This window comes from Capsicum annuum, chromosome 9 (assembly GCF_002878395.1).
Source record: "Capsicum annuum cultivar UCD-10X-F1 chromosome 9, UCD10Xv1.1, whole genome shotgun sequence".
In the NCBI taxonomy this organism is placed as follows: Eukaryota; Viridiplantae; Streptophyta; class Magnoliopsida; order Solanales; family Solanaceae; genus Capsicum; species Capsicum annuum.
The window spans coordinates 93,298,296-93,363,214 of NC_061119.1; the positions used below are offsets into that span (position 1 = coordinate 93,298,296).

At 34.3% G+C, this 64,919-nt stretch overlaps 1 protein-coding gene and 1 long non-coding RNA gene across 5 annotated transcripts; one reads left to right on the forward strand and one right to left on the reverse strand.

The window, feature by feature from the left end:
* Positions 1-22,511: 22,511 nt before the first annotated feature.
* On the reverse strand, positions 22,512-41,023 carry LOC107842736 (probable transmembrane GTPase FZO-like, chloroplastic). Of its 4 annotated transcripts, none has more exons than XM_016686702.2 (11): positions 40,321-41,023; positions 38,554-39,113; positions 38,380-38,448; positions 37,821-38,012; positions 36,870-37,001; positions 30,735-30,821; positions 30,173-30,613; positions 29,899-30,066; positions 26,098-26,328; positions 24,932-25,047; positions 22,512-22,965 (listed from the first exon to the last, which is right to left on the reverse strand). In XM_016686702.2, the coding sequence occupies exons 1-11, from the start codon at positions 40,811-40,813 to the stop codon at positions 22,623-22,625; spliced, it is 2,832 nt and encodes a 943-aa protein (XP_016542188.2). In that variant the 5' UTR covers positions 40,814-41,023; the 3' UTR covers positions 22,512-22,622. The 4 variants fall into 4 exon arrangements, with proteins under 4 accessions (XP_016542188.2, XP_047252861.1, XP_047252863.1 ...); XM_047396905.1 differs by having other exon boundaries at positions 26,098-26,364; positions 40,321-41,016; XM_047396907.1 differs by having other exon boundaries at positions 26,098-26,364; positions 38,554-39,091; positions 40,321-40,548.
* Positions 41,024-44,177: 3,154 nt separating this feature from the next.
* LOC124887355 lies at positions 44,178-49,085 on the forward strand. Its single transcript, XR_007044928.1, has 3 exons — positions 44,178-44,212; positions 44,341-44,401; positions 49,045-49,085. It is a non-coding gene; the product is annotated as an uncharacterized LOC124887355 (long non-coding RNA).
* Positions 49,086-64,919: the final 15,834 nt, after the last annotated feature.

Here is a 64,919-nt window from a genome sequence, read left to right on the forward strand (position 1 = left end):
TCTCTTCCTAACTCATCCATCATTCCATGTACAGAAAATGCCTCCCAGAAAGAACAATGAAAGAAGAAATAGGAATCAGCCAATACCTCCGCCTATTCACGAAGATCCCTTGAATGAGCCTGTCTCTCACTCTGAATTTAGAGTTTCTTTTACTGCCTTAGCTTATTCAGTAGTTACTCAGAACAATCTATAGGTCATTGTCCTATCTAGGCTTTTGATTCATACTCGATTGAGTGAGAGAAGAGAGCGTAGGAAGAAAGAAAGAAAGAATAAGAGGGTCAGAACAAGTAGTTTTAAGCCAAGGTCAAGGGGTAGTAACCGCTCCTAATTCTGTGAGAAATTCTCAGCCCCAGCTACACCTTCAGCCAGTGCATCAGTGCCTAAGTTTAAGAATGATAGTCAAGATAGAGCACCAGGATTTAATTCACAAGGTAGTGGGAAGGGTATTCGTACTAATTCACTTTGCGGAGAATGTGGTAAGAATCACAAGGGTGTGTGTAGGGCCGGTAGTGATATGTGTTTTGGGTGTGGCAAGCCAGGCCACGGATTTAGAGATTGTCCAAAGAGTGGTCTGCAGGGTCGGTCCAACCGTCCTTCAGTTTCATTCGGTCACCCGACTTAGTAGGGTGCCATTTCCAGCGCAACCAGTGGCCAGCGTCAGGACAGGCTATATGCACTTCAGTCCTGACAGGATCAATAAAGTTCTCCTGATGTGTTTATAGGTATGTTACAGTCCTTTCATTTATATATTTATGCTTTGTTAAACTCTGGAGCTTCTCTTTGTTTTGTAACCCCTATATAGTTGTTGAGTTCAGTATCAGTCCCGAAACCTTAGCAGAGCCCTTCTCAGTGCCTACTCTAGTGGGTAAATCTATCCTAGACAGATGGGTATACAAAAATTGCCCAGTTACAGTGTCCCAGTAAATCACTTCAATTGATTTAAAAAATAGAGTAGTTTAGTTTTAGTTTTTCGATGAAACAACCAGTGAATGAAATGGTAGTACCTCAGTGCTTAGGATTCAAACGTATTTTTAGATTCCTTCCCATAATTCTATGATAGCATATGATCTAGAATTAAAAGCATGAAACTAGGAGCTTAGCAACAGTAGTAGAATTGAGATAGTGTTATCTGATTTGAGCTGATTATGTATCTATAGGGCTAGTTGTATGAAAGGTGAATCAGTAGGCTTGAAATAGTGTATGCAAGGATTTAAGCTAAGTATGACAGCATGGTTATGCTTAAGTAGCATCCTCGAGTTTTAAGTTTGAAGGGGGCTAGTAATAAAGTAATTGATGTTCTTACCAGCTAAGTTATGGGCTATAGCATATTGACGTCAGGTATTCATGTGTAATAGTAGTTTTTATGGTTTAGGGAGAGATATAAGTTTAGAGATGTGATATTGTAGGCTATGCTGAAAGTAGCATGGTTACTAAAGATTTGGGGATATCCATGTTATGTGTTAGAATCTAAGTTTGAATCTTTGAAGGTTGAGCTAATAGAAAAAGGATTTGAAAAATTCCAAGTTAGTCAATTTTAAGTAGTTACATCATTATTGTTAGGGCTATAGAGGGCTAAGAGTTGTATCTCAAAAGAAAGTACAAGCAATAAGTTTTATATTATCGGGCATAGTCATTCAAGGTGAGTTTACCAATTATGCATATTATTATAACCCAGATTCTAGAGTAAAGTGGTGGCAATTCAGTTTAGAGATATTGATTAAGTGGTTCCCAGACTTAGAATGATGGCTTTAAGCTAAGGAGGAGATGATAGAACAAGTAACCAAGTCAGGCTTTCAGATTCTAGTATTAGTGCCAGTGTATTGTAGAATATCAATAGGGGAGAAAGATGCCTAATCCATTCTTATCCCAGTGCAAAGTTGTCAGCCATCACGATATCTACTCATGCCTTATATGTCATCTCTATGATCATAGTTCATGATCATACACATAACTGAGAATCATGTAACCTCTCAGTTCCTGGTATAAGAAGTTCCAGTTCACTCAGCATATGAATCATGTTCTATGAATTCAGAAACTCCAAACTCAGGTCATACAACACATGACTCATGTGGCTATGATTTACAGTATGCTCAGTTCCTATGACTCATGTTATACTCTTAACTATCACCAAAAAAATTATATTTATGTCATGTATATCCTCAATTCAGATCTCTTGATGAATCCAAGATAGTGATATTCTATTCCTCAGTCCTCAGTTAAGTGTCAAGTTATGTATAGAGGTCATTCATGCTTCAGGTCCTCATGTGTTAACCTTTTAGCGACCTCTCTTTATGAAAATGATAGTAGTGATGAAGAATTGGTTATATTGGAGAGAGTAAATATTTCTTGTTGATGAAAGATTGTTTTATGCTTGTTTTAGCTAAGGTTGTAAGTATGAAGTGAGATTGAGGCTAAGTTTTAATATATGTGTTGGTTAGTTGAAATTTTATGTGTGCTTTCTTGGGGTGGTGCATGGAAGTTGTTAATGATGGAGGTTTGGAAGATTTTTTTATGGGTGTTTATTTAGAAGTTCATATGTAGTTATGATGATAGGCTTGAATGTCAAGTTGGTATAAGTGGATGGCTGTATTGCGCGTAAGTGAACAGCTAGTAAGAGGTTGAATGTAGTTGTTGAAGTGGTAATAAGAATTATTCAGGAGATGGGAAGTTATGAAAATACAGAGTGTATTGAATTCATGACTCAGACAAGTATTACAGTGTTATGTGTGCATTTTGTAGATTCGAGTAGGCTTAAATATAGTGGGGGAATTTAGTCCAGGTCAGACTTCAGTAGGTAGAGTTATTAGTGCCCATGTGGATATTTTCAGTAGCCTCAAGTGAAGCGCGGTGTTAAAGTAGAAAGTATAGTTGAGGGAGTATTTGAGAAGTGTGGTTAAGCTTGAAAGTTAGTAGTTGCGGTGCATAAGGCTTAGTAACTCTATATAGCTGATGTTTCGCAGGCCAATGTTCCATTTTACATAATTTTATCCATGTTGTGATTTCTTATTCAAATGTTTTATTCAGACCATTCCTAAGAATCTTTTCTCCCTAAATCCATTAGAACTTCATAGAAAGTGTCGAAGAAATACTCTAGTTAAGTATAAGCTTTCAGTATGAGCTAGTTTGTATAGCCAACAATTTAGTATAGCAGTCAAGCAGACAAGTTCCTATGGCTTTCATCTCTCTTATTAATGAGGAAATTCCTTCACGACCATGCAAGTCATAAATTCAGTTCAGATCATGCATCAGTTTCAGATTCCAGATATTCAGTCATGATTCAGTTCGTAAGTGCCCCGTGCATCATCTCAGTTTTTCCTCAGTATTTTAGCCAAGTCAGTATCTTTCGAGGGACATAACATCCTAAGGTGGAGATGTACTATTGTCTCCCGAGATTTCATGCCCTAAAACTTTCATCTTCTCTTCACGTAATAAGATCCAGCTTGAAGTAATGGGTACTCATAAGTTGAATCTCTCGTTCAAATCTCAGCCTTATAACCATTCTCCTGTATACAAGAAAATCAGTTTAGTTCATGATATTCATTTCATGTATCATGTTTCAGACTCAGTTAGGTTCACATGTTCCTATTCATGCATGTTCTGATCTCAGATTCTTCAGTACTCTCAGCTTAATAAGCCTCCAAACCAGTATTAGAACCATACTTCAAGTTTATGAGTGAGTTTGATGTATATTAAGTTGTAACACCTCTCGTTTTCGTGCTAGGATTCAAACCTTTGTTCCTAATTATACAAACCTGAACCCAATGATTCTATGTCTATTTATGTGTGATGATCAATTATATAGTGTGAAAAATTCCTTTTATATCAGTCGGGGTCATAAAAATCTCCTAACTCAAAGACGAGTTAAGAATGCTTCTATTGGTTAAGTTTTAGTAGATATTTCAGCTTAGGTCAACTTTCAACGACCAATACTCTTTTTACATAATGAGTTACATGGCCTACTATATACAAAAAGAAGTATTTAAAAGTGGATTTACAACAGAATGAGCTTAGCAAATAAAAGGGAGTAGTATTTAGCACCGAGCGAGAAGTGTGGGTTTAGCGTATCCTACTTTCACAGAACAACGTAGCCAACGTAGGTACAGATTATTAGATGATTTCCATTTCTATATGGATGACAGACTTAGCTTGTGATCGATCACATGCGTAGGTTATACTCCCTGGTAAGAGTATGACGATCTCCCCAACATAAGGTTTCTTTCTTAGGAGGATGAGATGTATGACTCCACGTTGATCGCATGGTTTATATCAGTTAAGAGAACCTCTCTTGCAGGACAGTTTTTCCATATAATAAGCTTTTCAGAATAGTTTTAAAGTATCTCCCTTCAAATAAAGTATTTTCCCTAAATTTTTAAAGTTTTCAGACTACAGATTCTAGAATAGAAAGGGTAACAGAAAAGCTTTCAAAAAAACTAAGTGTTAAGGCTCACAATTTTTACTCGAATTATGCTTTACAGAAAGATATTAACTACAGTTTTCAGCTTTCATATTTCAAATTTTAGATTTAGAGAGTCCTTTCTACACTTAGACAGTATGATTTAAAGGGAGAATACAAGGGCAACTTTTAGAACTAAATGTTATGACTCACTAGATTTATAAAGCATGATTTGCTTTTCATGATTATTATTTTCAGCATTTCAGATATTCCAGCTTATGTGAGTCATTTACATGTAGCATGCATTGTTTTTCAAATTATGATGATGAGATGATGTTTTTACTTATGCATTCACCCCCATATACTCAGTACATCCTCAAAGTACTGATCCACATATATGTTTATGTACTATATTAACTCATAATGTAGGTATCAACTCAGTTGTAGCACGTATACTATATTCAGACAGTTTGCTGATTCCAGCTAGTAGATGACGAGTCCTCCTATTTTGGGGACTTTATTTAGATGTTTTTTATGTACTTTATTTTCTTATTCATATGTATTGATTATTGATAGTTGGAGTCGCATCCCAGTTATCTATAGTCAGTATAGTAGAGGTTTCACATATGTCAGTTAGAGTCAGTTATGTAATTTTAGTCCCTCTTTCAGACTTTATCAGAATGTAAAAGTTGCATTGATATTTTATTTTTCCCAGATTTCATCATTATTATGTTTCCACACAGTAAAATCAGTCATTTTATGCATATCATTCAGTTGCTTATGAGTTATGCTAGTAGAAGGGTTAGCATGGGATCACTTATGGTCCTAAGCACTGTGTGACATCTCGAGATAGATTTTTGAGGCGTTACAATAAGCTGTCATCTAAGTGACGACTTAACAACTCAAGTCGTCATCCATGACCAGCAAGGGCCCAAATCCAACAATGAGTTGATGACTTAAGTTGATAAGTTATCAACTAGTTGATAAGTTATCAACGCAAGTCATCAACTAAAAATTTCAGAAATTCTAATTTAACTTTGGAGGGGTATTTTGATATTTTCCTCACCTCAAACCCTATCCCTCCCACGACTTAAAGCATCATTATGCGTTATTAGCCATCACTTATCAATTTTAGATGCCAAAAAATCCTTATTTATTTTCAATATCAAGATTAGGGTTTTCTTTCAAGATCATTCCCCAAGAAAAAGATTCAAGCCTCTTTAAAGAAAATTAAGAATTTAAGATTCTCAATCCAAGAACGTTCAAGAAAAGTCAATTCACTTTTAAGATTTAAAGCTCTAAGGTATGTTAGATGTTCATCCATGGACCCTTTTCACCCATGGAGTCCAAGAAACCAATTTCAAGTTTAAAAGTATGATCCTTTACATATTTTTATGAATTATGTCCATGAACTTTCATGAATTTTGAATTTTATATCATGTTTACAAGAAATTATTGTTGTTATTAAACCCTACACGTTTGAATGATTTTGTTCGCTGATTTAAGCCATAATTGGTGATTTAGTATCAAAATCATGCTACTACCACATGTTTAAAAGTATTCTCATGCTTAAGCCATGCATTGCAAGTGTTTTGATGAAATGCCTCAAAGAATGAGTTTTCAATATTGACTACATGTCATGTCTTCAAAGTTTTGGTATGATCTTGTTGTTATTGCTATCGAGTCCTGGCGGTTTGAATAACCAAAATTTAGTTGTTTACATACTTTCAGTATCCTCAGAATGACTTCAGTTAAACTAAAAGTATAGTTGATTTCTCAGTTATTATTATCATAATGAGCACTATCGAAATTCATAATCAGTTAAACTTAGTTCAGTCTAGTAATCAGTGTCATTCAGTTGGGATTAACACTTAGCACCAAGTGAGCATTAGGATGGTGTCTCCTCTGTCAGTTAGGCATGAGGCACTAGTATCAGTACCTAGGTTCCAGACCTACGGCACCACCGTAGGTTTTGAAGGGTCCCCCGTCAGTTAGGCATGACACCCTCATCTTTCAAAACTTCAGATTAGTAGATCCATATAGCCATTATTAGTACCTGTGGCACAGTACTGACACCCTTCTAACTGGGGTTATAGGTTGTACTCTGATAGTATATTAGGACATGTCGGTTATAGCTAGCTCCCACAGTTTCAGTCTAGTATTCAACTTACTCATTCACTTTTAGTTTTCTTGACCATAGCATACAGATATCAGTTATTCATTTATCAGTATTCAGTATTTTAGTTTATAGACTATATTCAGAACATATTTTATATTTGGTCATTCATTCTCAAACTTTACAAATTTTATGCATTTTACTCAGTACTTCATGCTATTCATTTAGTCAGTTACTACTCATGCACATGAAATCGTGCATATTAGCCTAACCTCATTTAGCATACTAGTACATTCAAAGTATAGATTGCATACTCGTTTCTTACGCTATAATATTTAATATCATAGGTTCGGACGCTCAGTTCCCTGATCGTGCATAGACATACCAGATTATCAGCTGCTGCAGTGGTGAGTCCTCATACTTCGAGGACATAGTTTATTTATCTCAGTTTACCTTATTAGTTCAATATTTTCTATTCAGTCGGAGTTAGTTGGGGGTGTGTCCCATCAACTCCACAGTTAGTCAATCGAGGATTTTCTGACTAGTACACACAGTTAGTCAGTTTTTAGTTATTTTATTATTATTGTCAGTAATGTTTTTCCGACATTATCAGAATTATGTTTTAAAACCTTATGGCATTTTTTAGTTAAATTCCGCATATGATCTTTTGATATCAGTTATACTCAGTACTCATAGCAGGTACCAATCATGGGTTGGCTTGTGGTCTTTTGGGACTGTAAGCATCGTATGGCGCCTAGGGTGTACTCTCAGGACGTTACATTTAGCTTCAGTTGTTATTTCAATAATGATTAAATATGGAGGTGTATGAATGTGCTATATGTACACAAAAACATGCACAGATTTCTATCCATCCATTTGAGAAGGTGTATGAATATGTTATATGTACTATATCAATTTGGTATAGCTACTGTATATGCTTGCACAGATTTCCTCTGTAAAAGGTGTATTTATGTAGTTTATATACTGTATCAATGTGGTATAAAAGTGTATCAATTTAGTATAAAAGAGTATCAATGGCATATGAACACTGCATGTCCATGTATAAGTTCCCCTTCTCTTTTGTTATAAAAGTGTATCAATGTGGTATAAAAGAGTATCTATTGGGTATAACGATCCCCCCTCTCTTTTTTAGAAAGTGTATCAATGTAGTATAAAAGTTTCAACATGGTATAAAAGTGTATCAATTGGGTATAGAGACTCCATTCGACTGACTGACTCCAATTGTTATAAATTGGGCCAAATTGCTAAAAAAAGGAAAATAAATTGGGCTGACTAGCTCCAATTGCCCATATTTTCAAATTTTGGGTCATTTCTTTTCAAAATGATCAACTCATGTCCTTGGATAAAATCTCAGGAATAGACCCAAATTCGGGTGACTTTCAAATTTTTGCCCCAAATAAAAAAGTTTTCTTAAAATAGTCTTTACCTATTAACTAATATTTTTTGGACGAAATTGTCTCTGGCCAATGGAGTAAATTAAATAAATGATCCTCATAATGGATAACAACTCCATATTTATATCTTTCAACTTTTATTTTTTCTTTTTAATTTTACTTTGATTTTTATTTTTTATTTTCTCTTTTTTTTTTTATTTTTCTCAACCCTTACTTTTTTTCTTTTTTCCTCTCAAATTTTTATTTCTTTTAATTTTACTTTGATTTTATATTTTTTCTTTCATCTTTTTTTTTTCTTTTTAGTTTTTCTCAACCCTTACTATTGTTTTTACACCTCTCAACGTCTACTTTTATACAAAAAAACTTTTTTATTTTTCTTTGATTTTCATTTTTTTCTTTTGTTTTTTTTTTTTTCACCTTTTTTTTTTTTTTATTTTTTTTTAATTTTATCAAACTTTATTTTTTTTCCCATTCTCTCTCAACTTCTATAGTTTCTTTGATTTTTACTTTTTTAATATTTTACTTTATTTTCTTCTTTTTCCTCAATTTTTATTATTTATTTTCTTTTCTTTGATTTCTTCTATTCAAGTTACATCTCATGAGCAAGAGTTAACACTATCACATTATAAAGGCAAAACTTATGATTTTTAAACAACAAGCTACGTTTCATGGGCAAGAGTTGACACTACTACATCATAGAGGCAAGACTTATAACTTTCAAACAAGAAGTTATGTTTTATGGGCAAGAGTTGACACTACCATATTGTATTTTTATTTATGAGATGTTTTATAACTTTTACCTTAGAGGCAAGACTTAGTTCAGAGACTTTCAAACAACAAATTATGCCCCATGAGAAAGAGTTAACTCTACCTCATTATGTTTTCATTTATAAGATGTTCTACAACTATTGCCTTAGAGGCAAGACTTAGCTCAAAGACTTTTAAACTAAAAATTATGCCCCACGGAAAAGAGTTGACTGTACCATGTTATGTTTTCATTTATAAGATGTTCAATATTGCTTTAGAGGTAAGACTTAGCTCAAGGATTTTCGAACAATAAATTATGTCCCACGGGTAAGAGTTGACTCTACCGCGTTATGTTTTTATTTATGACATGTTCTACAACTATTGTCTTAGAGACAAGACTTAGCTCAAGGAATTTCAAACTACAAATTATACCGCTCAGGCAAGAGTTGACTCTACAACATTATGTTTTCATTTATGAGATGTTCTACAGCTATTGTCTTAGAGGCAAGACATAGCTCAAGGACTTTCAAACTACAAATTATGCCCCACAGACAAGAGTTGACTCCACCACGTTATGTTTTTATTTATGAGATGTTCTAAAACTATTTTCTTAGAGGCAAGACTTAGCTCAAGAACTTTCAAACTACAAATTATGCTCCACGGGTAAGAGTTGACTCTACTACGTTATGTTTTCATTTATGAGATGTTATACAACTATTGGCTTAGAGTCAAGACTTAGCTCAAGGACTTTCAATTAATAAATTAAGCCCCATGGGCAAGAGTTGACACTACCATGTTATGTCTTTATTTATAAGTTGTTGTACAACTCTTTCCTTAGAGGCACGACTTATTATAAGAATTTTTAAACAAGTTGCGTATATTGTGTAAGAGTCAACACTACCACATTATGTTATTTACTTATGAAATGCTCTATTACTTTTGTCTTAGAGTTAAGACTCGGCCTAAGGACCATCAAACAATAAGTTATGCCCCACGGGCAAGAATTGACACCACTACATTGTGTATTAATTTATGAGATATTTTATAACTCTTCCCTTAGAGGCAAGACTTAGAACACAGGTTTTCAAGTAACAAGTATGCCCCATGGGCAAGAGTTGACATTACCACATTGTGTTTTTATTTATGAGATATTCTATAACTCTTGCTTTAGAGGCAAGACTTAACCCAAGGACTTCAAATAACAAGTTATGTCCCATAGGTAAGAGTTGACACTATCACATTATGTTTTGATTTATGAGATGTTCTATAACTCTTGTTTTAGAGACAAGACTTAGCTCAAGAACTTTTAAACAACAAGTTACGCTCCACGGATAAGATTTGATACTACTACATTGTGTCTTGATTTATGAGATATTTTATAAATCAAGGACTTTTAAACAAGTTGTGCCGCATGATTAAGAGTTGACACTATCACATTATGCCTTCATTTGTGAAATGTTCTATAACTCTTGCATTAGAGGCTCGAATTAGTCCAAGGACTTTCAAACAACAAGTTACGCCCCATGGGCCATGTGCTAGGGTTGATACTACCACATCGTGTCTTGATTTATGAGATATTCTATAACTCTTGCCTTAGAGGCAAACCTTAGCCGACAAGTTACGCCCTGTGTACAAGAGTTGACACTATTATATTATTTCTTGATTTATGTGATGCTCTATTAGTCTTGCCTCTAAGACAAAACTTAGACCAAGAACCTCCCAAAAGAATAAGTTCAGCCCAATGAACAAGTGTTGACACCACCACATTTTTATTTATTTATGAGATATTCTATAACTCTTGTTTTAGAAGCAAGACTTAACTCAAGAACTTTCAGACAACAAATTATTGTCCACAAGCAAGACTTAATACTACCACATTGTGCCTTGATTTATGAGTTGTTCTATTAGTTTTGTCTTAGAGGTAAAACTTATTCCAAAGAGCTTCCTAACAATAATTCATGCCCTTTAATTTGCTTTGATGTCAAAAAAAGAAGATTCTTTTACAGATTATCTAATTTTTTATTTATTAGCAAAATATAATAGAAGTTGAGAAAAAAATGATCAAACAAAATAGAGAGATAAAAAAAGAAGATTGTGAAAAAATGGTAAGAAAAAATAAAGATTAAGAAAAAAAGTGAAGAATTAAAAAATTGTGAAAAATAAAAATGAGAAATTGAATAAGCTTTTCATCGATACCAAATTCGCCTAAATTCGACACTCGGTGAAGGAGTTATGGCATTTTAAGTTGACAGTGCATCACCTGGACTCTCAGCGCGCCGCGAAGCTAAGCAAATTGGCAGTTGTCAGATTCCAGTGAGACTCTGCGATCCCACCTCATCGTTTAGTCGTCCCATTTCACAATTGTCAATTTTTAGCAAACCTACGCGATAGTGGCGTGTCGTGCCAACGGTCAAAATAGCAAAATTATAGGGCACCACGATAGCTCCGCGTTGCAGAGAAAGCCTAGTTCCCACTCGTTATTTTTCCACTGAGCCACCGCGATTGTGGTGCATCGCGGTGGCTACCCAAATCGGAAAAACACTACATTTTCAGTTACGTCCAGCTTTAATTACAGATTTACTCAGATGATTGCATAATTGGTTTTGGATTAACCCTTATGCTAGTTTTAAAAGTGGATTTACAACAAAATGAGCGTAGAAAATAAAAGGGAGTAGTATTTAGCACCGAGAGAAAAGTATGGGTTTAGCCCATCCTACTTCCACAGAACAACGTAGCCAACGTAGGTATAAATTATTAGATTATTTCCATTTCTATATGGATGACAGACTTAGTTTGTGATCGATCAGTTTGTGATCGATCACATGCGTAGTTTATACTCCCTGTCAAGAGTATGACACCTCGCCCCAACATAAGGTTTCTTTCTTAGGAGGATGAGACATATGAGACCATGTTGCTCATATGGTTTATATCGGTTAAGAGAACCTCCCTTGCAGGACAATTTTTCCATATAATAAGCTTTTCAGAATAGTTTTAAAGTATCTCCCTTCAGATAAAGTATTTTTCCTAAAGTTTTAAAGCTTTAACTGAAAAACTAAGTGTTAAGGCTCACAAGTTTTACTCGGATTATGCTTTACAGAAAGATATTAACTACAGTTTTCAGCTTTCAGCTTTCATATTTCAGATTTTAGATTTAGAGTGAGTCCTTTCAATACTTAGACAATATGATTTAGAGGGAGAATACAAGTACAACTTTTAGAACTAAATGTTATGACTCACTAGATTTATAAAGGATGATTTGCTTTTCATGATTATTATTTTCAGCATTTTAGATATTCCAGCTTATGTGAGTCATTTACATTTAGCATGCATTATTTTACAAATTATGATGATAAGATGATGTTTTTACTTATGCATTCACCCCCATATACTCGGTACATCCTCAAAGTACTGATCCACATATATGTTTATGTACTACATTATCTCATAATGTAGGTATCAGCTCAGTTGTAGCACGTGTACTATATTCAGACAGTTTGCAGATTCGAGCCAGCAGATGACGAGTCCTTCTATTTTGGGGAATTTATTTAGATGTTTTTTATGTACTTTATTTTCTTATTCATATGTATTGATTAGTGATAGTTGGAGTCGCGTTACAGCTATCTATAGTCAGTAGAGTAGAGGCTTCACAGATGTCAGTTAGAGTCAGTTATGTATTTTCAATCCCTCTTTTAGACTTTATCAGAATGTAAAAGTTGTATTGATATTGTATTTTTTCTAGATTCCATCATTATTATGTTTTCTCACAGTAAACTCAGTCTTTTACGCATATCATTCAGTTGCTTATGAGTTATGCCAGTAGAAGGTTTAGCTTGGGATCACTTGTGGTCCTAAGCACCGTATGACGTCTCGAGATAGATTTTTTAGGCGTTGCAATAAGCCTTCATCTAAGTGTTGACTTATCAACCCAAGTCATCATCCATGACCAGCAAGGGCCCAAATCCAACAATGAGTTGACGACTTAAGTTGATAAGTTATCAACTAGTTAATAAGTTATCAACTAAAAATTTTAGAAATTCTTATTTAACTTTGGAGGGGTATTTCAGTTTTTTCTTCGCCTCAAAACCTATCCCTCCCACGACTTAAAGCATCATTATGCGTTATTAGCCATCACTTATCAATTTTAAATGCCAAAAAATCCTCATTCACTCTCAACATCAATATTAGGATTTTCTTTCAAGATCATTCCCCGAGAACAAGATTCAAGCCTCCTTCAAGAAAATCAAGAATTTAAGATTCCCAATCCAAGAATGTTCAAGAAAAGTCAATTCTCTTTCAATATTAAAAGCTCTAAGGTATGTTAGATGTTCATCTATGGACCCTTTTCACCCATGGAGTCCAAGAACCCAATTTCAAGTTTAAAAGTATGATCCTTTACATATTTTTATGAATTATGTCCATGAACTTTCATGAATTTTGAATTTTATATCATGTTTACAAGAAATTATTCTAGTTATTAAACCCTACATATTTGAATAGGGTTGTTTGCTGATTTAAGCCATAATTGGTAATTTAGTATCAAAATCAGGCTACTACCATATGTTTAAAACTATTCGTATGCTTAAGCCATACATTGCAAGTATTTTGGTGAAATGCCTTAAAGAATGAGTTTTGAATATTGATTGCATATCATGTCCTCAAAATTTTGGTATGATCTTGTTGTTATTGCTATCGAATCCTGGGGGTTTGAATACCCAAAATTTAGCAGTTTACATACTTTCAATATCCTCAGAATGATTTAAGTTAAACCAAGAGCATAGTTGATTTCTCAGTTATTATCATCATAATGAGCACTATAAGAATTCATAATCAGTTAAACTCAGTTCAGTCTAATAATCAGTGTCATTCAGTTGGGATTAACACTTAGCACCAAGTGAGCATTAGGATAGTGTCTCATTCAGTATTTTAGTTTATAGACTATATTCAGAACATGTTTTATGGTTGGTCATGCATTCTCAGTCTTTACAGATTTTATGCATTTTACTAAGTACTTTATGCTATTCATTCAGTTAGTTACTACTCATTCACATGAAACCGTACATATTATCCTAACCTCATTTAGCATACTAGTACATTCAAAGTACTGATTGCATACTCGTTTCTTGCGCTATGATATTTAATATCATAGGTTCGGATGCTCAGTTCCCTGATCGCACATAGACATACCAGATTATCTGTTGTAGTAGTGGTGAGTCCTCATACTTTGAGGACATAGTTTATTTATCTCAGTTTATCTTATCAGTTCAATATTTTCTATTCAGTCAGAGTTAGTTGGGGGTTTGTCCCATCAGCTCCACAGTCAGTCAATCAAGGCTTTTCTGACTAGTATAGACAGTTAGTTAGTTTTTAGTCGTTTTATCGATATTGTCAGTATTGTTTTACAGACATTATCAAACTATGTTTTAAAACGTTATGGCATTTTTTAGTTAAATTCCGCATATGATCTTTTGATATCAGTTATACTCAGTGCTCATAGTAGGTACCAGTCATGGGTTAGCTTGTGGTCTTTTGGGACCGTAAGCACCGTGTGGCACCTAAGATGTACTCTCAGAGAGTTACATTTAGCTTCAGTTTTTGTTTCAATAATGATAAAATACGGAGGTGTATGAATGTGATATGTACACAAAAACATGCACAGATTTCTATCCATCCATTTGAGAAGATGTATGAATATGCTATATGTACTATATCAATTTGGTATAGCTACTGTATATGCTTGCCCAGATTTTCTCTGTAAAAGTTGTATTTATGTAGTTTATATATTGTATCAATGTGGTATAAAAGTGTATCAATCTAGTAAAAAGAGTATCAATAGGGTATATGGACACTGCATATGCATGTATAGGTTCCCCTTCTCTTTTGTTATAAAAGTGTATCAATGTGGTATAAAAGAGTATCTATTGGGTATAGCGATCCCCTCTCTTTTTTTTAGAAAGTGTATCAATGTGGTATAAAAGTGTGTCAACGTGGTATAAAAGTGTATCGATTGGGTATAGAGACTGCATTCGACTGACTGACTCCAATTGTCCACATTTTCAAATTGTGAGTTATTTGTTTTCAAAATGGTCAACTCATATCCTTGGGTAAATCTCAGGTAATAGACCCAAATTGGGGTGACTTTCAAATTTTTGCCCCAAATAAAAAAGTTTCCTTAAAATAGTTTTTACCTATTAACTAATACTTTTTGGACGAAATTGTCTCTAACCAATAGAGTAAATTAAATAAATGATCCTTATAATGGATAACTATATCTTTCAACTTTTATTTTTTTGCTTTTTAATTTTACTTTGATTTTTTTTTCTCAACCCTTACTTTTTTTCTTTTTTCCTCTCAACTTCTTTTTTTTTTCTTTTTTTCTTTTACTTTGATTTTTTATTTTTATTTTCTTTTTAGTTTTTCTCATCCCTTACTTTTTTTCTTTACACCTCTCAATGTCTACTTTTATATTAAAAAACTTTTTTATTTTTCTTTGTTTTTTCTTTTTTTTTTCTATTTTTCTTTTTTCCTTTTTCTTTTTCTCGACCTTTATTTTTATTTAATCTTTTTTTCTATTTTTATCAACCTTTATTTTTTTTTCATTCTCTCTCAACTTCTATATTTTCTTTGATTTTTACTTTTTTAATATTTTACTTTATTTTCTTCCTTTTTTTTTTAATTTTTATTATTATTTTTGTTTTCTTTGATTTTTCCATTCAAGTTACATCTTATGAGCAAGAGTTGACACTATCACATTATAAAGGCAAGATTTATAATTTTTAAAAAACAAGCTACATTTCATGGAAAAGAGTTGACACTACCACATTGAAGAGGTAAGACTTATAACTTTCAAACAAGAAGTTATGTTTCATGGGCAAGAGTTGACACTACCACATTGTATTTTTATTTATGAGATATTTTATAACGCTTACCTTAGAGGCAAGACATAGTTCAGGGACTTTCAAACAACAAATTATGCCCCACGAGAAAGAGTTGACTCTATCTCATTATGTTTTCATTTATGAGATGTTCTACAACTATTTCCTTAGAGGCAAAACTTAAGGACTTTTAAACTATAAATTATTTCTCATGGGAAAGGGTTGACTCTACCACATTATATTTTCATTTATGAGATGTTTAACTATTGCCTTAGAGGCAAGACTTAGCTCAAGGACTTTCAAACAATAAAATATGTCCCACGGGCAAGAGTTGACTCTACCACGTTATGTTTTCATTAATGACATGTTCTACAACTATTGCCTTAGAGGCAAGACTTAGCTCAAGGAATTTCAAACTACAAATTATGCCCCACAGATAAGAGTTGACTCTACCACGTTATGTTTTCATTTATGAGATGTTCTACAACTATTGTCTTAGAGGGAAGACATAGCTCAAGGACTTTCAAACTATAAATTATGCCCCACGGACAAGAGTTGACTCCACCACGTTATGTTTTATTTATAAGATGTTCTAAAACTATTTCCTTGGAGGCAAGACTTAGCTCAAGAACTTTCAAACTACAAATTATGCTCCACGGACAAGAGTTGACTCTATTACGTTATGAGATGTTCTACAACTATTGCCTTAGAGTCAAGACTTAGCTCAAACACTTTCAAATAATAAATTATACACCATGGGTAAGAGTTGACACTACCACGTTATGTCTTTATTTATAAGATGTTCTACAACTCTCGCCTTAGAGGCATGACTTATTCCAAGAATTTTCAAACAAGTTGCATATATTGGGTAAGAGTCAACACAAACACATTGTGTTATTTACTTATGAAATGCTCTATAACTCTTGTCTTAGAGTTAAGACTCAGTCTAAGGACCATCAAACAATAAGTTATGACCTACGGGGCAAGAGTTGACACCACCACATTGTGTATTGATTTATGAGATGTTTAATAACTCTTCCCTTAGAGGCAAGACTTAGACCACGGACTTTTAAGTAACAAGTTGTGCCCCATGGGCAAGAGTTGACATTACCACTTTATGTTTTGATTTATGAGATATTCTATAACTCTTGCTTTAGAGACAAGCCTTAACCCAAGAACTTTCAAATAACAAGTTATGTTCCATGGGTAAGAGTTGAAACTATCACATTATGTTTTGATTTATGAGATGTTCTATGACTCTTGCTTTATAGACAAGACTTAGCTCAAGGACTTTTAAACAAGTTATGCTTCACGGATAAAATTTGACACTACTACATTGTGTCTTGATTTATGAGATATTTTATAAATCAAGGACTTTTAAAAAAGTTATTCCCCCATGAGTAAGAGATGACACTATCACATTATGCCTTCATTTGTGAAATGCTCTATAACTCTTGCATTAGAGGCTCGAATTAGTCCAAGGACTTTCAAACAACAAGTTACGCCCCATGGGCTATGTGCTAGGGTTAATACGACCACATCGTGTCTTGATTTATGAGATATTCTATAACTCTTGCCTTAGAGGCAAGACTTAGCCGACAAGTTACGCCCTGTGGACGATAGTTGATACTATCATATTGTGTCTTGGTTTATATGATGCTCTATTAGTCTTGCCTCTAAGACAAAACTTAGCCCAAGAACCCCCCAAAAGAACAAGTTAAGCCTAATGAACAAGTGTTGACACCACCACCTTATTTTTTGATTTATGAGATATTCTATAACTCTTGTTTTAGAAGCAAAACTTACCTCAAGGATTTTCAAACAACAAATTATTCTCCACAAGCATGACTTGACACTACCACATTGTGCCTTGATTTATGAGTTGTTCTATAATTTTAGTCTTAGAGGCAAAACTTATTCCAAAGAACTTTCTAACAACAATTCATGCCCTTAATTTGCTTTGATCTCAAAAAAAGAAGATCCTTTTGCAGATTATCTAATTTTTTATTTATTAGCAAAATATAATAGAAGTTGAAAAAAAAATGATCAAACAAAAGAGAGAAATAAAAAGAAGATTGAGAAAAAACGGCAAGAAAAAATAAAGATTAAGAAAAAAAGCAAAGAATTAAAAAATTGAGAAAACTTAAAATGAGAAATTGAATAAGCTTTTCATCGATACCAAATTCGCCTAAATCTGACTTTCGGTAAAGGAGTTCTGGCATTTTAAGTTAACAGTGTGTCATCTGAACTCTCAGCGCGTTGCGGAACTAAGCAAATCGGCAGTTGTCAAATTCCAGTGAGACTCCGCGATCCCATTGCGTTGCGGAGGAGTCCCATTTCATATTTGTCAATTTCCAGCAAACCTACGCGATAGTGGCGCATCGTGCCAGTGGCCAAAATGGCAAAACTATAGGGCACCGCGATAGCTCCGTATCACGGAGAAAACCCAGTTCCCACTTGTCTTTTTTCTAGTGAGCCACCATGATTGTGGCGCATCGCGGTGGCCACCCAAATTCGAAAAATGCTACGTTTTCAGTTCCATCCAAAAGTTTAAAGAGGGCATTGTTCGTTGAGTGAGTTCGTTGAATCCAACAATTTGAGGTATCACTATTATTCGGATTGAAGACCATTTTATTCTGGGAGGAAGATTCCATACCCTCGGGTATAGTGGGGGGAATTATTCCTTAAGGACACTCCGTGAAGTCGGAGGAATTGGCCTTAAAATTCTATTTCATCTCTTTTCTGAACATTAACACACTTCTTAGATAGATTATTCACAATTTAGTGTTGAAGGTGTTAAGGAACTTCATAAGTATTCTTGTCTTGCACTTGAACTAGTGTTGAAGTTTGTGTTGGTTATATACAGATTCTTGTACCCGAATACATACTAAATAACAAAAGTTATCAAGACTTTGCAGAGGCGTGGTTTCAACCTGCAAGTCCAATTCCTTGGTTGGGAAGGAGTTGGCGTACTGTACAGTAGGTAGAAAGGTATTTAGCAGTAGTTTATCTTTAAAGGATGTATTTACAGGATCTTCCAATTGCATATGTTCATCAATAACCGTTCGTTTAGTAGCTATCTTCGGATTTGTCATTCCTTATCTATATCTATAATCTATATCTATATCTATAATATATTGTTTGAAATTTTTGTCCATCATTAAAATCTTTGCTTTAGACAAAATTATTTTTTCACTATTTTTTTCTAATATTTAAGAGTTGAAAATTGATTAAATATATTTATGGTAAAACTTTTTCTTATTAGAAGTCATCAAAATTAATGACAATTAATATTTTTTATTAGTTTAAGAATTCTAAACCAACTAATTTGATATTGAGAAGATTTGAAAAATCTAGAAATCAATATAAAAGCGTTCAAATAAGAAAAATTTTAGAAGTATCAAATTTTAAAAAGTTTTAAGTAAAAAAAGAAAAATAATCATACCACAAATATGGTTCAAATTGATGTGTCTCTAACAAACGCAAAAGTAATGACCCATCAACCACTTAAAACTTTTGATGGTAAAATATATATGTGCTTACACTAAAATATATGTTTATGTTTATATTATTATATTAAAGTGCGAAGAATTTTTGAAAAGTGATTTAAATTTTCACACTTCATTAAAAATCTCTGAAATAGATAAAATTATTTAATTTAAATAATCAAACGTTACACGTGCGAGGCACGTGCAGTTAAACTAGTTATTCTATTCATACAATTTTTTTTCACTACAATTATCTCACTATAAATAAAATACTTACAAATTGATCATCTCCATAATAATCATTAATTAATAAATTTTAAAAGAAAAAATGAATTAAATAAACTTATTAGACTATTTATCATATGTTATAGAAAAACTTTTTAGTTTTCAAGTTATAGCAACTTTCATTTCAAAAAAAGTAGTTAAAAATGGATTTTTCATTTTTTGAAAAATACAAAAAAATAATTACTGAAAAGGAAAACAAAGATTTAATACAACTAATATACAATAAACCTTTCTTAAATGTAGTTATCCTTAATTATTGATATCAACCCACCCTCAAATTCCTCTAACTGTTTTTATTTTCTCCTATTTTAATGCTTCCATTAAGAGTTTTCATCTTCGTACACTACCTTCTTTTGAAGTATTATTTTACACAAATCAAAACAAAAGAACAGTGGAATTTTATCTTCAAAGTGGAGTTGGATTTGGCTTTAAATATCTTAGAAAAACAAACAGTAAATAGAAAAATAATTTTATACCAATTTTAAAAATAGAAAAAAATGATTCAATATCAATTTTATACCAATTTAATACAGAAAAAAAATCAAAAATTTGCAAAGGACCGTGTCAATCCAGAGTCTGATAGATGAAGGTTGAGTTCTACATTAAGTAAAATATTTGCAGATTTGATATTCTTGTGAACCAAAGACGGTAAACAAACTTCAAGCAGATACCTGCAAAGGATGTTTATTTTAGCAACTAATCAAGAAACTTGAGAAGAAGAAGAAGGAAACATCAGTATATTAAACATGGTGGCTAAACAATGGCTGACAACATATGCTCTTTTCTTTTAATTTACAGATAATGGATTATCTTCTTGCATGTTACACAGTAGGATCGCTACATACTTTTCCTTAGAAAAAAACCCTAATGAAGAAACAACCCCTTCTACATTAATCTTTTGTCCTGATGCAGCTTTTAAGTCTATCCACCACATGTTTGTTTTAATACATGAATGAACTGAAAGGTCAAATTTCGAGTCCTCGTCTTCGTATTCGTCGTCGTACTTGGTTGTTGTTTCGTCTTGTTGTTGTTGAATAGAAGAATAAAATTCTTCCCAATTAATTATGAGGTTGTTGTTGTAGTTGTTGTTTTGTTGGTGTTTTTTGCTGCAACTATATGTAGAAGAAAAGCTAAGAGTAAAACAATACCACTTTGAGGTTCAAAGAGAGTGTAAGAGGTTTTTTCTTCTTGTTGGGACGATAAAAATGGCTAGAATGAATTGGGTAGATTAAGGAGCAAGAAGTAATTGAGGTAGACTACATAATTAGAGGTAATATAACTTGCCATAATTATCCAAAACTTTAATTAAGAGTGATAAATGTTAAATGCTAAAAATAATGAAATAATTTAAATAATAAATATTAAAAAATTGATTTTCAAATATTTAATTAAAATAGATTTTTCTAAAAAGTTGCTATAGCTTTTCTTTAGTCTAGTAATTATTGAAAAGTTTTGCTATAACTTATAATTAACAATCTAATAAGTCTATTTGGGATAATTTTCACTTTTTAAAAACAACAGCAAAGATTAAGGGGTCATTTGGTTTGAAGAAAAGTTATACTGGGAATAGTTATGTTGGGATAAGTTATGATGTAATTAGTTATGCTGGGATTATTTATTGAGTGTTTGGTTTGTCATATTCAAACAAGGATGCATTATATAATTTCTAAGAATAAATTATTTGTTTACAAAAATATCCTCCACCTTATTTTATTTTTTTCTAATATTTTTCATCCAAATTTTATTTGTTCATTCTTAAAAATAAATTTTTCATCTTATTTTAGCTTAAATATTTTTGTGTGTGTATTCTCATGATTGTATCGTGCGTTTTTTAAAATTAAACTTTCATCTTAAATTTGTTTTAGTAAAAGAGATTTTATTGTTATTGTCAATTTATTTAAGCACATATCACTCTTATATTGTAAAATATTAAAGTTATCTTTATTTTAATTGATATCTAAAATTTAAATTTTCAAGTGATAAAAGATTATTTAATTTAAAATATGTAATTAAGTAGTGGAGTCAATATTTTATAAGAAAAATCAAATTTTAAATAAACATAAGCATTAGATAATAAATTCAATGTATAATATATTCATAAATAAATATTATATTTATAAAGTAATTTTTTAATAAAAAAATATATTATCAAAAAAAATAACGAGTAGTGAAGGAAATGATATTAAAAATTATGAAAATATATATGGATGTGAAAAAGTGATGTATAAAAGAGGGTTTAAGGAGGATATTTTTGTTATTTTATACAGTTTGTCCCAATATAAGTTATCCTAGTATTACTATACCACCCCAAAGTAGGGATAACTTATTCCAGTACTAACAATTAATCCTGAGATAAGTTATCCCACACTTTTATTACCGAATAAGTGATTAAGAGGTACTAAAAAGTTATCTCAGAATTATCTTTCCTTATTCCTTTCACCAAACGGGCCCCTAAGTTATTCTTTCTATCTGCCCTACCTTTGATGGACAGAGTCTATCCTAGCCTTGATAGACAGAGTTACCTTATATTTATTGATGATGGAGGTGACAGATACCATGTGAAATTAATTGAGGTACGCAAAAGCTGACCCGGAATCCAAAATCATCAAAAAGAAATAACAGTAACCAATTTCTGTAAGTGGTGCTTGGTGCTCCCCACCCTTCTTTTGTTCCAAGAATCGTGCACGTCTCTTATAGGCTTATTCATACTATACCTACTAGGGACTACAATAAATCAAGCCTGTGATAATACATAAAATATTAACATCAGGAGAAAAAGCTAAAGCTTACCTTTATGGAGCAATTTTTAAACGCCATCTCACTTGGCTGACAAGATTTATCATTGTCTTTGATCATTTTATATCATTTTGATCTCAAGTTTTCTCCACAATTTGATTTGTATAGTTATGAATAAATGCATGTAAAACGTCATGGCTTCCATTTTAGGATAGACAGCAGTGATCACAAATGTTATGCTCCCACCAGATATAGCAAGGGTATGAAGACCCTACACCCGGCAAATATAGCCGTGAAAGTTCAGTCCAGTAAGCGAAGGGGTTGCTCAGGTGATAAGCACTCTCCACCTCCAGCTATTTGAAGTTAACCTTTTATCACAGATGAAATATTTTTTCTCCTGATATGTTATTCTAATGGATCCTCAATATTCTTTCAGAAATCAAATGCTTATACTAGAAATGACATTCAATTCCAGATTATTTCATTCGGTTTAATAAAAAATTGTTTATACGCAAGTGGTTACAATCTTGACATGAAATAGTGAACACTATATATAGATAATAAAACAGCCTATGTGAAAGAATTATGAGCTCCCCCCCCCAAAAAAAAAGATAAAGCGACTCCACCTGTTATGAAACATTGGAGATTTTGGATATCAATTTGCAATGATTTCAGTTTCTTCTCAATAATTGTCAATTCTTCTGCAGTCACCAAAAGTTCATCCAATCTGTTTTGAGCTCTATCTTGATATGGCTTGCCAATAAGTTTTACAAAGTCCTCCACATTCCTAGTTGTCTCCAAGAGATCCTTCTGCATAGCCTCTTCAATTTCACGTGCAAGGCCATCAGCAGTCCTCTTCACTTTATCTACAACTTGCTGCCTCCGAGATGAGAAGTTGGAGACTGCTAATAAACTAAGAAAAGATGATTTCTTAATTAGGACACAAACCATGATGTACAAATCAAAGAAATGCTGAAGATAGGAAAGAAATTCCTATAGAGAAAAAGATAATTCGTAATATTTATCCGGGCATGCAGAAACTCGAGAGTTAACAATATTACTATCAAAAGGAAATAACTAGTTCACATTAGCAGTGAAGAAGCTAGTAGATACTACCTTTTTTCTTTTTTCTCTTTTCTTCTTTTGAGAAGGAAGATTCTAGTATATACCCTATATTAGGTTGAGGAAATGTTAAATCTCAGCAATTATGCTTTAAAAAGTGATTCCCAATCCAAAAGTCACTCTCTCATACACACAAGACGATAACAATTAAAGACTTTTGATTGGAACAAAAGGAACAGCGTTCTACATATTCAGATCAGGATCTACAGCATGGCATTAAAACTTGCTTAAATTACTGCACTCAGTAAGAACATTGAATTGCCAGGAAACAGGAACCTTTGACCTCTAAAAGCCAGCAGCTAATGTCCAATTACAATTTATTGAAACAAAACTTGAAGCTCTAACTAACTTAGTGGGGCAAATTAATTAAGGGTGGCAAAAAAGTTTCAAAACTAAAAAAAAATGACACAAGTCTTAAATATTGAGTAAAGATGACAATTTTAAGATTAGTATTAATGACATTAATTTTAAAACCCTCGAGTTTTATTATTTACACAAAGATCCCTATATCATATTTACACAAAGATCCCTATACCATCACCAACACTCCTCCGCCACGCCCTTTTTGTTGTCGCCGCCACAGCCACCTCCTCTTCCTCCACTATCACTATCACTACCATTGCCACCTCTTCCAGATTCACCATTATTTCCTCCCTCTACATAACTATCGCCTATTTTTCTTCTTTCTCCTCCACCACCGTCACTATCACCACCGCAACAAATGTCATCTTCTTATTCAGCGTCACCACCAGCACCACCACCTTCCTTTTTATCATAAATATCACTTTTTTTGTAGGCTTCTCCTCCAACCACATCTTTTTTCAGAAATTAAGTATCGAAGTTGATGCAGCAACAGTCGAAGTTGTTGCAACAACTTTGATAGTTGATATAACAATTTTGACAATTGCTATAGCAACTTCGATAATTGTTGTAACACAACAACTAATAGTAGTTGTTGCAACAATTACCATAACTGTTGTAGCAACTATGGTAGCTGCTGAAGCAACTCTCGTAGTTGCTGAATATGCTGAATTATTTCTTCATTCATTTTTAAAAGAAATCAAAAATTTTCTTTTCAAACTTATCAATTTTTTTAAAAAGAAATAGTCCTCGAAGATTAAAAAAGGAAGAAGAATGAAATGAAAAGAGAAAGAAAAAGAAGAAGAGATGATGGAAGAAGAGGAAAATCTAGAGAGAGAAAAAAAATAAGAAGAAGATGGGGAGAAAGAAATTTGGAGAGAGAAAGGAAAAAAAAGATTGAAAGATAAGATAAGGAGAGAAATTTTAAAATTTGAAATTTGGAATTGGAGGACTTTTGAAAAGTTTAAAGATTTTAAAAATTACATTTTACACCCAATTTACTTTAATCACTAATTAAAAAGAATTTGACTTGAGTTGGTTAGTCACCAATTTTAATTTTAAAACTTATTTGTCACCCCACACTTAATTTTCTCAACTTAATGATAGGTAAATCCACCAAATGCACACAATAGGCTCTGATTAGACAACCTAGGATTGTTCCAATGGGGTAGTATCTGTGTGCCCAACAAATCACATCAGCTCTCGAACAACAGAATACACATCAGAGCTACTACTAACATTATGAAGTGATCTATAATGAAAACGCATTGGATGTTATGCAACCTATACAGGCAGCCAACAAAAAGTTCAGTAAATTCTCATAAATGATTAAAAATTTAACACTGAGAGAATTAAAGAATAATAGCAAAATTTAAATATGAAAAGAAGAGGATTACCCGCCAGCAGAACAAAGGCCAAGCGCAAGGAGATCTTCTAATGTGGTTGGAAGAACAGATGTCAGAAGTGACGCTGATAAACCAGCTGCTCCAAGACCACCGAAAGTACCCAAGAACTGAAAAATGAATGAGCTATCCTCAGAAATTTGTTTTACGCTAATCCTATTTTAAATAGCATATGTATCCTTCAAAAATATGGACACCTCTGCTAGTCATATGGCACACCCCACAAATGACTTCACAAAAGACCTAGAAAGCAAAGGATGAACTTTGTGATTGAATTCCTCTCCTAACTATCTCAAATCTTTATAGGACCTGAAAAGAGGTCAAACTCTCTAGAAATGTAAAAAATATTATCTATCATCCAACTGGAAATAGAACGGTGGAATGTGGTTTTATTGGGGATTGAAATAGATAGAAGAGGTTACAATAATAGGATATTATTACCGCCAATCTCTACTTTCCAAAAAAGCATCTGATTTGATCTTCCAGATACACAAGAACCTCCACATTTTTGATATTGTTCATAGCAAATTCTAGTCCAGAACAAAAGATAGGAATAGAACTTGCAAAAAAAAAAAAAATGGAATGAGCGAGGGAAGGCAAAAATGATTCTCCATTTGACACCAAGAAAAAGAGCACAATTGTCCCCCTCCCTTGTCTGTGAGGGAGGTGAGGAAAGCTCTACCTCTCTAACCTATGGAGGCTTCTCAAAGAAAAAAGCTCCAAACTGACCTCTGTCTCAATCTATTACCATGAATGACATATTTCTACCTTTTTACATGATTCCCCGCTCCCAAAAAGGTAAAGATTCCAACTCTTTGAAAGGACAACCAGAGAATGTCTAGCCAAAAGAAGCATCTTGACAGAATGACATTAAAATGATGTCAGTACCCAACAACTCGCAACCTTACCTGATTTTCTAATGAGGTCGTGATGTTATTAAACTATGACGTTAAGCATTGGGAGGTTTTCTATCTTTACTCTTCTGTTTATTTTTATTGGGCGGAGGAGATGGGAAGGTAATGATGCAAAGAAAGGATTGAGTATAAATTCATGCAAGTGATAACTGACTTAAAACATGTAAAAAATAGTAACATAACGGTCCAAACACCATCAGAAGGCAAAACCCAGTTAACTTAATCAGCATTGGCAGAAAGACGCACCACTTCACGAATATATCTCTCGAACAATTTTGAAGCAGCTGCAGCACTGAAATCCTCTATGACTCTTATGCTAACCTCAGATTTTCTCTCCAGCACACCACTTGTGCCTGACTCAATCTGGTCAGATGGATTAACTGATGAAGTCCATCGTTTTTCGAAAGACTGCTTATAAAATTGTACATCCTGGTCCCTTTTTGACTGTAACCATTTAGTGTACTCCCCAAGAAGTTTCTGCGGCCAGAGATAATTTTCACCGAGATAAATTAACTACAACAATTTATTGCAAGTTAAATATACAGAAATCAAACAAAATATCTTTGGATATGAAATTTTGCGTCCATACTAGGAATACTAGATTAAGACTATCATAAGTAGAAGGAAGACCGAAGAAGGGAAAAAAGGAAGACCAAAAGGCTGCCATACCACTGGCTTAGACACAAAACAGGTCATTATAAATACAAGTAAAGAGTGTGAGCCCAATTTGGGAATTGAAACGTACCGAAAATTTCTTGTGAAAAAAAAAAAATTCTCATGCACCTAAAGCATGTGAATACTTCCTTCCAGAAGAAAACATGTGTTATTTGCACAAGAAATGAAGCAATCAAAAGAAAAATCCCATGCCCCACCCATCCATCTGCTAGGTGAGAGAAAACAGACAGAAAACTAATTTACCAGACGAATTAGAAGCAAGATAATATTAAGAGCATTTATTAATATACCCGCATCTGATCCACATTACTCTTATATCCACATTACTCTTATATATAAGTGTGATCAAGCAGGAGGATACCGTTGTCCTCTCTGTTTCTTCACCCACCCGTGCTTCAATCCGTGATTTTACTATATTACTCTTAATTAATATTATAAATTATTTATATATTAAAAAATTAATATTATTTAATTACTCTTATATATAAGTGTGATCAAGCAGACAGGACATCGTTGTCCTCTCTGCTTCAACTTTAATCCGTGATTTTACTATATTACCCCTAATTAATTATTATAAATTATTTATATATTAAAAATTAATATTATTTAATTAAAAAAGTAAATAACTATTTATTGTATTACCCCCAATTAATTATTATAAATTATTTATATATTAAAAAATTAATATTATTTAATTAAAAAAATAAACAACTATTTATGACATCTCTATTTCAGCTGCTTCAACACATAATTTTACTATATCACACCTAATTAATTATTATAAATTATTTACACATTCAAAAATTAATAATATTTAATAAAAAAATAAATAACCATTTGTGATGTGTCTACTTAAGCTGTTTCAATCCGTAATTTTGCTATATTACCCTGTAAGTTAACATACACAATGAACCAAAATATTTAAGAAAATTTATAAAAATCGTATTAAAAGGAAACATATTGATTTCTCAAGTAATAATAGTATGGCGTAAAGTGAATGAAGAAAGTAAAAATAAGACAACTACGATAAAAAGTGTGGAAAAAACAAAAATGAAACTTTTCTTATTTTCTTGACAAGACAAAATAATGAAGATGGAGGTCAAAATCTTCCTACATATTTTAAAATAGCCTACTTGATTTAGTGTTTTTCTTTTTAACTAGAATTATTTTATGAGTAACCACCATCCATAAATTTAATGATTTTGAAGTGACAAAAATTAATTTAAATAATTTTATAAGTAAATAGTAAGTTGGATGATTTTAAAGTAATTAAATGTATCAGAGTTAATTATGTATCTCGACAAATTCAAAATCAAAATTTTCAGTAACTATGCAATAAGCTTCAAACTGTCAAGATTTATGTTATTTGTCAATTGACATACGTGAAAGAAGTGAATGGTAAGCACGTATGTCGACTCTAAGCTTTATTATTACACATAACAAATATTATTTGAAAATAAAATAAATGTATATTAAATTATAATATTTAACAATATAAAATAGGTAAAAAAAATATTAAAAAAAATTGATTGACTTTTTAAATGATAAATTTTATCAATGTCACATAAATTAGAAATTAGAGAGGAGTTATTTATATTATTTAAAAATTACATAGAAATTACTATAAATTACAATAATTAACAATATAAAACATCAAAAAACTATACAAGAAATTTAATTGAGTCAAAATTTTATCTGTATTACATAAAATGATACAAAAAAAAGGCCCATGCGTGCACGGACGTTGTATCTAGCTAATATATAGAAGCGTGAAGGGAAGCAGCTGACGGTCGTCATGCCTTCTTACTTCGTGATTTTAGTATATCCATCCTAATTAATTATTATATAAATATTAAAAAATTAATAATATTTAACAAAAAATATAAAATAGACATTTATGACATGTCTACTTCAGTTGTTTCAACCGTAATTTTATTATTTCATCCCTAATTAATTACTATAAGTCATTTAAATATTAAAAAAAAATATATTTAATAAAAAATATAAAATAAACAAAAAAAATGACAAACAAACTATTGATGTTTTAAATTAACTTCACATTTTATACAAGGCCCGTCTAAATTTCTTTTCACAACTATTTTTTATATTAATTTTGTTATATCACTTTTAATAAGTTAATTATTATATGTCATTTACGTATTAAAAAATTAATAATATTTAATTAAAAAAATAAAATAGGCATTTGTGGCATATATGTTTCAGTTGTTTCAACCGTAATTTTACTATTTCATCCATAATTAATTATTATGAATCATCTAAATATTTTTAAAAAAAATATTTAATTAAAAAAAATAATAAACAAAAACTATGATAAATCAACTATTGATGTTTTAAATTAATTTGATATCTTATATGAGGCCCGCTTAAATTTTTTTCACAACTATTTTTTATAGTAATTTTATTGTATCACTTCTAATAAGTTATTATGAGTCATTTAAGACATTTCTACTTCGCGACTACAATCGTAATATTTGATTGACTCTCGAAATTATATCAGTGTCACTTAAATTGAAATAGAAGAAAAAGTATTATAAATTTCAATAATTAAAAACTTAAATTATTTTTAAAATATAATAGATTACTAATGCTACAAATCTTTGGACAAGGAGAGTATTATAAATTATAATGGCTAACAATTTAAAATAGTAAATTACAATGTCAAAAAACTATTATAAATTACAATAGCTAACAACTTAAATATACAACAACAACAAACCCAGTGTATTCCCACATAGTGAGATCTGGGGAGGGTAAGATGTACGCAGTCCATACCTCTACCTCTAAAGAAGTAGAAAGACTGTTTCCAATAGACCCCCGGTTCGAGATACGAAATACTAAACAAATTCATAGTAAAGCATGGAACAACTTAAAATATCTAAAAAAGTATTTAAAATATAATTAATTATCAAAATTTTATTTGTATCACATAAATTGAGATTAAAAAATAACATATATTGTGGGCTGTATGAAATAGAAGGGGTTGATCGCTTTGCCTTCAAAATCAGAAGGCAAGTTTGCAGTAGAATGGCGGCTGCACGTGAATTTTTTTCACATGCCGGCATACAATCACAACGAATATCATAGGAGTTTATCTTTACCATTAATTGCAGAGAAAAATATATTCATTGAATAAATAGAAAAAAGTTAAGTTTTGGAAATATCCACTTTTCACATGGAAGCAACAGAAGGGAAAATAACAAACTACCATCGCCAATTTCAATCATACTTCCAATTTGCTAATAGCTAAGGAGGATGACTGAGTTAAACTTACTTTGACTTTCAATAGCAAAGGAGAAAAGAGGATAACTGAGTTAAACTCTAATAACAAACAGCAGAGATTGTTGCACTCACTTGTCCTTCAATAACTGCTGGACCGAGTATATCATTTTGGACACTAATGGTGGCTGGCATTTTAGTAGATTTTTCTCCTCTGAACACATATGTAGCGACAAGATCAACATTTGACAGTTGTAAGGTTGATTGTACAAGCCGGACAACACGTGCTTGAGCAGAGTTTATCTGCATGTTAGTGCACAAAGTCTATAAGGACGCATTCCATAAGCTAATTGAAAAACAAGAAAAAACATGAGAATTGCTATTAATCACAACAATATCAATCCATTACCATAGATAGAACCTGCCTCTTCCACAAAATGCTATCAACTTCCAGCTTCTTTGTGCACTCTTCTACACTATCAACAAGATTCTCCACAAACAACAAGTCCTGCTTGGCTTGCTGGCATTCTTGTCTTACAAGTCCTTGACAAGCTGAAAGTAGTTGTTCTGCAATGGCAATTGGAGTTTCAAGCTTCAGCTTCATTCTCTCGACTCCGATACTTGTAGATGAATCCAAAAAACTAGACAAGTACTTCTCAAGCTCATAGAAACTCTTTGTTTTCCAGTAAGAATCATTATTTGAACTCCCACTGTTTTGACTATGGGAACCATCAAAAGTAGAAAGCTTTGATTCAAGAGCAAGCCGTGCAGATACTGGATACAGTGTTATGGATTCTGTATTAAGCAATTTCCGTGTATTTTCTTTGATAAATGCAATGGCCTCCTCCAACTATATCATGAAAAAATAACAATACATGACTTCAATCAAAATGGTCCAACTTTTATATCCACATATAAAAAGAAATTATTTTCTCACTCAGCAATATCACAACAGCAAGTGTATGACCAACCTCGCCCTTATTCTGGTATATGTCAGACTTGTTCAGCACAAAAACGACCTTTTTACTCCACTGCTGAGTGTAACGCAGAAAACTAACCTGGTGTGCACCCGAATAGCAATTGAGATTAACTTTTGGCAATAGAAGAACAAAAGAAAGACATTAGAGATGCTGAAAATCACAAGAGATTGAACTCTTTTTTCTAAATTATAATACTGGCAATATATTAAACTTCTATAAGTAATAATCTCATCAAGGCTACTTCAACACCTAAAAGGCTCAAAACCAACCCCGCACCCTCCTTGAGACTTTTGGGCTGTAACAGCAAAGAGCATCTTTGATCATAGTATTTTTGCGGCCTTACTTTGACCACCCACAGAACTTGAGAATCACCAAAGTTGTATATGATTATTGGCAAGCTTAAGGTTTATAATACAAAGTGGGTTTCGTGAAATTCTTCAAATCTATAATGCCAGAGGTAATGCGTAATGAAGGAAAAAGGTGCCTGTTCAAGTTAAGTCAGTTTGTGATAGTAAAATCGCAGGTAGAGAATATTGAGGCCCTAGCACAGGTGAAGTTGGTGGAGAGTAAGGACGAACAGGGAAAAGTATAAAATGGCTAGGAAGGAGGCAAAGTTAGCAGTTATGGAGGCCAAAAACAGCACCTTTTGAGCGCTTGTATGCAAAATTGGAGGACAAAGGAGGGATAAAAAGTTACACTGGTTAGCCAAGGCAAGAGAGAGGAGGGTCCGTTACCTGGACCAAGTGAAATGAATCAAGGATGAGGACGACAAAGTACTGGTGGAGGAGGCACTCATTAAGATGGAGAGGCAGTCATGCTTCTACAAACTCTTGAACGAAAAGGGGGACAAAGGCATTGTCATGAGGGAGTTGGAGCACTCGAAGAGGGGCCACAACTATGGTTATTGTAGGTATATAAAGGTGGAGAAGGTCAAGGGTGCTATTCGTAGGATGCATAGGGGGTAGAGCAACCGGACCAGACGAGATTACAGTGGAATTTTGGAAGAACATGGATGGGAAAGGAATGGAGTGGCCGACTGAGTTGTTTAATGTCATTATCAAGATGACAAATATGCACGAATCATGGAGATGGAGTAAGATGCTTCTGAAATACAAGAATAAGTGTGATATTCAGAATTGCAACAAATATAGAGGTATCATGCTGCTATGCTGCTAAGCTACTTTATGATGGTTTGAAGAGGGTAGTGGAGAGGAGGGTGAGGAGGGGCATGACTATTTCTGAGAACCAATTCAGATTTATGTCGGAACGCTCAACTATAGAAGTCATTCATCACATAAGGATACCGGTGGAACAATATACAGAGAGGGAAAAGGACTTACACATGGTGTTTATCGACCTAGAAAAAGCTTACGACAAAGTCCCTGGGGAGGTTCTATGGAGGTGCTTGAAGGCTAGAGGTGTACCTATGGGCATACACTAGGCCGATAAAGGACAAGCACGATGGAGCCAAGACTTGGGCAAGGACAGTGGAACGAAACTCCCCATTTTGATGGGATTGCACCAAGAATCAACCCTTAGCCCATTTTTATTTGTCTAGGTGATATGGATGTATTGACGCGTCAAATCCAAGGTCAGGTGAGGTGACATGGTGTACCTTATTTGCAGATGACGTAGTTTTGATTGACGAGACTGGAGACAGAGTTAACACTAAGCTGGAGGGTTGGAGACAGAACTTGGAGCCAAAAGGGTTTAGGTTGAGCAAAACGAAGACAAAATACTTGGAGTTCAAGTTCAATAATATGATGCATGAGGCTATGTGGGAGTGAGGTTTAATGCACATGCCATCCAAAATAAAGGTAGTTTCAAGTATCTTGAATCTATTACCTAGGAAAATGAGGAGATTGACGAGGATGCCACTCACCGTATCGACGTAGGGTAGATGATATTGAGACCTCACATCTGAGGTCTTGTGTGATTAGAAGGTGCCACCAAAACTTAAAGGCAAGTTCTATATAGCGGTGGTTAGACTAGTTGTGTTGTATATGGCGGAATATTTTCCAGTCAAGAATTCTCAGATTCAAAAACTGAAAGTGGTGGAAGGTCGTTGTGATGGATGTGTGGGTATACTAAAAGATATAGAATTAAGAATGAGGATATCCAAGACAAGGTAGGAGTGACTTCGATGGAAGACAAGATGCGAGAAGCGAGGTTGAGATAGTTTGGGAATGTGATGAGGAGATGCACGTATGCCCCAGAGTGAAGGTGTGAGAGGTTGACTATGGATGATTTTAGAAAAAGTAAAGGTAGAACGAAGAAGTATTAGGGAGACACGACATGGCGCAGTTGCATCTTACTGAGGACATGACCTTAAATAGGAACGTGTGGAGGATACGAATCAGGATAAAAGGTAATAGGTAGGAGTGTGTCAATACTAGTCGGTAGGGATGTTTTTTGTCCATACTAGTAGTCATAGTATTACTACGTAGTTTCTTATCCTTCAATTTCCGTTACTAGTTGTTATTGCGCGTGTTATGATTATAGTATTATTTTATTGTAGTATTATTCTGCTACTATCTATTTTTTTAATTATCTATTTTTTCTTGTACTTCCATTACTTCCTCTTTTGGATTATTTTTGTTAAGGCGAGGGTCTATCGGAACAACCCCTTTGCTTCTGAGATAGAGGCGAGGTCTGCATACACTCTTCTCTTCCCAGACCCCACTTTGTGGACTACATCGGGTATGTTGTTGTTGTATTAGTAATACCTGTGTTATTATTCCATTCCATCTTTTATCCAGTATAAAATAATACATGGTTTGTTCTATAACTTGTACAAGCTATTAGCATGCAGAAATTAAGAACACAAACCAAGCATTGGATTGTATAGTACAATATTGTATATAAGGATTATTCCATCTAGTACACCAAACCAAACGACCCTTTATTTCTTTTTGGAGTACAACAAGGTTCCTATATGTGTATAAGAGGGTGTCTTGCATAGAAAACCATTTCTTTTATTTGGTTTTCTACTTTTTGGTATACTTTTGTATACAAGCCCTTGTTTCTTGCCCTTCTCTAATACTCCCTCCGTCCCAAATTATGTGTCGCCATTTGACCGGACACGATATTTAAGAAATAAGTATAGACTTTGTTAAAGTTACAAAATTACCCTTCTTAAAGAAAGGAGTAATAGTATTTAGAATCAAGTGGGACCATTTTTAATTGAAAAAATAAATAAAAAAAGGTGTAATAGTATTTAAAATCAAGTGTGACCACTAAGGATAAAATTGTAATTGTGTCTTTAAAAACTTACCAAATAAGGAAAGGCGACATTCTTCCTGGGACGGACCAAAAAGGAAATGATGACACATAATTTAGAATGGAGGGAGTATAATTTTATGTCAAAACAGAAGTGAGGGTTAAAGCGCATGAAAGACTTTCTATTGGACTAAAGAGAGGAGAGATTACACTACCATTATTTTCTAACGCACACAAATTTAGTCACAAGTCACACAAAGCTTCCAAATGATCCCTCAAAGAACTAGCCCAACTACCGAGAAATCATTTTGCTTCAGTAATAGGAACAACACTTTTCTGCTTTATGGTTTCCCTAATACTAAGGTCTGGTCAATGATAACTGAAGCATAGAGTTTCCAGAGAATGCACGTAAATACATGACTGTGATAAAGAATCCTAGGCAAGTCTTCTTGCTAAAACAATTTATGGACCAACATAAAGGCCTGCAACTAAGGATCCTAATAGTCAGTATTCACTATAAATTACAGTGAATAGCAAAAGCTAAAAGCAAAGAAGCATGAAGAATATCATATTGTCTTTTACTGTCATTATATAAAGCAGGTGCCAAGAATTAATTTGACAGGGCACCAGGGATCGACTCTTAGCCTGTTTCTTTTCGCCTTAGTGATGGATGTTTTGATGCGACATATTCAAGGAGAGGTGCCGTGGTGTACACTATTTGCGGATGATGTAGTTTTGAGTGATGAGACTCGAGGGGGTGTTAAAGATAAATTGAAGGTTTAGAGACAAACCTTGGAGTCAAAAGGGTCAGGTTGAGTAGGACCAAGACGGAGTACTTGGAATGTAAGTTCAGCGACGTGACATAGAAGGACGAGGTGGTAGTGAAGTTGGATTCGCAGGTTGTTTGTAAGAGGGATAGTTTTAAGTATCTTGGGTTTATGATTTAGGGTAATGGAGAGATTGATGAGGATGTCACACATCGTATTGGGGCGGGGTGGATGAAATGGAGGCTAGCCTTAGGAGTTCTGTGTGATAAGAAGGTGCCTCTCAAGCTTAAAGGCAAATTCTATAGAGTGACGATCCGTCCGATCATATTGTATGGAGCAGAGTATTGGCCAGTTAAGAGTTAAGAACTCTCACATCCAAAAGTTGAAAGTGGCGGAAATGAGAATGTTGCGCTGGATGTATGGATTAACTAGGGTAGACAGGGTTAGGAATGAGATTATTCGAGCGAAGGTGGGAGTAGCCTCGGTGGAGGACAAGATGCGGGAAGTGAGATTGAGATAGTTTGGGCATGTGATGAGGAGGGGCACGGATGCCCCGATTCAGAGGTGCGAGAGGTTAGCTTTGGATGGATTCAGGCGGGGCAGAGGTAGGCCGAAGAAATACTGGAGGGAGGTAATTAGACAGGACATGAAACAGTTACAGCTTACTGAGGACATGACCCTAGATAGAAAAGTCTGGAGAACTCGAATTAGGTTAGTAGGATAGGGTGTGTTAGGTGGGTTGGGGAGGTGGGGGCTTGCAGTGTGTTAGTGTATCGTAATACCCAGTGGCGGAGCCAGGATATTCATTAAGGGGGTTCATAAGTGAACAAATGAATTAACCGAAGGGGGTTCAACATCTAATATATATATATAAAATATAATTTTAATTATGTATATATAGCATAATTTTTCGCGAAGGGGGTGGGTAGATCCGCCACTGGTAATACCCTGTAGGTGCCTTTCTCTGTTATTTCATCTTGTTTCATGTTTTATTACGAACTTATTTACTGTCTCTGTGTCTTGAGCTGGGGGTCTATCGGAAACAGCCTCTCTACTTCTTCGAAAATAGTGGTATGGACTGCTTACACTTTACCCTCCCCAAACCCCACTAGGTGGGAATTTACTGGGTATGTTGTTGTTGAAAACCGGGGTGTCTGGGCTAGCTTTCACACACCTCGACTAAATCTACGGGATACCTGCCACCTCCTACCAGCAACAGATATCGAATAACTCTGCAATGGGAAGAATCACCTAGTGTTGTTTGTCTCTGCTGAGGTTTGAACCTAAGACCTCAAGTTCTCAACTCACTCCATTGACCACTAGGCCACACCCTTGGGTGCAGTGCCAAGAATTAAACTGCAAAAGAGGTTTTCAAAATCCGTAAGAATACTACAACATCGAATCACATCTCAACTGTAGACTGAGATAACAAATATGAGATTTCTTGGAGATATCCAGAAGACCAGTCCTTAGTTTCCTTAAGCACCATGGCTCTTCCAATAAACGAGCAATTGTTTACCAAATCTAATACCTAAAATCAATCTAGCTACAATACTTGAGCATGAAAAGGCTCCTTAAAGGTGGCTGTCCAGTGCTACCACCAAAAAAATACACTTTAATCACCCCTTCCAAATTGGAGGTGCTCTTTTCACCATCCTATAACTATGAAATGTAAACCTAGTGTTGCCAGAATCGACTGAAACAAAGAAGTTGTCTTGTTGAGCCATAGTGAACCAAAAGCAACATGCTGTAGAAACTTTCTTTTCCTTTTGATAAGTTACATCAACACATAACCCTAGGTAATACTCCCTCTGTCCCATTTTATGTGATATTTCACCGGGCATGGAGTTTAATAATGGAAAAGAGATTTTTGAAACTTGTGGCCTAAAACAAACTATAGATATTTTGATGGCTATATATAAGATAAAATTAATACAGGAAAATATCATTCTTGGGACAGAGGGGGTAGTGAAATGGTAAAATTTTACTTGTATGTATTGATCATTTGAGATGAATGATCAAAATTGTAACACTCTTATCATGAAAAATTGAAAGCAGATCCAATCCTATTAATCTTCAGAGCAAGCCAATGACATAAAAGGTCCCAGAGTCTGTAACCTAACAAGTGACAAAACCATACCTCACTTTCAGTTAATGGCCGATCAGCAGACATGACAAACAGAAGCAGATCTGCACGAGGCACAAATTCCTCCGTTAGCCTTTGTTGCCTTTGAAGGATCACGTTGGTTCCCGGAGTATCAACAATAATCATCTACAAGAATAAACAATAAAAAATTGGAGAGCCAGGCATGGAAATAAAAATTGGAGAGCCAGGCATGGAAATTAAGAACTCAAATCAAGCTGTAAGGAAGCTAATATCATAGAGGGGCAACCAAATATTACACTAGCCAATTCAAAAGCAGAAAATTTAACTTCCTATCAAAGAAAGCTCTACTGAATTGTAACATCTGAAACGTTTCCTTCAGACGACAGATTATAACCACCTTCGTCAGTTTTATAGATCATATACATTTAGAATATGAAACTATACAGGCATGTGGAGAGTTTCTCCAATCCATTTCAAGTCCAAATCTAAAGTTTAAGCTAGAACACAACAAACCCAAATCAGTTGCAAAATACAGTGTACAAATACACAGAGTTTAGGAAGCATCATTTACCATCTTGCATAAAAATAAAATCCAGCAAAATATGTGCTGAACTGTGCAATAACTCTTGAAAATGGAAACTAGTAAAAACTGGTGTGAAAAGCATATGTGCAATAAATTATGAAACTTAAACAAGCATTTGCATATCACAACGTCATTAATGGTTAACAAAGGTTAACAACCGCATATCAAACCTACAAAATGATGTATAACTTTAAAATGTGTCTCAAACCAGGCAGTTGCACATAGCAAATAAGTTAGAAACACAAAATGGTAAGTCAAATGAAGTGCCCCGCAGTATGTAGAAGTAGCATCGACGTATTTATTGCACATACAATTATCCCACGTGAACTAGATTTCTAACTAGATTCATTGATGAAATGTAAAATTGGAAGTCATAGTAACTTTCAGACTAGACAACTCACTTCTTGAAGAACTGAAGCCGGCAAGTAGCAAACATATTGACCATCTGGATGCCTTTCACAACGCTGCGATTGATCAACATCCGAATAGCGCAAAAAGGTGATCTCATTGGTTGTAGGAACAACCCCATCTTTCAAGTACTTTTTTCCAAGAAGAGCGTTGATGAAAGTAGATTTTCCAGAATTGAATTCTCCCTAGTTTATCAAGAAATTTTATTCAGCAAGGGACACGAAGAGGATGAAGAAGTCTTAACAATAATGGTTGTGCTCAATGTGGTATTATACGCGGTCTTGAAAACACAGTAATGTGGAGGAAGAGAGAGAGACACACAGACAGAGACCAAGACAAAATGTCACAAATGCCAGAACTCAAAAAAATAGCTGGCCTTCTAACTAACAATAAATATGCATAAACAGCATTTTCAGGTCTATAAGGTTTTAGTTTTATGCATTGCTTAAAATTTAGATTGGACCAGAGAAGGAAATACTCATTTGAAATTCAGAGCTAATACCCATGCAAATCCCTGGAACCAGAATTTGCTGAAGTTCAGCGCTCAATTACCACTATAACTAGTAAAAATGGTTCATCAAGTTGAGAAACAGCATCTTTGAGAAGTGAGATCTCCTCCATCTGCCATTCAAGTAGTAGTCCAGGTTAGTCCAAACAAGCAAACCGCTGACAGATGAATTATTATCTGTGCCACAATGCAGCTAAATTTTGACAAAACAAGATCACCATTGGAGCAGCTTTCTCAATAACATTTATGGTCTCGTGCAAAACCAGTCTCTCTTTTTCCAGCAACTGTTTTTCTTTATCGCGTAAGTCTATAAATCCAGCCACCCCCTTCCTACCAGGAAAGCCATTCCCGAAGTCTGAAACTTCAACCTGACTGTTACTTTGAGATTTTCCCTCTGTTTTCTTCTTCAAAGCATATGCACTATAAAACAGTTTGCCAAAATCATCATCACTCACAGACCTCGAATCTTCCATCGAAATAACTATTCCACTAGCCCCTGATTCAAGTAAATTGGATGCTTCATTGAACAACTTTCGATCCCCAAGTGAACCAATCGTGACAAAAACAGGAATTTTCACATTTGCAAATACAGAGCTCACCAGCTCCTCAAGTTTGTTATTGCCACTGACTTCATATATAAGAAAATCAGCTCCTTCAGAGTTCGAGGCATCCACTGCAGCGGTAGGTGTTTGTACAATTCTTGCTACCAAAGGAAGAACTACTAGCTCTTCAGATTTTGAATCCATCATTGTGTTTCTGGCCACGATAGCAGGAAGATCTGTTAGAAAGGAGAATATGTTATCCACAAGCCATGATTTGTGAAGGCAGCTACTTAATTTAGACAGCAGATCATGCATCTAGAAGATCAATTACAGATCTTTTTAACATTTGCATTACAGAGAAGCCAAATGAATGAACCTAAAACTGAGCGCTAGTGATGACTAACTCCAATTTGGTTAGGAGTTCTCACCATTGCTCACGAAATTTGAACCATTTTTCAGAAATATTTAGTTTCAGGTTGAACCACTGTAGATACTAATAATCAACATTTCTTTCATTGGGTATGTAATAATTATTGTGTTACAAGTAAATAATTTGTCATTACTCGGGTTGAATCTGTAGGTACCAGCTTCATTCGACGTCCCATCATGATAATTCTACTGCAACTCATACTAGTATCATTTTTCTTTTTGCAAGTAAAATTTTACTAGTATTAGTAACTAGAAAAATATAAGAAAATTACCAGCAACCAGTATAAATAATATTTAAACAATCACTTTAGAATATAAGATAAATGGATGTCCTCACAACATTATGTAGCAAAAGATTCTACCATAAAAGCCTTTAGGTATCAATCAATCCCAAACTAGTAGGATTTGGCTACAACAGAGATAAATTAAGGCCATCATCTCTAAGTATAGTCTGGTAGTCAGGGTAGAATTTATAGGCAAAAGTTGGGGCATTTGAACCCATGGTCTATTCGTAAACTAAGTATTTTATGTATATATTTTCTAAAATTTATATAATATTATCTAGGCTCAGCGGTAAGCTTGCTTACCGTGGTGTGCCAGGGTCGGGGGTTCGAAACGTCCCTCCAGCGAAGCTGGGGTGATGGCGCGTAGGTCAGGCCCGGAGTGGTCCCCCCCTCCCCGACACCTACGGAGTAGGTATGAACCGGGTCGTCCCCTATCTAGCGGCACCATGCTACAAGAAGGCTAAATGGTGCACTTAACTGAAGGTTGAGTTATTTACCAAGAAGACAAGGGACCAATTCCCACTAAATACATTTCTTTTCCTCTTTTAGTAGTGGTGCACCCATATTCTAGAAATCCTAGATTTGCCATTGCTGGTAGTTCCTTCTTAATAAAGTATGGTTTTCATTTCCACAATATTTATCTCGAATTATAATGAGAGAACATCATAGCACAAGCTCATGGTGTAAGGTTAAGTACACAACACAAAACGGTAAGTACAGTGTCACCGACCTTGATCCGAGAGTAAAACACCGCTGGCACTAACCGCGGCAGCGACATCGACACGTTCATCGATCAACAAATAAGCTCTGCCTTTAATTACAGACTTCAACAAACACGCAGCCTCGTACAACTTCCCTCCGCTAGCTCCACTGCCACTGAGCACCACAATATCAACCCGACCCGAAATCGCCTGGTCAATCTCATCAACAACTTTTTCATCTCTCAATACATCTTCGCAGCTCAGCTTTAGCACTAAACTCGGCACTTTTATCTCCGGCCGCTTAAATCCACCAGGAAAAAGCGTTCTAGGAGTTTGCTCAGGTCGGTTTAGATTGTTTATTACAAGCTTAACATTATCCAAAGAGGAGTACACGGCGCTATTCGAGCAGTGTCGGCGGCGACTACGGAGGTGGAAACACCGAGGGCGGCGGGGCGTAGGGTGGGTAATGAGAGGGCACGTTGGAGAGCGGACGGTAGAGTAGAGATTTTGTAGAGATATCATAGATAATAATGAATGTAGCGTGCACGAAGGCCGCGGAGGACTGGCGGAGGCGATGGAGGTGATGGCGGAACGCGGCAGTGGAGGAGAAAGAGGGATGATGCGAGAAGCCTTATCTTATCTCTACTTGTACTGGATGAATCAATGGAGGAGTTTCAAGTAAAGCGCGAATTCTAAAACTTTCTTCTTTGCTTAAAAAATAAAACAATTTCCTTCCCTTCTTTTTCTTTGTTTTTCTTTTATTTATGACAAAGTAAATTGCATCATTTTGAAAGTAAAAATTTGCTAAGATATTTTATGCCTAATTTTTAGAAAATAAGACACGATAATATTTCTCAACCTACTAAATTTAGCTATTTGCATCTTTTTTTCACGTACTCCTTATCAATTTTGAATGTATTCTAACAATTAGTAATTTTATAGTTTAAGCCTTCTTGTGTATTCTATGCTTTAGATATTATTCGAAAAAGGACCCAAAATATTCTTGACTATAGAAAAAGGTTTAAAATACCCTACATCTGACTATCCTTGAAACTAACAACCCCTCTTTATTAATTTATTTTATAAAAATTACTTATTACGTGTCATTTTTTATTTGGTGAAATAAAATCCTACTCCACCATAGTGATGACATGGTAAATAAAATTACATGTCAACAACTATTTATTAGTATTATAAAAAATTAAAATATTTGATTGGTCCTCAAACTTGCCCTCCCCCTACCTTCTCTGTCTCTTCTCAAATCTCATTTTCTTGACCCTAATTTTCTTCAAATTGATCGCTACTTCAAGTAGCTCTATGTTGCTCGTAAATGTGTGTTTTCATCAATATATTAACAAAAAATTTACTAGGTCTATGTATCTGTTCAATCCAGAAAAGATTTGATTTTTGTAACTAGTTATTCAGATAAAAATGTAGGTTAGCATAGCTATTCTTAGGTATGAATAATTCAAAGTTAACCAAAAAATACAAACTTCTTGATCAAATTTGTGTTACTATTCAATATATATAATCATGTGCAAGTTTTAATTGACAAAAGTTAAGCTAGTAAAAAAAAATCAGAGTATCAATATTTTATAGGTGGTTGGCTATTCGATACTTGCTCTCAATTGATAAATCAAATCAACAATATATATTTGTCAGAAGCTAGCGTTCTTACCATTAATTCCGACAAATTCTCTAGTTATCTCGATTTATTCTGGAGATATATTTTCAACAACCAACAAACATTTTAATTTTCTATAACACTAATAAATATTTACTGATATGTAATTTTGTTTGCCATGTCATCAATGGTGACGTGAGGTTTTATTTCACCCAATTAGAAAGTGGCACATGATAAATAATTTTTATAGAAAAATAAATAAAGAGCGGTTGTTAGTTTCAAGGGTATAAGTAAGCCAAAAAGGAGGATGGAGGTTTTTTTTTGACCTAATAGGTAGATGAAGGGTATTTTTAAACCTTTTCCTATAGTTCAAGGATATTAGTCTGTAATAATTCCTATTGGTAAACTCGTACAGAGCATCCCAATTGGATTGATTGGGATGCTACTATCACAATTTTCTTGATCTACCCAACCGACCTGATATTTGTTCATGTTTAGAATTATTTGCTTAGTTATTAGTTGAATTATCATATACTTTATATCGATCTGGCCTTGAATCAAAAAGCTGGTAAAAATAGTTCATTGGCTCGTTTTCGAATAGTTTTCTCTAGGCTAAGAAATTCGATGATTTATTTTAGGTAATATCTCAAAATTCTAGTATTCAGCAGTTTTCTTTTTTAATTTTCAACGACTTAATTAACGATAATTAATGCATTATCTTCATGCGGAGTATTAGAAGTTCTGGAAGAGCACAAGCAGGGCATATATAAAGTGGTTGATTGAATTGCTTAATCTCATTTTTAGGATGTCAAGATGCCAAAATCTTGGAGATGAAGTATGATGATTCTGTTGTACAAGAACAAGGGTGACATTCAAAATTGCAACAACTATGTGGGTATTAAGTTGTTAAGCCACACTATAAAGGTTTGGAAGAGGATGATGGAGTTAGGATTGAGGAGGATCGCGACTACTTTGGAAAATCAATTAGGATTCATTCCAAGACGATCGACTACAAAAATCATTCATCTAATAAATAGACTGGTGGAGTAGTATAGGGAGAGAAGGAAAGACTTACACATGGTGTTTATCAACCTAGAGAAGGCTTATGACATAGTCCTTAGTGAAGTTTTATGGAAGTGCTTAGAGGTTAGAGGCTTACTGATGGCGTACACTATGTCAATTAAGTACATATATGATGAAGCCAAGACTCAAGTATGAATTGCAGGACGAGACTCAGAGCACTTTCCAGTATTGATTGGGTTTCATTAGGAATTGACTCTTATCCCTTTTTTACTTTACTTGATAATAGATGTGTTGACGTGGAAAAATCAAGCTGAGGTTACATGGTGTATGTTATTTGGGAATGTGGATTTTTTATTGAGAAACTCGTGAAAGTGTTAATGATAAGTTGAAAGTTTGGAGATAGATCTAAGAGTCTAAAAGGTTTAGGTTTAGTAGGACCAAGACTGAATATTTAGAGTGCAAGTTCAATGAGGTGTTTGATACTTGGGCCATCGGGTATATTATTTAGGAAAATGGAGATATTGATAAGGATGTCACTCATTGTATTGATGCAGGGTGGATGAAATGAAAGCTTGCTTCTGGATTTTTATGAGATAAGATAATTCCCCCTAAACTTAAGGGAAAATTTTACAAAGTGGTGGTTAGGCCAGCTATATTTTATGGATTGTAATGTAAGCCAATCAAGAATTCTCATATCCAGATAATGAAGGTGGCAGAGATGAGAATGTTGCAATAGATATATGGGTTGATTAGGAGAGATAGAATTAGAAATGACAATATTCGAGATGGTTCTAGCATGTAATAAGGATATGAAAAATGTCCCAGTACAGAGCTGTGAGAAGTTGGTCATAGATGGATTCAAGAGACACCGCCATAAATTCACTTTTTTCCAACTATGAATTCCAACTATAAAAAATCATTCGCTAATTTCTAGCTACTACACTCGAAAAATATAATTTGAATTTTTGTTCTTTCTAAATACTTCTTCTACAACAACAATTGTAGAACTTGGCGGCAAATTTTTGAAATTATATATTCTAACTGTAATATTCAGGAAAGTAATATGAAAATAGTCAATATGATTTTGACCAAATATTCCAACCATTTTCATTGAAATATTTTAATAATTAATTAAATATATTATTAAATATATATTAAAATATACCATCTTTGTAGTTAAAAATATTAAATAATTAATTAAATATAACTAGGACATTTCATTTATGTTTTCACAATACACATCCTCATCTCTCTTTCTCACACTTTGAACTAGGGTAAAGCTCTTTCTCAACCTTTGTCTATTAAACTAAATAAACCCTTGTGTGACTAATTTTCAACCTTTATATATAACTGATTCTCTTATCCAACTTCATTTTAGTTAATTTTTGTTCATAATCTCCAGGTAAAACTCTCGGTGATGAGGATGTCGGTGACTTGGTGAGCTCTCGGTGGTGAAGTCAATGGTAAAATCTACAAGTATTGTTATTTATTTCACAGAAATAGGTTCGTTTCTCTGAAAATCAGTAGCAAAAAGGTCTATGATAGTAGCTCGCTTCTTCTTCATTTTTTTTTGGTGATTTGTATTATTGTTTAACTGATTTTGTGTAAAATATTATGGTTTTTTTTCTGCTTCTTTATATACTTGGAGTTCAATTTTAATTCATTTTGTGTTATATATAACGGGGTTTGCTTAAAACAACTGAATTTGATCTAGGGTTGTCTTATTAGCCACTTCTATTTGATAATCATAGAGTATGCTGAAGTAGGATAGTTGAAAAAGCTCAATTCCCACCATTGCTGCATATTTTAAGTGATGATTCTTAAGCTAATGTCAACTATCTTGAGATTTAGGTGTTGGTTTAGTCTTTTTTGGCTAAAAAGAGTGGTTAATCTGCTCTGATTAAAAGAATAAATTATAGGAAAAGGAGATGGTGGCAAAAAGGGATAGGATGAAGGAGAAAAGCTTATGTTAGCTAACATGGACTTGGATTTTATATTACCTCTACAATTATATGTTGCTTATACTTTGATTTTAGGAATCACAAGCTTGCACCAGATAATCTTTTTTTATTCTTACCTTCCTTTGTGCTCCTTTATTTTTCTTTTCATTTTTGTCTTTTCAGTCTTTCAAGCTATAAGTGTTACATCAACGTCGTAACTCAATGATGTCAGACTTCAAACTTGTTTCTACTTGCTATTTACATTATATCTTAGTCCATCTCTTTGTTTTCAGGTTGTATATATGCCCATATATAATTTAGGCATTTATAAGCAAGCCAATCTAAAACTGTATGTCAATTTGTTGGTTACTATACCCATATTTTGTGGTTGTATACTGGTTTATCATTCACCATGAACATTGTTTTTATCTCGACCTAAGGTAGCTTTTGAGCAAGTCAGGTGTATTATTATTGAATGTGTCACTACTTGTGATTCTAAAAATTAATTTCATTTTACCTGTCGTGAGTGATATACACACTAACCCTCCAGTAGAAAAACCAACTAACTGAATAAACAGTTCAACACTTAGTCAAAAATAGGAACCTAAACCATTATTCATAACGAAAAACCAATAATCCATGGTTTTAAACAAAATATAGAATAACCATAATACGGAATAAACCATTTCCTAGAACCTAAAAGTCATTGCACCAAAACTCTAATAATTGCCAACATAGGGTAAATCCCCAAAACAATTGAAAATGTTTAATCTGATGTAATGGACCATAAACTAAAAGAAGAACTCTTGGCATCCTGGAAGATGTAGCTCACCCTTGAGTTCTATAATGGTTTGAATCATAACTAAGGTCTCAAAATAGTCACTGAAATATGCTCTGCACTCAATAAAAAGAAAAACATTTGTAGTATTAGTACACTAGAAATAACAGTGTACTGTTAGAGTCATTTGACCGACCCAAAATGAGAAATATGGACACGCAACCATAACTTAGTAAAACAAGTCAATCCATGAACACCTACCATCTAATCTTACTTCAAGTTTATAATAATTAACCTCGTTTAATATCCTTTTAAGAGATAATTCTATATGGTCAAACATGAGTAACAATCCAAGTCCACTAAAAAGACTCCAAGTCGACAATTATGACTCAATTAACTACACAAATCATGTACCAAATTGCACAAGTAAATAGATACATAGAATTATACCATAACTTACAGTTAACACGGACCACATAAGGATCCATAAGACAACAAGAAGGCAATTAATATGCAATCCGATTTACATAAACACCACCTTTAGCAAATAACATATAATACTGGTCCGCTTAAGGAACTAATACAAAAAATAAATACATTACTCCCGATTCACTCAAGAAACCATCAGACTTAACTATACGTTGTACATACATGCTAAAGTTCTTATGTTTGCCCACTAGTTATGACCTGCAGGGGGAAAACTCTTTCTATGTACCAAATCATAGATACCTAGTGTCTGTCAACCTTATAACAACTAATCCCGTAAAGAATCTAAATTGGTACATCCCACAATAATGACAGATATCTCAACAATCACTACCACAATGATGACAGAGGCAAACTTATAATAACCAACAAGTTTTTCATATAAGTTTATTGTATGTGATTAATATTTAGAATATCAAATAGTCATTTTCTTTCCTGAACTATGCATTGTACAAGCAATACGAAGGAATGATTATCATGCACACATAAAACAAGTTGGGTTCATGTAACACCCCGTATTCAAGTATGTGTATTGGCGTATTCAAGTACGTGTATTGGTCTTATTTATATGAAATTATTTTTTTTATTTTTTTTATACCAGAATTTTCCCGTCGATGGTTCCATGCGAAGGTTATTGAATAAGCTTTCCAACGATATAAATATTTCCAAAAACGGATAGGTTTCAGATATAATCGAGCACGTTCGAAACTATAAAACGGTGGTCGGGATATTTGGGAATAGTAAATGTGCAGGAAAATTTCCTGCACACAAACTACTGAGGCCAGCCGAATTTTTGAGTCAACTTTGAACGATTATAACTTACTTAATATGATGAACTGGGAGAGATGCAACCTATGAAAATAAATATCTTTGAGTCTTCTTTCCAATGCAATTGGTTTCATCCAAATCCAACATCTGAGTAAGGAGTTATACTCGTTTTACTTCAACCTATCAAAACAGATTTTTAGGGTCAACTGCAAACAACTATAACTCCTTGTACAGGACGAACTGAGTGGCCTACTTTATATGAAATTAAAGCCCTTTGAATTATTCTTCCAACGATACCAATTTCACCCAAATCCGATATCGGAGCAAAGAGTTATGGTCGGTCTACTTTAGCTTATCAAAACAGTCCACCAAAGGACAGATTTGACATTATTTAAATTTTAAAGGCATTTTAGTCATTTCCTATTATATTATGGACGGGAATATGTGTATATATACATGTATATGAGTTCAAAAACTCATTTTCATCATCAATCATTGAGGAAGAACAAACCCTAGCCAAATTTGACCTTTAAATTACTTTTGATTTAACCGTAGAAATTTCAAAGTAATCCGATAGCTGCGTTTGTCATCTCAAGTGATTTGAACGACACCTATTATTTGTGCAAACAGGATTGCATAATAAAGAGGTGAATTCTAAGGTATGAATATTGTTTGCCTTTGTTCTTTTCCATATGTATATGTGTGATAGAGGATTATATATATTGGTTGTTATTGAAAGGTGATGGAAATAGGGTTATGGACTATTTTACATGGTTTGGTTGTATTGAATTGTGGAAAGTGAATATGGTAATTGAGTTATGAAAGGTGGATATGGTAATTGAGTTATGGAAGGTGATATGGTGATATACTATTGAATTGATGACTATTTATGTCTATGGCTCAATTTGTTTTAATGGATTGGTTGGAAGGATAAATGAATCCAAAATTGATATTGGAGGATGTTGTATGAATATCCATGACATGTGAATGTAATTGGAGTATAAGAGGGTTAAAGTGACACCCTTTATAGTGTAATTAAGGCTTACTACTTAACCACTAGTTTGGTGAATTCAAATAATTGAATTGTGACGTTTGGTTGATAATACTAGATTGTTATATATGTTCATTGTAGATAAGTAATCCGAAAAGACGGGAAGTCCATTTGGGACTAGTATTGAAGGTTGACAGTCAAGTATGTAAAGCATACTCTATACCATATCTTTGGCATGAAAGTGAACAATTGTTTTATTAAGGTTGACAGTCAAGTATGTAAAGCATACTCTATACCATATCTTTGGCATGAAAGTGAACAATTGTTTTATTAAGAAAGTTTCCAAAGTTATTCAATAACATGTGATCCATAATGGTTTTGTATGATGTCCTACGTTACCAATGAAATTGTTTCCACCCTACAAGATGTCAAGACATTCCAATATTTACTTATCTCCCAAATCTTACATGTTTATTGCACTAATGAATGTCAGAAGGTATCTGGTTACTCAAACAAGATCCATGTGCTATTAATGACTCCAAAGCGTTTCATTGACATACCAATAAATTCCAACTTCATTGTTATGTCATTGATGACTCCAAAACACTTCATTAATGTGCCAATGAGTTCTTACTTTATTGTTATTGCATTGATGGTCTATTTATATGTCTCTTATTGATGTATCATTGTTTCAAAGTATCAAAAATGCGGTGACGACCGAAATAACAATCTCAAAGATTAATTGAGCTAAGTGATGGAAGTTCTCTCTTATCGGGTGGTATCCCAGGGGCATAAGCCTATCATGGGTCGATCCCTATTTATGTGTTTATGAGTGGTATCCCAGGGGCATAAGCCTATCATGGGTCGATCCCAGTTGATATATACTGGAGGCAGCTTAATGGTCACAGTACAGTATAGTAATGATTACAAAGATGATAAAAACGAAGGTAAAGTGATTGAATAAATACAATGTACAAGTTGTCATAAGTTTTAGTAAGTGTGGTCCACTCCTATTACGATTTATTCACTTGTTTCTGATTTCTATTGAGCTCCTATATCATATGTGATTATCCATAGCTTTACATACTCAGTAGATATTTCGTACTGACGTCCCCCACGGGGAACCTGCATTTCATGCTGCAGGCACAGGTACCTCAGCTCATGCACCGTACAAGTAGGAGCCAGGATATCCAGCTGTTTTTGGTGAGCTCCAGTTTGCTTCGGGGCTTTCCGTGTCATATCCAGTCACTTTTGGTATTGTATAGAAGTTAGTTATATGGCGGGGTATGTCCCGACCTTAGTTAAACTCTGTGTATTATCTAGAGGCTTTGTAGACCTAATGTACAGTCAATGTGGTGTTTTGTTAATAGACGTGATGGCTCCAACTGCCAAGTATTGTATATACATATATATGTGTGCTTGAGCTTATACAGGTGATTATTTCTTTTTATATGCGACATGATGTTGTCCGAATTTCGGGTTGTCATAGAGGTATGCATGGGAAGTATAAAGTTATGAGCTGGTTCTCTCAGGCCTCCTCGGTTACGGGTGCCAGTCCGCTCCAATAGGGTTTGAGGTGTGAAAATAGTGGTAACAGAGAAGTTCGTCCTAGTGAGTCTACAAAGCCGTGTCTACGTAGAGTCTTGTTTATCGGTGTGTCGTGCACCGCATCTATAAATAGGAGGCTATGGACATTTAGGAATTGTTTCTTTTCTTCATGTCTTAGATCGTGCGATAGAGCCTATATTGTATATGAAGTCATAGTTGACCACTGAATCCGTTTGTTTCTCTTATTATAGTAATGATGCCGGTTACTAGAAGGAAGAATACCGGTAAACAAATAGATGTGGCTGCCAGAGAGGGGATTAGTAAGTCACCCACTATACTAGCTAATCAAAGTGAGGCTCCAGCCGAGCATGCATCAGAAACTTCTTCCACTCCGGAAGAAATAAAGGGGAGGAGAACTGTATCCCCAGAGCCACTTATTAATGCTGCTGATCAAGATCTTAGAAATGCAGTGCAACTTTGGACTCGTATAGTTGCTGGGCAAGCTCAAGGGCAAGCTATTCCTACCACGGGTCCTAGTGGTACAGATAGGGCGGCTAGCCTTCGAACACAGGATTTTCTTAAGATGGATCCTCCCACTTTTACCGGATCAGATCTTAACGAGGACCCACAGGACTTTATTGATCAAATTCAAAGGGCCTTAGATGTTATGCATGTAACGGGTAGAGAGACAGTGGAGTTAGCGGCGTATAGATTCAAATAGGAAAAAATTATTTTTTATTGTTGAAAACTCTGTTTTGATCTTTCAAAAACTTTTTGAGATTCTGAGTAAGGGTTTTGATTAGTCGAGAGGAAGGTGTTAGGCACCCCTTAGAGCCTATCTGAAGATAGTCCTTACACTTAGTTTAGGAAAATACCTAGAAAAAATTTTATTTTGTTATTTACTAAAATGGTGATAAAAAATCCTTCATTATATATTTTCTCATTATTATTTAAAGGGAAATTTAAGGTATAGTGAACATGATGCTACCATGCAAAAGGAAGTAATATAATTATTACAAAATATACTTGTATTGTAGATGTAACAAGGATGGTATTATAATTTACACATATATAAAAAGGCATATGTCTTATAATTCTATTAGGAAATTTAAGGATATACGAAGTTAAGCATATGAATAAATCATTATAGAATAAATAAAATATTTTTTCTTTTGATGTGGGAATTTATTTACGAAAGGTATATTTAAAGTATGCGAAAAATTAGGAATAATGAGGAATTGTATAAGAGAGTAATAATAATAAGATTATGAATAAATGTAATAATACGCGGAGAAATTGCCTAAACCACAATAGTAATAACAATAATAATGATGATGATGATAATAATAATAACCATAATTAAAGTAGTAATAGATATTATGGCGTAAGTGATGACAATAACGTGGGTAATAATCCTGAATAATAATAAAGGTGAAATTAATTACTATAATAATATCGAAAATAATATACCTTGTACACGATAGCGGATGAATATATATACATCACATTTCTAATCTTTTGCTAATCTGAAATACCGAATAAACGTTAAAGACAAAAAATAGCTTAAAATGTTAGAATTATTTATTGAAAATGAGTTGAATTGGCGGGTGAACTATTTTAAAAAGGGGAATTTTTGGTAATGTGTTCTCCTATTAGTTTTAAATTTTTTATCCTTTTGTTCTGTATTTTAGCGAAACATGATAGTCACTATGTTAATTTTATTAAGAAATATTGGTGGCGAATTTTCAAAAGAATTATCCAAGTATGCTAAAATGTATTTTTTATCTAAGCAATAATCATGTGATTTGCGAAAATCAATATGCTAAAACTACTTCTAGGATGACTACCAAATAACAAAGCAACAAGGATTTGATAATCAAATAGAGCTACCACAAATAAAATAACAAGAGTTAGTTATTATTCCAAAAAAAAACCGACATAAAAATATGAGTTAAATCAGAGGACGATAAAGAATAATAAATTTGGTTTAGGAGCTTAGGCTCCTAATTTGCGGTACTTCGAGGCTCTGCAATCCTAGTGATGATTGACCTAATGCTTAGGTCAAAACTGAGTTCCGTTGTGAAACTCCAACTCTCGAATTTCATGCAAAAAATAAAAATAAGGATTAGTAACTAATAAAAAGAGATATGTGCCAAATATGAAGCTGATGCTCTAAACAATTTATACATTTTAACTAAGAAAAAATAAGGATCTGACAAAACACCCAAAAGAAGCATCTAAATATCAAAGTATGATAAAACATTTCTACCTATAACCAAACTTTAACAAATTCTAAAGAGGGGACACTAGTAATGGCAGGGCGTATGGTGCATATAAAATAAACCAATTATCATGGAAAATATGACTAACATACCATTGTAAAATATCCAAAAATAATGAGATGCTTTGAACCTAGTAGAATCTTCAATAAACTTCTTTTTTCCTTTAAAGAATGTTAATAATAAACCCAGCGCAATTACTTTGGAAGCATAACATGATATACACACACATATGCCTAATGATAAAGAAAGATCAACCTTAAAATTATAATGTAAACTTAAAGATGTGAGTGCAATATCTTTACATCCATTTTTTTTTAGGAAAATCTTCGATTTGACATTAAATAAAATTCATACCGAATCTGCAATAACCAACAAGATTGTGAAAAAAAAAACTCGAAACCACCGTGGAAACAAGAGTGACTTACTACATATTCACATTGTTTGATGAACTAGTTAGTGATTTGATCATTATAAAAGCCTCCATCTCATTTGACTTAATAATCTTTCCACTGCTACTAACCTATCAACACACAAATATACACAACCATTACATATGTAGCATCGAATCTTGAAAGGAGAAATTACAATAACCCTTGCAATTTCTCCAAATTTCTTTATACTTATGTCATGCAAGATTCGAACTGTGCTGCACTATAAATTTTGCACAAATTTAAAACCATAATACCAACATCAGAACATAACCCAAGACCAAACAGATTTCGATCCAAATGACACAACTTAATTCGACAACTAGAATATGAATTTATACAATAAACACAACATATACACATATGCTAAGACCCAAATATCCATGTACGTAGGAATAGTACATGCCCCGCGCTTCACGCACGTCTATACTCAAACACAATGTAAAATCGCAAAGCAAATCCAGTGTTTTATTTTCTTATTCGCAAAGATGACAAAATAGTATTAACAAAATATTAAAATCAAAATCGAATTGCACCTTTAAAAATCAAACGAGGTGAACAAAAAAGAGTTGAAGAGTGCAAAACAACAATTCCACTTGACTTTGAGCGAAAAAAACCCACATTGTCAACATACTAAAGAAACACCAAAAGTAATCACACTTTCGTCCATAACACCAAAACAACGGCAACAATATTATAACTAAAATTAAAACTAAGCCATGTCATATATTTCATACCCATGATTTTGTATGCACATAGGTACAATATCAAATATAGGCAAAATACTTGTTCACAAAAACAAGCATGACAACCACAAAAAAATTTAATGACAGAAACAACATGTCACAAATAATAAAAAAATAAAATGAGATGAAGAGAAGGTGGAGCTGGAATGGGGACATTCACACCTTTTTTCGGGCAGAAACTAAGGGCTTTCACGTCAAGATACTTTTCGATGATGAAATCAACCACGAGGACTCAAAAATTTTGCTCATTTTTTTTATTTCCCTCTGTTTTTCTCTCCCAAATTTCCTTTTATTTCTCACGGATTTTTGGTGTGTTCAAAAACCCCTCTTTTAGCCTTCTTTTCACCTCTCTTGCTGTTGCTTCCATGGGGACGAAGTTCGGCTATTTATAGCCTGAAAATCTGGATTTCAAAGTACAAATTTGAAAACAGTTTAAAGAAAATCTAGGAGAAATTCAAAATTTGAATCCCAATTTTCTGAAAAATATTCAACTTTTTGGAAGCCATTAATAGATTTTTCTGATTTTTCGATCTCATGGATCGATGGATGATGAAAAGAGAAAGATTCTCGCATGGGGGTCTTGGAAAGCGGTGGCCAACTACGGAATTAGGATTTTTCCTATTTGGGAGGAGTGGAGAGAGGTGAAGATGAGAAGGGAATTGAGGGGAGAGGGGGCGACCATTGTTACATTTTTGTGGAAAGGGGATGTGACTGGTCGATGGTTGCTTTGTGAAAAAAAAATTGTGTGCGTGAAAATTTGAAGGAGATGGAACATTGGCACATGTTTTTGTACTGATATTGTTGACTAATTTTGATCCATCGAATCTTTTGATCAGACAGTTTAAAATAAATATCCCAAAATAATAATAGTATAAATATTTATATATGTATGTATATAGATAAATATAGGAAAAAGTTGATTTAAAAATTGAGTATATTTTTTATCCGTCGATCTTTGTCCAGATCTAATTTAAAAAGAAAAGAGGAGAGAAAATAAATACATAAATAAATAAATAATTAGATAAATTAAAATAAATTATATATATATATATATATAAATATATAACAATAATCGAAAATTTTGGGATCATCGGATTGGGAAGTAATCAACATATCAGACTAAGTCGCACTAGTTGAGTATTTTGGTATTTTTGATGATGTGGCAGTATCTGATTGACGAATATTATGCATAGTGTATTGATGAAGTGGACACGAATAAAGTGGGATCAGAGTAAAAGAAAGATTGAAATTGAATTAACGCTAGCCCGAATACTCTTTTTCTATAGAAAATAATTTTGTCGATGCTTCCTGCTATCCTAATTTTTTTCAGTTTAACGTATATAAATTACAGACATAATTTGTATAAACATCCTAATTTAATATCTTTTTGTGATTCAATATTAACAAAAATATACGTATATATATATATATATGTAAAAAAAAAATATGATAAAAATATAGGTACGTATTTATAAAGAATATATATTTTATATAATAAATATATATATATATATATATGGTCATAGTATCATCTAAAAATAAAATTAGAAAAAATACGAATGCGACTACCAAAAGATATTTTTGTGATTTTTAATGTTAAAAATATTTAATTATGTTAGAATATTTTACAATATGATAGAAAAATAAATCTTCTTTTTATTCTTTTCAAAATTTGTAGAAATAGAAATAAAAAATATGAATTTATTTTAAAAAATTATTTAGGGTCGAGGAGCACCAAAAAATAATTAAAGGAAACAGAGCGAGCCAAAATTGGGTGTCAACAATTGCCCCTCATAGGTCGAAGATTAGTGTAAAAATCTTTGGACAATCACGTTGACGTAGCCAATTTTGTATTGGGCAAAACAAAATGTTTGAAAGATTATGGCCGAGCTTCAGTTTTTAAGTTGCATATATATCTCGGGTTTCACAAGAAATCAGGCCATTTTGTAGTTTGAATTATTGTAAAATTTGATAAATATCAAAATTTGTCCCAGTGTAGAATTATGGTGACACTAGGTTCCTTCGAGCGTGATTACAAAGATTTGAGTACGAATGAAATGGATATGGATATGCTTATCCCTGAAATGGTTGTTTAGGATATTTAGGAATGAGGAGACATTGGATAGAAATATCTGTTGAGGATTTTGAGATAAAAAGGAATAACAGATTTTAAAAAATTTCCCAGTATTAGATTGATGGCATCGGGTGATGACACTAAAAATTATGAGAATGAAAACTTGAGACGAGTTAAGTTGAGTCTCTCCATCGGAATCCTTGACCTAGCTATGGATTCTTTACATTTTGCTAGCTTGCCCTAGTTTGCTGCTAAGAGGGTAGTTCCATATTGTACTGAGTGGTCCTGCAAAATAGGTAAAAGGGGTGAAAAGTACCTATTTTTCAAAAATTGTAAATTAAAATTGTAGTGTGAAGAGTAGAGTTCGATATTGAAAGTAGTATTGTGATCTCCGTTTGTGGAGGCCTCCGACTGGTATGGCAATAACTGAAATATAAAGAGCCTCCTTCGGCTGAGCAGTTGCTTAAAAGTAAAAGCCTCTGATTGGCGGGGCAGTTGCTGAAATATAAAGAGCCTCCATCGGCTGAACTGTTGTAAAATAAAAGCCATTCGATTAGCGAGTAGTTGAGCTATCCGACTGCGAGCAACTGGAGAATAATCCATTCAACTGGCGTGTAGTTGTTGAAAATAAATGCCATCCAACTGGCCGGTAGTTGTTGAGAAGTAAACACCATCCGACTGGCGAGTAGTATTCGAAAATTAAGGCCTCCAATGGCGGGACATTTGTCCAAAGGTAACTAACCTTTGATCTAAACCAGATGATGGCATTGCTATTGGGATTTGATGTTACTGCCATAGTGGCTTTCGTTGCTTGCTGTGGTGCGAGTCTCTGATTAGTGGACTGTGCTCTGTTTATTGAAATATGATTCTCCGATATGGCGGAGCATTGCTTTGCTTATGTACATTCTTTGATTTGTGGCCAGGCGTCCCCCTTGTTAGTGCATGCCTCCGATATGATGAAGGGTCGTGTTGCTTATTTGTATTCTTCGATATAGGAAAGGGTCGCTTTGTTCGCTTATATACAATATCCAAAATGTGGAAGTCAATTTTGTCTGCTTATGTACAGTCCTTGAAACATGGAAGCTCGACTTTGTTTGCTTATGTACAATCCTCAAAATGTGGAAGCTCGACTTTATTTACTTATATACAATCCTTAGAACGCGGAAGCTTGACTTTGTTGAAGTCAGATGACATTCTTCAATTGGTGGAATTATTCGACGTAGTTAGATGATGATTCTTCGATTGGTGAAGTTATTCGATGCAGTCAGGTGATTGGCTACGATCGGCGGAGTTTTTTGGGAGAGGTAAATAGCCTAATTTTCCTATGAGGATCCTTTTTTCATCGTCTCTGACCAGGGTCTTAAAAATATACCTACGAAAGAATTATAAAATTCTTAAAGTTGTTGAGGATTAGTATAAATGTATGTGAAGTAAATAAAGTAAAGGAAGAATATTTGGCTCATGTCGTAATTATAAGCTGCATGATGTCCCTGATCTCGACCCAAAGTTGGACTTGAGGTTGTCTCCCAATTCCTATCTTCCTGTGCTCAAAGAAAAATTCTTAGTTGGAGGGGGTGTTGATTTGTGTCGACTTGGGGATCCTGGCTTTGTCGGAGAATCCTATAATACTTCCTCGGTTGCTTGATCATTCCTAAATAAAAAGAGTTTTGATTGGTGGGAGAGTAGGATAGTATTTTGAAATATATATATGTTTTCATAAATGTATTACGTATATATTAAGTATATATAGTAATCCTTTATCATTTTTAGATTATGACACGTTCGAAAATCCATTATCGATCGTGATTCTCATAGCTTTGTCCTTCAAGTTGTCAATTTTATCACAATTCTGGCGGCAAGATCACTTGTATTCTGGGGCTATACTATGAGCAAAAAGGGATTTTCCTAATGGTAAGATCAAACCTTTCAGGTTGCCTACATATCATTAAAATAGGAATTAGGTCTGCACATAGTTCGAGGGTAGACAAAGAAATGTGAAATGCAGCGATCGAGTATGAGTCAGAGTGCCTATGTATCCTTGAATTAGGAATCTGGTCATGACGTAGTTCAATACAAGGAGGTAAAGTAAAACAATACGGTGACTGGGCCTGACTCAGGCTTCCTACATCCAAGTGGAATCAGCTCAGGCCGTAGTTCAGTATACATGAAAGAATGATATTTGGGTTTTTCTAAGGGAAACCAAACCCTATGTGGGCTGCCTACGTATCCCACCATGGAAAGTCAGGCTAATACATAGTTCTATTACATTAGAGAAAAATGCGAAAGTACAAGGAAACAATAATTAGTCCTAACATCTTCAAATATAGTACTTCTTAATGGTGTCTGAATTGATCAGCTTCGTTCTTACTTTATCGTCCATTTTTGTGAATATCACTGCCCCTTCTGAGAGCACTCGGTGAACTATGTAAGGGCCTTGCCAATTTGGCGCAAATTTCCCTTTGGATTCACATTGGTGGGGGAATATCTTCTTCAATACCAACTGTGCTAGTGTGAATCAATGAGGCTTGAACTTCTTGTTGAACGCCTTGATCATTCTATTTTGATAGAGTTGACAATGACAGACTGCATCCAATCTCTTCTTATTAATAAGCATCAACTGTTTGATCCTGCTATGAATCCATTCAGTGTCGTCTAAACCAACCTTCTAGATGATTTTTAATAAAGGTATCTCCGCTTTTGCAGGTATCACTACTTCCAACCCATAAACTAACATGTAGGGAGTTGCCCAGTAGAAGTTCTAGTTCTGGTGCGATATCCAAGAAACCACTATTTTCCTCAAGATTCTCTTGATATTCTTGTTTGCAGCTTTAACTGCTCTATTCATTTATGGCCGATATAGTGTGGAATTTTGATAAGAGATCTTAAGTTTTTCACAGATCTCTCTCATCAAGTCGCTATTAAGATTGGCCCCGTTATCTATTATGATTGATTCTGTAATTCTAAACCGACAGACTAAGTTATTGTAAATGATGTCTGCTACTACCTTCTTGGTTATGACCTTATGTGTTGAGGCTTTAACCCACTTTATAAAGTAGTCGATAGTGACCAAGATAAAATGGTGTTCGTTCGATGCAAGAGGTTCATTTGGCGGAACCCATATAAAGTCCCCATGAACTTGACATGGGTGATATTTCTGCACGTATCGAATGCTATCCCTCTCCATGGTCATCCAAAAGTATCCATATCTCATAATCTTCTCCGCAAGCATGAAACTATTTATATGAGGTCCACAAGTTTCTGCATGTATCTCTTCCAACAATCTTGTGGCTTCCGTGGCATCGACACATCATAGAAATCCTAAGTTTGGAGTCCTCCTATACAGGATTTCCCCATTGGGAAAGAAGTGATTTGTCATCCTCCTCAAAGTCCTCTACGTTTTGCTAATAGCGCTCTTTGGATATTCTTCTTCTTTGAGCAACCTCTTGATATCAAGTACCACAACTTTCCATTTGGTTCTTCATCTACAAGAAAATAGTGTGCAGTTGATTGTGTATCTCCACCTTGATGGGATCGATGTAATTCTTATTTGGATACTGAATTATTGAAGATAGTGTCGCCAAGGCATCGACAAACTCATTTTGAATTTGAGGGACATGTATGAATTCAATCTTCGTAAACCTATTACTCAGCTCTTTAACATATTACACATAAGGAAAGATTTTGATATTCTTGGTGGTCCATTCTCCTTTCACCTGATGGATCAACAAATCTGAATCCCCTATCACCAAAAGCTCTTTGATGTCCATGTCTACTGTCTTCCTAAGTCCGAGAATGCAAGCCTCATATTCTTCCATGTTATTAGTGCAAGGAAACCTAATCTTCACCAAAATTGGGTAATGTTGATCTGTTTTTGAAAATGCTCCAATTCCGACTCCTTTAAAGTTCGCTGCTCCATCAAAGAGCATTCCCCATCCATCATATGGCTTTGAGATGTCTTCTCTACAAATAACACTTCTTCATCAGGAAAGTAGGTCTTGAGCGGCTTGTAATCTTGATCCACTAGATTTTCTATGAGGTGATCAATTAATACTTTTCCTTTGATGCCTTTTTGTGTTACATACACAATATCAAACTTGCTCAGCAAAATCTGCCATTTTGCCAATTTCCCAGTAGGAATCGGTTTCTAAAAGATGTACTTGAGGGATCCATTCTCGAAATCAAGTAAGTGGCATACGCGGATAGGTAGTGCCTCAACTTTTGTGCAACCCAATTCAATGTGCAATAGGTCCGCTCCAACAATGTATACCTTGCTTCATACGGTGTGAACTTCTTACGCAGGTAGTAAATGGCTTGCTCTTTCCTCCCTGTATCATCGTGCTGCTCAAACATACATCCAAATGCATTATCCATAATAGATAAATATAACAACAACAGCTTCCTTGGCTACGGTGGAACCAATACTGGTGGGTTAGACAAGTACTCCTTGACTTTGTCAAAAGCCTTCTGGCATTCTTCGGTCCATCCAGTGGTGGCATCCTTCTTTAATAACTTGAATATTAGTTCACAAATTATCCTGGAATGGGCTATGGACCGACTAATGTAATTGAGTTTTCCCAAGAAACTCATTATGTGTAATACCTCGTATTTTCCTAGCTTAAAAATTCATTTCTAGAATGTTAAGGGATAGCTTCCAAAATGAATAATATTTATTCCATGTGGAATTTTCAAGATTTTGAATTTCCATTGTGTGAGAAATTGAATAAGCTTTCCATCAATACCAAATTCGCCCAAATCCGACACTCGATTGAGAAGTTAGAGCATTTTTAAGCTGATAGTGTGACACCTGGACTCTCAGTGTGTCGTAGAGAAGGAAAAAATGGCAATCGTAGATTCTAGTGGACCTCTGCGATATTGGCGCATTGCGGAATGGGCCATTTTCCCATTTGTCAAAATCTAGTAGCCCAACGCGATCTTACAGCGTCGCGTTGGTGGTCAAAATGACATTTCAAAAGGGCATCACGATTCCTCTACATCACGCCAAGTCCTTAGTTCTTAGTTGTCTATTTCCAGTGGCCCGACGCAATCACGGCGCCTCTCGCCAAGTGCCTATTTTAGAAAATTTTGACAAAAATTAAAAACTTCGTCCAGGGTTAAATTGGCCTTTTCCCATAATTTTATTTCATCCAGATATGGGATTTAATCCCTAAAATCATTCTCAAGTCATTTTTTATTAAATTTTCCCCAGATCAAAACATTCTATCTCAAGAAAAACAAAACCCTAGATCATCAAAGCTTTCTCCCCAATGAAATCCCATTTTCCTCCATTAATTCTCCAAGGTAATTCAAGATTAAGGATTTCCAACTCAATAACTCCAAGAATTCAACTTTAAAGCATCAATAGGGATCCAAAATTCAAGCCCTATTATCTAGTTCATCAATTGAGGTATGTGGGGTATGAACAAGGATAATCCTTTCATCCCTTGCCTAAAACTTGTTTTAAATACAACTTTTACTGATGTTTATGAGATTTTCCATTAAATTAAAGTTAGGGTTTATGCCCATTGTTGCTATTTACAAGTTTATGATATATCCAATTATTTAGAAGTTGAATTCCATGATTTTGTTCATATTTTCATGCATATTTATGAAATTTCCAGATTTTATGATGAATTATAAATGCTTACATTATCAAGTATGAATTTTAAGATGTTTTAACATGAGATTGATGCATGGGTCATTATGCCCTAATTAAGATTGCTATTTCGAGATTATTTATGCTATGTGCACCCTCAGATAAGATTATTCTCAGATTTTGATAAAGATTTGACCTTTTGGTCCTAAGCTAAGATAAAGAATACACTTTGTTCATATAACTTGAGATTTAACCTTGTGCTCTTTTTGAAGTGGATTTCTTAAGATTTTGAGCAGAAGAATGGGTGTAGTATTTAGCAACGAGATGTGTAAGTTTCTACGGTTTCATACCCCAATACTACGTGCCACCGTAGGAGTAAGATTATTCCCACTTCTACGTGGATGACTAAGATTGTGATAACTTAAGACAAGAAGTTCTATTCTGATGGCAAGGGTAGAATAGCCTACCTAACGGGGGCCAGACATGGGGATCTATGGATGCTCACATGGTGTATGTCGGTTAGAAGAACCTCACAAAAAGATGTCCCCTGCTCTTAAAACAGTCTATTGGCTTAAAGCCTTAAGATAAAAGCATATGTTTTTTGAAAGCTACGGTTTTAAGATTCTTATAGTCTTGAGATGAAGTATTTCCTTTTTCAGAATAGTTTTTAAAGAGTTTCCTTTCAGACTACAAATCTTAGAACAGAAAGTGTAACAGAAAAACTTGTAGAAAACTAAGTGTAAAGGCTCACAAGTTTTACTCTAATTATGTTTTTAAGCAAGATAGTAACTTCAAATTTCAGCTTTTAGAATTTAGATTTTAGAGTGAGTCCTTTCCACACTTAGATAGTATGACTTAAAAAGAGAATTCAAGCTCATTCTTTAGAACTAAATGTTATGGCTCATAGGATTTATATAGTATGTTTTGCTTTCTATTTCTGCATATTTCAGTATTTCAGATTTCCAACTTATGTGAGTCATTTACATTTAGCATGCATCGTTTTACAAATTATGATGATTGATATTATATTTTACTTATACATTCACCCCCATATATTCAGTACATCCTCAAAGTACCGATCCACATATGTGTCTATGTGCTATATTGTCTCATAATATAGGTACGAGTTGTAGCACACATACCATATTCAGATAGCTTGTAGATTCCAGCCAACAGATGACGAGTCCTCCTACTTCGAGGACTTTAGTTAAATGTTATTTATGTACTTTACTTCCTTACTCTCATGTATTGATTAGTGATAGTTGGGGTCGCATCCTAGCTATCTATAGTCAGTATAGTAGAGGCTTCACAGATGTCAGTTAGATCAGTTATGTATTTTCAGTCCCTCTTTCAGACCTTATTAGAATGTAAAAGTTGTATCAGTATTGTATTTTCACAAATTCAACCATTATTATGTTTTTGCACTATAAACTCAGTCATTTTATACATATTATTTAGTTGCTTATGAGTTATGCCAGTAGAAGGGTTAGCTTGGGATCACTTGTGGTCGTAAGCATCGTGTGATGTCTTGGGACAGAATTTTGGTGCGTTACATTACGTCATTTTTGGTTTTAGGAGTTGGTAAGTCTTGAATCGCCTTTATCTTGGACAGATCCAACTCTACAATGAATCCCAGTAACTTTCCTGTGGGGACTCCAAAGGCACACTTGGCCGAATTTAGTGCACTTGGCCGGATTCAACTTTAGGTCGTAACTTTACAACCTTTCAAAGAACTTTCGTAAATCATCCAGGTGGTCCAAACTCTTTTTAGACTTGATAATGATATCATCCACATATACCTCTATTTTCTTGTGAATCATATCATGGAAAAGGGTAGTCATGGCCCTCATGTAAGTTGCACCGATATTTTTGAGTCCAAATGGCATTATCCTATAGCAGTATACTCCCGATAGAGTGATAAAGGTTATCTTCTCTGCATCATTCTCGTCCAACAAGATTTGATGGTATCCTACAAAACAATCAACAAATGACTGCAACTCATGTTTTGCACAGTTATCAATGAGAATATGAATATTTTGAAGAGAAAAATCATCTTTTGGACTAGCCTTGTTGAGATCTCAATAGTCCACAAATATTCTTATCTTCTCGTTCTTTTTTGGTACTGGCACAATGTTGGCCAACCATGTGGGATAAGTTGTGACCCTCACAATGTTAGCTTCTATCTGATTGATCACCTCTTTTTTGATTCTTAAACTCAAACTGGGTTTGAATTTCCTCATCTTTTGCTTCACATGCGGACATACGGGGTTAGTTGTTACCATTGCTTAAACCAGCCATGTCATCATAAGACCAAGAAAACACATCGATGTATTGCTTGAGTAGGCTTATCAATTCCTACTTTATTTCTACCTCCATGTGCATGCTAACTCGTGTTTCTTTTATCGTTTCTTCATCACCCAAATTGACGACTTCAGTTTTATCCATATTAGGATCCTTTTGACTCTCAAATTGCTTGATCTTCTGTGGTAGGTTTTCAGGCATTTGTTCTTATCATACTCCTCATAATCTTGCTCATCGTTCTTATTTTGCTCAACGGATTCATTACATATCATAATCGTGGAACGAGGATTTTTATTAATATTTGCATTGAAAAATATAAAAAGTAAGTAAAGTAAATAGATATCAAAAATAGGAAAATAAGTTTTGAAAATAAGGATTTTTATTAATTAAAGTGCTGGACTTTGGCAAGAGGCGAGTAGCAAAAGAGCTTCGGCATGATTCAAACCATAATTGATCATGCAAAAAAAATAATATTGAAAGGCAACTACAATTCCACATTACTAAGACTCCTATCGAAATAAGGATGGGCTGGTGTTCTAATTCTGCAAGACTTCTCCAGGTTCAGCATCTTGGATTGTAATCTTCTTGCAATCTATCTCTGGTTCACCTTCGATCACAACCACAAACAGATTTCTTATTCCCTCTATGATGTCTTTATCAACTACTTGCTTTAAGATTGGGACTTATATTGGTATGAACACTATCACTCCGGATCCTTTACTGCAGACTCCTCCATAAGCGGGCTCATATCCTAGCCCTATATTACCTCTTTGATGCTTTAACTGGATCAACTCAATTATACCATCAGTTTTTGGTCCTACTCTTGTCTTGGGCTGATACCCATATTTCATCATTTCTGATGCAACCATCTTTGCAGCACTCGACATTTTTACTACAGCTGGTTCTATCTCCCCATCGATCTTTGTAGCTTGCATGATCTTTAAATTATGGAAAGTAGCTCCATCTAACTCCTCGGTGAATAGAACTGAATTAACAGAGCAGATGGGATGACTAAGATTCCCATGGATAGTAACTTCTATGCGACCCCACTCAAACTTTACACACTGATGGAGAGTGGAAGGAATGCCTCTTGCCATGTAGACCCATGGCTTTCCCAGCAATAGGTTGTAACTAGACGATACATCCATCACTTGAAATAAGATGGGAAATTGAGTTGTTCCTATCAATTATGTCAAGTAAATTTCTCCAATGACACTTCTTTGCGACCCACAAAGGGTCTGACCTTCATCCAACTCTTTCTTATATCTTCCATGTTTACACCAAAATCCCTTAGAGTGAAGAATGGACAAATATTACAATTCTAACAACCATCAATCAAAACCTTGTTCAAAATCTTTTCATGATATCTGACTGTGATATGAAGTGCTTTGTTACATGCAAACCCTTCTGACAGTAGCTCATCATCATGGAAAGAGACCTTATTTTCTTCTACCACTCGTTTGATTGCTGTAGCCAAAGTCTTGCTTGTGGTCTCTTTCGGTATGCTAACGCCAAATAACACCTCCAACAAAGCATTTTTGTGGGCTTTAAAACTCATAAGCAAAGACATAATGGAGATATGGGCTGGTGTCTTCTTGAGCTTCTCTTCAACCGAATAGTCCTTGGGTTACATATTATTTTAAAATTCTGCGGCTTCAGTATCAGTAACATTCCTTTTTGGGTTCTGCTCCTTCTTGAAAACTCATCGATTTAGTTCTTTTAGCGCGTAGCACCTTCCTGACCTGGTCATCCCCTGAGCAGCAGTGGCGTCTATTATTTTCCCTTGGCGTCAGCTTGATAATCCCAAGGGACTGCTTTAGTATCATAGTCGGGCCTCCCAGCGGCTATAGCTATCACTATGACTTTTGGTATGTACGTCTGAACAATTATAGGCTCCCTTAACTGTACTATGATAAACGGTTGTGATGGGGATGTAGTGGCGACTTTCTCTACATTCCATGTGGCACAATATCTTCTTCCAAGTCATATTCTTCCTCCTGAGTAATCATGGTGACTTCTCAATTTGCATGATTTGGCAAGATATTA

Coding starts and splice junctions, on each gene's coding strand:
- LOC107842736 (XM_047396905.1), bottom strand. CDS start 40,813: ATGATATCTCTACAAAATCTCTACTCTACCGTCCGCTCTCCAACGTGC. Junction 30,614..30,734: donor TATACCAGAATAAGGGCGAG/GTTGGTCATACA, acceptor TTCATGATATAG/TTGGAGGAGGCCATTGCATT. Junction 26,365..29,898: donor CAGCAGTTATTGAAGGACAA/GTGAGTGCAACA, acceptor AAATTGTTGTAG/TTAATTTATCTCGGTGAAAA.